Genomic DNA, 72,089 nt, shown 5'->3' with positions numbered 1-72,089 from the left:
CCATGCAGATTATGATATTATACAGCAGTACTGCCCTCTGCTGGCAGACCTATCACCATGCAGGTTATGACATTATAGAGCAGTACTGCCCTCTGCTGGCTGACTCTTCACCATGCAGATTATGACATTATTGAGCAGTACTTCCCTCTGCATTGTGTAATTAAAGCACGACCATCAGGGGCGCCTTACACTATTCCTTAAAAAACTTGCATTCATAGGGCACAGTATCCTATTCTTAGGACATGTCAAACTGCTTCACCTCCAATGAATTGCTTTTGAAGTGTATTATTTAGGGAAACGCAGCAGCCAATTTATCTTCGCACAAACCACATTGAAATGAGTGACCAGTTAAGCTGTTTTTAGTGCATTGGTGGAGGGAAGAATGTTGACCAGGACACCAGGAGAACTCCCCTGCTCTTTTTTGTAAAGTGTGTTGGGATATTTTACAACCACCTGAGGGGGAAGACCGGGCTCTTTAAAGTCAAGAGGGCTTTGGGTTTATAACTCATCCAACTGAACCTAACATGTTCTGACTCAGAGTGGAAGTTGTTCTATAAACATACCAGCTGCATGGCATAGCTTCTACCATGAGCTGACAACACTTCTCTATAAATGACATTATTTCTATGATGCAGAGTCCAACAGCAGAAGCCAGTACTGCTTTATCCTGTAATAATCTGCATGGTGCAGAACCCGCCAGCAGTGGGTAGCACTGCTGTACAATATAATAATTTGCATGAAGCACTGCAACAACTCGCCAAGGCTTCTTCAGCAGCACCTCCCAAACCCACGACCTCTACCACCTAGAAGGACAAGAGCAGATAAGGAGATACGGAGACCAAAACTGTGCACAGTACTCCAGGTGTGGTCTCACCAAAACCATTTACAGTTGTAGCAAGACTTCTTTACTCTTATACTCCAACCCCCTTTCAATAAAGGCCAACATGCCATTTGCCTTCCTAATTGCTTGCTGTACCTGCATACAAACTCTCTTTTCCTGTAAGAGGACACCTAAATCTCTCTGAACACCAAAATTTAATAGCTTCTCACCATTTAAAAATATTCTGTTTTTCTATTCTTCCTACCAAAGTGAATAACCTCACATTTCCCCACATTATACTCCATCTGCCACCTTATTGCCCACTCACTTAACCTGTCTATATCCCTTTGCAGGGTCTTAGTGTCCTCCTTATCTAAGGAAGGATATATTTGCCTTGGAGGTGGTGCAACGAAGGTTCACTAGATTGATTCCTGGGATGAGAGGGCTGTCCTATGATGAGAGATTGTGTAGAATGGGCCTATACTCTCTGAAGTTTAGAAGAATGAGAGGTGATCTCATTGAAATGTACAAGATTCTGAAGGGGATTGACAGGGTAGATGCTGAGAGGTTGTTTCCCCTGGCTGGGGTGTCTAGAACTAGGGCACATAGTCTCAGGATAAGGGGTTGGCCATTTAAGACCAAGATGAGGAGGAATTTCTTCAATCAGAGGGTTGTGAATCTTTGGAATTCTCTGCCCCAGATGGCTGTGAATGATGATTCTTTGAGTATAGTCAAGGCTGAGATAGCTAGATTTTTGGACTCTAGGGGAATCAAGGGATATGGAGATCGAGTGGGAAAGTGGAGTTGAGGTCGATGATCAGCCATGATCTTATTGAATGGTGGAGCAGGCTCGAGGGACCGTATGGCCTACTCCTGCTCTTAATTCTTATGTTCTTATGTTCATATGTTCCTCACAGCTTACTTCCCCACCTAGCTTTGTATTATCAGCAAACTTGGATATATTACACTCGGTCATCTGTCATTAATATAAACCGTAAATAGCTGAGGCCCCAACACTGATCGTTGCGGCACCCCACTAGTTACTACCTGCCAACCTGAAAATGACCAGTTTATCCCTACTCTCTTTTCTGTCCGTTAACCAATCCTCTATCTATGCTAATATATTACCCCCAACCTCATGAGCCCTTATCTTGCATAACAAACTTTTATGTGGAACCTTATCGAATGCCTTTTGGAAATCCAAGTATACTACATCCACTGGCTCCCAGAGTTGCACTGTACTTAGGAGCAGGTGAAAAGGAGGCACTCAGTGAACTCTGCAAAACTGCTAGACTGCGATGTGCTGTGCATTTTTAGCCTTTATGGTTTTTATTTTTACACACATTGACCACATATACTTTTTGGTCTTTAAATGTACCCACTGCAAGTTTTAGCTAAACATCAACAAAGGACGGCATTGCTCTCTAAATGTAACATGGCAGTATTAGACAGCAGAATATATATATTTATATATTCATTCTGGAGTTGCGGTGTTGCTGGCCTTCCCTAGTAGTCCTGAGAAGGTGGTGGGCCTTCCTCTTGAACTTGCTGGGCCACATCAGTGGGCAGTTAAGAGTCACTCTCACTCGCACTCTCACTCTCACTGTCTCTTTTATTCTGTCTGTCCGTATCTTTGTCTCTATTTGTCCCATTGTATCTCTCTTTGTCTGTCTCTGTATCTCTGCCTCTGTCTGTCAGCCTCTCTGTCTCTCTCTGCCAATCTTTGTTTTGTCTGTCTCTCTCTCTCTATGTGTGTCTCTCTCTCTGTGTTCTTGCTCCAACCAGGCTCTTCCAACAGAGTAACTGTGAATTGATCCAGTGCATGAAGGAGTTGAAAGTGGTGCACAGCCAATTCCATCTGTGCATTCATCGCACAAGTGAACTGCCCCTTCCCTCAGCCCACAGTGGATTTCTCAAGGTGATGATCACCAAGGGAAGCAGTGTTCAACGGTTTCTTCAAATTAATTCAGAGCTTTTTTCTGAGACCTTCCCTCACATCTGTGTCATTATCGAGTACAATAGTGTTGTGGTTATGTTCCTCGACTAGTAATCCAGAGGCCTGGACTAATGATCCCTAAGACATGAGTTCAAATCCCACCACGGCAGTTTAAAAAAACACAATTAAATAAATCTGGAATAAAAAGCTGGTATCAGTAATGGTGACCATGAAATTATTGGATTGTCATAAAAACCCAACTGGTTCACTAATATCCTCTAGGGAAGGAAACCTGCCGTCCTCACCCATCTGGCCTATATGTGACTCCAAACCCACAGCAATATGATTGACTTTTAACTGCCCTCCAAAATGGCCTAGCAAGCCACTCAGTTGTATCAAAACTGTTACAAAGAAGTATAATAAGAATAAATCCAGAAGGACCACTCGACTTCGGACAGGATTCGGTCACGACAAAGGCACACCCAGCCCAGTCGACCCTGGAAAGTCCTCCTCACTAACATCTGGGGACTTGTGCCAAAGTTAGAAGAGCTGTCCCACAGACTAGGCAAGCAACAGCCTGACAGTCATACTCACAGTATCATACCTTTCAGCCAACGTCCCAGACTCCTCCATCACCATCCCTGTTGATTTCCAAAAGGCATTCGATAAGGTGCCACATAAAAGGTTGCGACGCAAGATAAGGGCTCATGGGGTTGGGGGTAATATATTAGCATAGATAGAGGATTGGTTAAAGGACAGAAAACAGACAGTAGGGATAAACAGGTCATTTTCCAGTTGTCAGGCTGTAACTAGTGAGGTGCCACAAGGGCCTCAGCTATTTATATTAATGACTTAGATGAAGGGACCGAGTGCAATGCATCCACATTTGCTGATGTTACGAAGTTAGGTGGGAAAGTAAGCTGTGAGGAGTACACAAAGAGCCTGCAAAAGGATATAGACAGGTTATGTGAGTGGGCAATAGGTGGTAGATGGAGTATAATGTGAGTAAATGTGAGGTTATTCACTTTGGTAGGAAGAATAGAAAAACAGAATATTTTTAAAATATTGGGAAACTATTGATGTACAGACAGATATAGGTGTCCTCGTACAGGAAACGCAGAGAGTTAGCATATAGGTAGAGCAAGCAATTAGGAAGGCAAATGGCTTGTTGGCCTTTATTGCAAGGGGGTTGGAGTACAAGAGTAAGGAAGTCTTAGTTCAATCATACACGGCTTTGGTGAGACCACACCTGAAGTACTGAGTACAGTTTTGGTCTCCTTATCTGATAAAGGACATACATGCCTTAGAGGTGGTGCAACGAAGGTTCACTGGATTAATCGTTGGGATGAGAGGGTTGTCCTATGATGAGAGATTGTGTAGAATGGGCCTATGCTCTCTGGAGTTTAGAAGAATGAGAGGTGATCTCATTGAAACATATAAGATTCTGAGGGGGATTGACAGGGTCGATGCTGAGAGGTTGTTTCCGCTGGTTGGAGAGTCTAGAACTAGAGGGCATAGTCTCAGGGTAAGGGGTCGACAATGTAGAAGAGCATGTCAGGAGCAGCACTAGGCATACCAGAAAATGAGGTGCCAACCTGGTGTAGCTACAACACAGGACTAAATGCATGCTAAACAGCAGAAGCAGCATGCTATAGACAGAGCTAAGCGATCCCACAACCAATGGATCAGATCAAAGCTCTTCCGTTCTATCACATCCAGTCGAGACTGGTGAGGTGAGGACGCATTGGAAATCCTGCTATGGGAGGACGACTGTCTTGGGAACTGAAGACCACCCTCATATGAAGCCTGATGTCCAGGCTGTTTTGATGGAGGTGTAAGTTGGCCATGTCTGCAGGAAGCAATTTTCGGGTAGTATAATTGGCACCAGCCAAAATTCAGGTTGCACCACCCCCCTGTTTTGTGCTGCAAAACAGGGAGACCTCTTCCCCTTTTCAACACACTCCTTCATTGCAGAATTGGTGCCGGTCACACTTTTTGTGGGGCACATAATTAGCTTGAAAATGTATTCACCTGAGGAGTAATATGGGCTGGCCAAGAAATGACAGGCTGGGCTCTGGACCAATGGACCTCTTGTATGCGCTTCTTGGGGAAGGCTGCTCCCAGCCTTTATACATCAGCAGGGGAGCAGGCAATTTGAAGGACCTTCGAAATTCAAGCAGTTGGAGCTTTTCATTTTTCACTCTGCATCTGTCGAAGGGGGAGGGGAAGAGCTGTGGGGTGCTTGTTCTGTAAGATCTTTAGCCAAGCTGCACAGGGTAGACCTGGCCTCCCAGCAACCATCCGCCCAATCTGCATGAGTCTTCAAATAACACAAGCCATAAAATGAGACATATTGAGGGAATTATTGTTGCTTCCTGGATAACACTGGTACTGACTTTATGATGTTTATGTGGCTGAGCACCACCCGAATATTAATTGAATGGCCATGGGGTTTGTTGTGTATGTACCTTTAAGAGAAGAACTGACTTTATACTGCAGTACCGGCAGTGACCACCCCTGTATAAAAGGCCCTAGCAGGCTTCTGTACTTCAGTCTGACGTTACCCTCTGTTCAGTAAAATACCTGTTTAATTGTTCTCCCGAAGTCCGTGTATTATTGAGGCGCGGACTTTACAGTGGTGGCGAGCAAGTTCGAACTCACCTGCAGTGCTGCATCACCTCACGGGGATCTCACCCTGAGAAGAAGTTACTTGGAGGTCGGAGTCTGAGCAACGGGCGTCGACCGCGGGCAACCGCCCAAGGATCCATCGGTGTTCGGAGAATTGTGGGAGAGGCTGTGGAGAGCTGAGCTTGGCTCCCCAGTTAAGGTGTTCCAGCAAACCGTGCTGGTAGCAGGTAGTGCGCTGACCCTTCTGGACTGCGGCGGGCTCGAGCTCGATCGAGCGGCTCTGCAAAAGGGGCCGCGCAGCATCGCCGGGAGGAAAGAGAGAGAGAGAGAGGGTGGAGCGCACAGGGCGCGGTCGGTGCTCAATAACCGGGCAGCGGAGAGAAAATAAATGAGGGGAAGGAAAAGTGAGACGCGCCGAAGCCGCGGGTCGCTGCCATTAACCTGTAGAACGCTAGGAGCAGCGTGGCAGCAAGGGGAAGAAGGAAAAGCTCGGGAGGCGCCATTTTAAATCACCCAAGATGCCGAAAAATGGCAGTATCACTGCTTTCGACAATGAGGTAGAAGACTGGACCACGTATGTGGAAAGAATTGAAGTGTACTGCAAGGCAAATGAGGTAGCCGATGGAAAGAAGGCGTCGGTATTATTAAATTTGATGGGCGCGAGAACGTACGGCCTATTGCGGAATTTAATTACCCCAGCTAAACCAATGGAGAAAAGTTTTGAGGAGATTGTTAATATCTTACAGGAACACCTAAACCCTACACCGCTGCTGATAGCAGAAAGATTCAAGTTCCATAAAAGAAACCAGCACAAAGATGAGAGCAATGCTGACTATCTTACGGAACTACGCAAGTTACCGAAGCACTGCCCGTTCGGAGCAGGACTGGCAGACACCTTACGGGATAAGTTTGTCTGCGGGCTCCAGAGTGAAGGAACCCAGAAACGACTACTTTCGAAAAAGGACCTGACGCTAGAACAGGCTTTCAGCGTGGCAGTATCCTACGAAGCAGCAGCACGGGGAGCTGCGGAAATACAACAGAAACCACAAGAATACAGCGCTAACGAAATGGCGTATGGAGCAGAAAAGTGCTATCGCTGCGGCAGAACAACCCATGAGCAGAAGGACTGCTGGTTTAAGGACAAAGTATGCAGGCAATGCGGAAAAATAGGACAAATAGCAAGAGTCTGCAGGTCGGGAAAGAAAACCAACACTACAAGAACTACTAAGGAAAAGTACAAGAAAGTAAACAAAATGACAGACAGTAGTTCGGAAGATCAGGAGAGTGATAAGGACTCCGGGAGCAGGAGACTAAGTTGTCTAAAGTTACACAACGTGATCGTAAAGGAGGATCACCGAACCATTTGGGTCACCCTCATGATAGCAGGGTCCCAAGTAAAGATGGAATTGGATACAGGATCAGCCCTAACTGTCATGAATTGACGAGACTATGAGTGGCTATTCTCACACATACCCTTAAAGGACACGTCCATTGTATTGAAGACATACACGGGGCAAAAAGTCTACCCCAGAGGAAAAATAAGGGTGCCAGTTAAATATAACGGCAAGGAAACACAGAAACTGTATCTATATATACTACAAGATGGAGGACCACCATTATTGGGACGTGAATGGATCCGAAAAATACAATTGGATTGGCATTCCATTCAGGCGCTAACTGTGACTGACAAAAAGGATGATGACGTCGCACCTGGACGCCTGTCACAAATTCTAACTGACACGGAAGAGGTGTTCCAACAAGGACTTGGGACTCTAAAAGGAGTAAAGGCAACGATAAAAATCAAAGATAACGCAAACCCAAAATTTTTTAAGGCCAGACCAGTGCCGTACGCGATCCGCCCAGCCGTTGAAGCAGAACTGGAGAGTCTGGAGCGTTCGGGTGTGCTGTCCAAGGTGGACTGGAGCGAGTGGGCCACACCCATCATTCCTGTAATGAATAAATCATTGAGCAGCACGCCTGGGGAGCCGAAGAAGGTTCGCATCTGTGGGGACTTCAAGGTAACTGTGAACCCAGTCCTGCACACAGTACAATATCCACTTCCACGGATAGAAGATATTTTTGCCTCACTATCTGGAGGGAAACTTTTTACGAAGATTGATCTGGCCCAAGCGTATCTACAAATGGAGGTGGAAGAAGCATCTAGGAAATACCTCGCGATAAACACTCACAAAGGCCTTTACCAGTACAATTGACTGGTATTCGGGGTAGCATCAGCCCCGGCTATTTGGCAGAGGGCAATGGAACAAGTCCTGCAAGGGATCCCAGGGACCCAGTGTTATTTGGATGACATCCTGGTGACGGGCGAAAATGACAGTGAACACCTTGCCAACCTGGAGCAGGTGCTCACTAGATTGCAGGAATATGGGTTACGAGCCAACCGCCCCAAATGCGAGTTCTTCAGGAGACAAATCTCGTATTGTAGCCACATGATTGATGAGGAAGGGTTGCATAAGTCGCCAGACAAGATTGAGGCTGTAGTCAAGGCTCCAGCACCGGAAAATGTGTCGCAACTGAGGTCGTTTCTCAGGCTGGTGAACTACTACCATAAGTTCTTGCCGAATTTATCTACAATTCTGCACCCACTGAACGCCCTGCTGCACACTGGAGTAACATGGAAATGGAGTGATGAGTGTAAGCGTGCCTTTCAGAAATGTAAATGCCTAATCACTTCAAGTATTGGCCCACTACAACCCAACACTACCGATTCGGTTGGCATGTGATGCGTCTCCCTACGGCATTGGAGCGGTGCTGTCACACAAATTCCTTGACGGTTCAGAGAGGCCAATAGCCTTTGCGTCGCGCTCGTTAACATCAGCCGAGCTTAATTACACCCAGATTGACAGGGAGGCCCTCAGCCTGGTGTGGGGGGTGAAGAAGTTCAATCACTATCTGCACGGGCAGAAATTCACCCTACTGACTGATCATCAGCCCCTGGTCTCCATTTTTAACCCAAAGAAGGGCGTTCCGGTGATGACGGCGCAACAACTGCAAAGATGGTCACTTTTTCTAGAGGCACATCAGTACGACATAGAATACAAGGGTACGAAGCAGCATGGAAACGCTGATGGGCTGTCGCGCCTACCATTGCCTATGGTAGAGGAAGCACCTGCAGTGGACCCTGTTGAGATATTCCATGCGACCATAGTCGAATGTCTGCCTGTTACAAACTCAAGTATAGAGAAGGAAACCCGAAATGACCTGACACTCTCTTGGGTCTATGATTTGACGGTGAAGGGATGGCCAGCACATGGCGACTCACTGTTGCCAGCATTCTCGCCAAGGAGAGAACAGCTGTCAGTGTGCCGGGGGACCTTGATGTGTGGATCCCGAGTGGTAAGTCCACCCAAGTTGAGAGACAGAGTGCTCAATGCGCTTCATGAAGGTCATCTGGGAGGGGTAATAATGAAAAGCCTAGCCAGGCTTATGTGTGGTGGCCGGGAATCGATAAACAAATCAAGGACCTGACCAAGAGCTGCTCAGGATGCCAGAAAGACCAAAATACACCACCACAAGCCCCTCTACACCCATGGGAGTGGCCTTCATCTCCATGGCAACGGGTACACATTGATTTTGCTGGTCCATTTATGGACTCAATGTTTCTAATCGTCGTGGACGCCCATTCGAAATGGCCAGAGGTCATCAAAATGTCCTCCACCACCACGGAGAAAACTATTGCAGTCCTATGGACCATCTTCACCAGGAATGGCTTGCCAGAACAGATTTGTTCCGACAATGGGCCACAGTTTGTGTCCGAGGATTTCCGGAGGTTTCTGAGGAATAATGGGGTGAAACATTACACATCTGCCCCATATCATTCAGCCACAAATGGATTGGCTGAAAGGTTTGTTCAGACCTTTAAAAAGGCAATAAATGCGATGTATAACGACGACATACCACTACAACACAAGGTAGATAATTTCTTGTTTGCTTACCGGAATGCGACACCTGCAGTCACCAACCAAGCTCCAGCCATAAAGTTCTTCAACCGAAGGCTAAGATGTCACCTGGATTTGCTCAAACCAAACATAAGATGAGATGTTGAGGATAAGCAATTCCAGCACATCAACGAGAAGCCAACCAGGAGCTTCAAGATAGGACAGCCAGTCTTGGCCCGCGACTACCGAACAGAAAAATGGCAGCCAGGAATGATATGCACACAGCAGGGACCACTAATGTACACAGTGGACGTTGGAGAGAGCATCGTGAGACGCCATGCTGACCAGATTCTAGAGTCACAGGAACAAGCCAAACCTATTGTAGTGTATGTACCATGAAGAAGGAACTATATTCTGCAGCCCCTGTATACTGCAGTACCAGTAGTGACCACCCCTGTATATAAGCCTGTGTAGTAACTTTGTATAGTAGATCCAGATTTGTCTCCATTCAGTAAACACCTGTTATAACCAACTTCTGCAGTCCGTGTCTCAATTACACACGGACATTACACCTATACCACGAGCATGTGCACCTGGTAATGAGCCCGAAGTACAGATTGCGTCTACCTCAGAAGCAGTGGTATTGGAAGCTGACGAACCAGCCAATGACAATGAGCCAGAATCGACTCCACCGCAAGAACAGGATACTCGAGAAAGGCGCTATCCAGTCAGGATTAGGAAGCCTCCTCAAAGACTGAACTTATAAATGATTATTTCAGTTGATGTATATAGTACCGAAAAAATTGTAATTGTAATTAGTTATTATTTAGTTGTTAAACGAATGTTATGTACTGTTTATCTAAAAGGGGAGGAATTGTTGTGTATGTACCTTTAAGAGAAGAACTGACTTTATACTGCAGTACCGGCAGTGACCACCCCTGTATAAAAGGCCCTAGCAGGCTTCTGTACTTCAGTCTGACGTTACCCTCTGTTCAGTACCTCATTCACAGCATTGCTGGCTGTGCAGCTGCAAGCAGAAGGAGAAGGAGCAGCCAGACTAGGAGAGTGGACTAAAGTGGTGGTCCCCTGACCAGGAAGAGGAGGAGAATGCTGGACCACCACCACCACCAACTCCACCATCATAACATCAACTGAGGTGCCTGGAGAGAGAGGACAGAGGAGGAGAAGGAGATGGGAGGCCAGCAACAACACCAACCAGGGGAGAGGCCTTTCCTATCACTGCCTCCCCAAATTGGCCTCCATTCCAGGAGGGAGGGGAGAGAAACAACCAACAACCACCAACTGTTTGGAAGGAGGGAAGAACAACATCATCTTTCACGTGGGTGTTATTTGGGGCACTCTCCCAAAGACTTTGTATTTTAGGTGGGGGGAGAAAAGAAGAAACAAGGCAGGATCATCAAGGGGTGTCTGTGTGTGTGGCTCTTGTTAAAAGCTAGGCCACGCACACCACTAGTAAGCATCCCTTCTATTGCCTGGCCTGGGACAGCTGGCGCTGCCTAGGTGAAGTCTCTAATTCCATTAATTGCATCGTTAAGACCTGGTGCAGGACTGAGCCTGGGAATCTCCAGCTTTCCCAGGTGAAGACATCTTCTCCCCCTGCCAGAAGGCCACCTTCAAAGACTTTAATTTTTCATCGGAGAGTGCACCCCTGTCGACACCCACCCACCATCCTGAGTGGCAACTCTGCCTTTGCGGCCTCCCTCCTTCCCACCCCCCCTCTCTCTCTCTCTCTTTGTATTTCTCTGCCTTTCTCTCTGAGGCACCTCATTTCATCATTATTTATTAATTGCCCATTGAGCAGAGGGGAGAAGGCCCCTCTCCCAATTTCAATCAGTAAGGGGGAGAGGTGTGCCTTCAATTTAAACAGCTCCCTCTGCTCAATAGAGGACCAAAAAAAAATACCTGAGGCCATTAACACTTTCAGGCCTGTGACTTGGGGTGAGTGTAGCCCTTATAAAAACACAACATAATGGCGACTGCATCTTCGCCGGTGGCGGGGCCAGCCGGGACTTATGTGGGACTGGCAGCCACAGCCACAGCTGCTCCCGCTACTTCTGCTGCCCCGTCACCCTTTAAACTTATAACAAAAAAGCTTGGGGTGAAGAGCTACACTCACCCCACTATGACCATTGAGGCCTGCGTTAAAGCCATGGCTGGGGTTGTCGGCCCCTCAGCCATCGTCGCGGCCTCAAAAATGTATGGGAAGGCTGTGTTCTTCCTGGGGTCGGAGCGGGCGGTGTCCCTGGCCGTCGCCAAGGGGCTCACCATGGGTGGGCCCTTCCTGCCGGTGGATCCTCTCGAGGCCACCGCGCAAAGGATCGTCGTTTCTAACGACCCGCCCTATGTTCCTGGTGAGCTCCTCCTTCCCCATTTACGCCAACTTGGGGAGGTGAGGTCGAGGATCACACCCATCCCGCTTGGATTCCGGGAGGCCAGCCTTCGCCATGTCTTCTCCTTCCGGCGCCAGCTGTTTATCCAGCTGGCGCGGGAGGAGGACACCGACGGGGCGTTCATCGTCCACCACGAGGGGACCGCCTATCGCGTCTTCTGGACGTCGGACGGTGTGTGGTGCCACGCCTGCAAGGAGGTGGGGCACATCCGGAAAAACTGCCCCGCCTCCAAGGCCGCCAGATCATCTCGTGCAGCCGAGGCTGGCGCCGACGCCGCTCCTCCCCCCGGATCTGCCCGCGCGTCGGGAACGTCTAATGCGCGGTCGACGTCGGGGGCCGATGCCACCAAGGCCTCCGGCGGGGGGGAGGGAGCGTGTCCGGCTGGAAAGAAGGCGCGGCGAAAAAATGAACACCTTAGGGCGGGTCCCCCCATGGATGGCCAGCCCTTGCCCCTTGCGCCCTTTACACCCGCGCTCCTCGCGGAGATAATCGGGGCAGACGCGAGCGGGAGGGGCCTCGTGCCCGAGCCTGTGGCCGCAACCGCCGCAGCGGTAACGCCAATACCTGCGGCCGGGCTCGGGCCCGAGGAACCCGACAAACCTGCTCCGCCGGAGGGAGCAGAGTACGAGGCCTCTGCCGACATGGAGGTCTCCCTCGCTCCCTTCGTGCTAAAAAGAAGGCGCGACCCCCTGGAAGAGGAGGAGGACCGGGAGGAGGAAGGTCCCTCCGAGCAGGGGGAGTCGTCGCCCACCGCGGGTACTGCGCCCCCCCCCGCTGTCGCCATCACCAGTGATCGGCAGGGGTCGCCTGTCCCTCGGGAGGCTGAGGCAGATGTGTCTGTCCGGCGTGTGCCTCCCGGGGATGGGGACGAGACCCTGCCCGTGGGGGTGGTCGCGGAACAACCCGCGGCAGAAATTGACATTCTATCGATGCCGTTACCCCTCGCCGGGTCGTGCGGCCTGCGGTCTGGGACGGGCGAGCTCGAGGATAATAAGCTCACCCAATGCGACCCGGACATCTCCCAGGGGCTGCTCGACCTGGTAGAGGTTTTAATTCAAAACACCCCATCCGCTGGGTCAGAGGTTGGTGGCGGGGAGGAGGATGGCCCCCTGGCTGCGTCTCTGGTGCCGGACGTACTGGAGGAGCTGGGAATTGTTCTCTCCCCGGTTTCTCCGGTCGTTCCGGCGTCTGGGGCGGAGGGGGGCTCTGAACCGCCGCCGTCTTCTGGCCCAGCACCCCTAGAGGAGCCCAGGGAGGAATCCTCTGCCGCCGATCCTGGGGGTGGGATCCGGGCGGAGGCGGGGCTGGCTGGTGCGGCCGAGCCGTTCGCTGCGCACTGCGCGGCGGACGGGTCGGCCGCTGGTGACGACCCCCTGGAGGAGGGTGGGGACTCGGTGATGGGCACGGAGGACGATTCGGACTCCAGCGCCGACGAGGCGATGGATGACCTCGTGCCCCTTGCCGAGTCTCCCCTCATTCCCGTAAGGGAACTCCGGGATTCTATGGCCACGTGCCTGGGTCGGCGCAATAAGATCCGGCTGGCCCTCGACAGGTGGTCGCAGCTGGCGCTGCTCATCGTGTCCGTCCGCGCCGCCGTTAAGATCATGGGCGCGGACGAGGGTGTGAACCCGCTCGAGCTGCGTCGGCTCAGAACGTTTCTCACTGGGCTGCTGAGGAAGTGGCGGCTGACCAGCAGCTGCGCTTCCTCCCCCCGTTAGGTGTAGGTAGAGGTTGCACTATGCTTCTGACATGAAGATAACCACAGCCAGCCTCAACATCAACGGCAGCAGGGAGGCGCGCCACAGATTCAATAACTTCTCTGTCCTTCGGGACGGGAAGTATGCGGTGTGCTTCCTGCAAGAAACCCACACCGTTCTGGGAGACGAAGCCACGTGGCTCCTGGAGTGGCAAGGAGGGGTCAACATGAGTCACCTCTCCAACAATTCCAGCGGGGTGGCTATCTTGCTGGCCCCGCATTTTCAGCCGGAGATCTTGGGGGTCAAGGAGCACATGCCGGGCCGCTTGCTCCAGGTCACTGTTCGCCTGGGGGGCGTGCCGCTCCATCTAGTGAACGTGTACGCCCCTCAGACCGGTGCGCAGCAAGTGCGCTTCTTCGAAGAAGTGTCCGCTCTTTTGGGCTCCGTCGACGTGGGCGAGTGCGTCATCCTCGGGGGGGATTTTAACTGCACCCTCGAGGCGAGGGACCGTTCGGGTCCCCCGCGAAGCCCGGCGGCGATGGAGAAGTTGAGGGACCTGGTCGGGTCCTTCGACTTGGTGGACGTCTGGCAAAATCTCCACCCCGACTCCAGCGCCTTCACTAGCGTGAGGTCTGGGGGAGGTAGGTCCAGAATCGACCGCCTCTACATTTCCCGGGCGTACATCTCCTGCGTTCCGGCGGCTTCCATGCGGCCGGTGCTGTGCACGGACCACCACCTGGTGTGGGCGGAGCTCACTCCACTGCGCGCGCGGGGGGTGGTCCGCGTACTGGCATTTTAACAACCTGCTGCTGGAGGACGTGCAGTTCCGGGATTCGTTTCGTCGGTTCTGGGCCAACTGGAGAAGGAAGCGGGGGGGCTTCCCCTCCTTGAGGCTATGGTGGGACGTGGGCAAGGCTCACATCCATCTCTTCTGTCAGGAGTACGCGAAGGGGTCGACCAAGAGGCGGGAGGCCCGGATCGGGCGGTTGGAGAAGGAGGTGCTCGACCTGGAGTCCCATCTCGGTCAGGTCGTCGAGGACCCGGCCCTGAGGAAGGTGTACGAAGAGAAGAAGGGCGCGCTGAAGGACCTGCAGCTTGTCGGGTCCCGAGGCGCGTATGTGAGGTCTCGGATCCAGCTCCTGCGGGACCTGGACCGCGGCTCCCCCTTCTTCTACTCACTGGAAAAAAGATGGGGGGTCCGTAAGCAGCTCTTGGGGCTGCTGGCCGATGACGGATCACTGGTCTCGGATCCGGAGGGAATCAGCGTGGAGACCCGCGCCTATTACGGGGCTCTGTTCTCTCCGGATCTGTCCAGCGAGGATGCGTGCAGAGTTTTGTGGGAGGACCTGCCAAAGGTCAGCCCGGAGGGCGCCAAAAAATTGGACGCTCAGCTAAGCCTGGCGGAGCCCTCCGCCAGCTCTCTAGGGGAAAGTCCCCAGGGCTGGACGGGCTGACCGTGGAGTTCCACAGGGCGTTCTGGGGCATCTTGGGGGGCGACTACGTGCGGGTCCTGGGGGAAAGTTTGGCGACCGGGGAGATGCCCCTCCCTTGGCGCAGGGCGGTCATTGTCCTGATGCCTAAGAAGGGCGATCTCCGCCTCCTTAAGAACTGGCGCCTGGTCTCCCTCCTCAGCACGGACTATAAAATCTTTGCCAGGGCCATGTCTGCTCGCCTTGGCACCGTGCTGGCCCACATGATCCACCCCGACCAGTCCTACACGGTCCCGGGCCGGACCATCCACGATAACATCCATCTGGTCCGGGACCTGGTCCACCACTCCCAGAGGGCTGGTCTGTCGGTCGCCTTCCTTTCCCTGGATCAGGAGAAGGCGTTCGACAGGGTGGATCACGAGTATCTCTTCGGGACTCTGCGCGCATTTGGGATTGGGACGCATTTCGTCGCCCGGATCCGACTTCTGTACGCCGCCGCGGAGTGTCTGATTAAAGTTAACGGGTCCTTGACGGCGCCCCTTCGCTTCGGGAGGGGGGTGCATCAGGGATGCCCCATGTCCGGTCAGTTATACGCCATTTGCGTGGAGCCTTTCCTGCGCCTCTTGCGGAAGAGGTTGACGGGACTGGCTCTGCAAGGGCCGGGCGTGGAGGTGGTCCTCTTGGCTTACGCTGATGACGTGCTCCTCACGGTCATGGATCCCGCTGACTTGCGGAGGATGCGGGAATGCCAGCAGATTTACTCGGACGCATCCTCCGCCAAGATCAACTGGGAGAAATGTTCCGGACTCCTGGTGGGTCAGTGGCTGGTGGACTCCCTGCCAGAGGAGTTCAGGCCTTTCGCCTGGAGCACCACGCAGCTCCTCTATTTGGGAGTCTACCTTAGCCCTGCTGAAGACGCCTGGCCGGCGAACTGGCAAGAGCTGGAGGCCAAAGTCACCGCTCGCCTAGGACGCTGGACAGGACTGCTCCGAGTGTTGTCCTACAGGGGTCGAGCGCTGGTCATAAACCAGCTGGTGATCGCCATGTTGTGGTACCGGTTCGTCATTTTGATCCCTCCCCCTGCGTTTGTCGCCAAGATGCAGAAGAAGCTCATCGACTTCTTCCGGGACAAAAGGAAGCACTGGGTCTCTGCCGTGGTTCTGTGTCTCCCACATAGGGAGGGCGGTCAGGCGCTGGTGTGCCTTCGCACCCAGGCTGCGACTTTCCGTCCTCAGGCGCTGCAGAGATACCTGTACGTCGAGAATCCTCCGAGATGGTGTGCGCTGGCGACGTTTTTCTTCCGCCAGCTGCACGGCCTCAATTACGACACGCAGCTCCTGTTCGCGAAAGTGGGCGGCAGGCATGCCGGCCTGCGGGAGCTGCCTGTCTTCTACCAGGAACTGCTATGGGTTTGGAAATACGTCGCTTCCAGGCGGAGCTCTCCCCCGTCAGGAGCGGCAGCTCTCATTCGGGAGCCGCTGCTCAGGAATCCGCACCTCCACGAACGCGGGTTCGGGCGGCTGGCAAAGGGCAGGGCTGTGCCTGGCAAGGTGACCAGAGTCGGGGACTTGCTCGATGGTGGAGGAGCGGGCTGGATGGCGCCGGAGGAGCTGGCGTGGCACCTGTCCTGGGCCAATGTCTGGCTCGCGGTCGAAGCCATCGAATCGGTGAAAGCGGCACTGGGCCCCGACTCCACTAGGTGTATCGAGGCGGCTCAAGCACGTGGGGCGATCCCGTCCGAGCTTACCCCCGTTCGGACGGAATTCCTCATCGGCGCCCAGCCCCGAAACTCCCCTCGGGAACCGGCGCCTCACAACTTGAGCCGTCTCGAGGAAATACCCTCCGTGCCTTTTCATTCCGCGTGGAGGGGTTTCCTGTACGGGCTGCTCCTGCACACTCTCCACTTTGCCATCTTCGTCTACCGTCTGGACACGCCTTGGCGTGGCGTCTTGCCGACTGGCGGTGGCGGAGGTCCCCAATGGAGGGCTCTCTACGCGGGAGTCCTCCCTAGTTCCATCGGGGACTTGGCCTGGAGGGTGTTGCACGGAGCGGTCCCGTGCAATAAGGTTTTAAGTAGGCTCACGGACTCCCAGGCCGCCTGCATTTTTTGCGGCCTGGAGGAGTCCGTGTTTCACGTTTATATGGAGTGTGAGAGGTTGTAGCCCCTCTTTCACTACTTGAAGGGGCTGCGCCTCGATTTTTGGTTGCACTTCAGTCCCACGCTTTTGATCTACGGTCACCTGGTGCGGAGGGGAGCGGACAGGTTGGAGGACCTCCTTGTGGGCCTGCTCCTGGACCTGGCTAAAAGAGCCATCAATTGGTCCAGGCAGCGGGCGGTCGAGGGGGTCGTCCAGCCGGATTGCCTGCCTCTCTTCCGCGGCCATGTTTGTGCCTGGGTGGCCCTGGAGATGGAGCACGCGGTGTCCGCCGGCGCGCTTGAGTATTTCCGTGACCGGTGGGCGCCGCGGGGACTGGAGTGCATTATCAACCCGGAAAACTAAATTTTAATTTGATTTGTTAAGTTTTAGTTGAACTTTTGTTTATTTACAGTCCAATTGGGTTTTTTTTGGGTCCAAATATAAGAGTACCCTCTGTTCAGTAAAATACCTGTTTAATTGTTCTCCCAAAGTCCATGTATTATTGAGGCGTAGACTTTACAGGGTTGATGTGAGGAGTCCTGATACCCACATGGGGAACATCGATTCTCCCGATGTCCTGCTTAACACTCCTCCCTCCTCATCTCCCCTCTGCTTTGTAATGATATCAGCAAATAGTGATGGTATTTGCCTGTTTGATTATTATGCCTTACCAGCATATTTGCCTGTTTGATTATTTATGCCTTACCAGCAGAGGGCATGTGAGAGAGACAGTTTTAGTTTCGTTTTTAGATGGATCTCTAAGATGGTGTCCTGTAATGCTGTTAACTTAGTTAAACAAACTTTAGATTGAAAGACATTCTCTTTCACCAATGTGTCGTCATTGAACCCACAAAGAAATCAATACATGGTGTCAGAAGTGATTGAAAGAGATGAAGAGGAAAAATCTGAAGTGAAATCAGCTCTCCACATATTAGCAAGCCAAAAGAGAACATCGTTACTTACCTTTGGAGAATAGCTAACGAAGTAAAAAATGGAAGGTTTACACCCACCGGCGAAGCTTCAGTTGACAGGTAATGTGGCTGAAAATTGGAGGAGGTTCAAACAACGTTTGGAGTTGTATACAGCGGCAATCGGAGCTGACGAGAAAAGTGATAAAATGAAAGCGTCAGTGTTCTTACATGTCGTGGGTGATGAAGCGCTGGAGGTGTATAATAACTTCACATTCGCTGCTGATGGAGTCAAAATGAAGCTGGATAAAATAATGGAACAGTTTGAGGCCTACTGCATACCTAAACGTAATGTGACATTTGAGAGGCACAGATTTTTCACATGTGTACAGAAAACGGGAGAGACTATTGATCAGTATGTGACTGAACTGAGAAACAGAAGCAAAACGTGTGAATTTGGGGGACTGACAGACTCGCTGATAAAAGGCAGACTGGTGTGTGGTATTCCAGATAATGGTCTACGGGAAAGACTGCTAAGAGAGCAAAATCTAGACCTGGGAAAAGCCATAGCACTGTGTAGGGCTACAGAGACTGTGAAGTCACAGGCAAAGGAGCTGTTCAGTGACAGTAGCTGCAACGTGGATGCAGTGAGAAAGAACGGACACAAACCGTTTAACAAAAAGAGCGCCAATGTGAAAAAGAGGCATGGCCAGCGAACAAAAATGAAAGGGGCAATTGAAAGTCATGTAGTCGATGCGGCACACAGCATCCACCAAAAAAGTGTCCAGCATATGGTAAAACATGCAATAGTTGCAACAAAAACAACCATTATGCCCGTTGCTGTAAGAACCAAGCGCAACAAAGCAAGGTCCATACAGTAGATGAAAGCGAGATAGAGGAGTTCTATGTGGATGTTGTGTCTGAAAACAAAAAAGAAAAAAGAGACTGGATGTTGACACTAAAAGTGAATGACATACACATTCCATTTAAATTGGATACTGGAGCACAAGTTAATGTGATATCAGAGACTGATTTTAAGAAAATTAGACCCAGACCAAAGATACATGGAATAAAAGTGAAAGTGACAGGATACTCAGGTACTGATATACCAGTGAAAGGAAGATGCATTGTCAAAGTGACACACAAGGACAGAGAGCACACGCTAGCATTAATCGTGGTGCCAAAGGATGTGCAAGCCATACTAGGTTTAATAGCCTGTGAGAGACAGAACCTGGTAAAGAGAGTCCTCGTTGTGGAAAGCGAAGGAGAGACAGTCTATGATGAACTCGTGAAAGAGTACAATGACCTATTTCAGGGTCTAGGCTGCCTTCCAGGAGAACACATGATCAGAGTAGATAAAAGTATGCCAACGGTCATACATCCATGCAGAAAAGTTCCGTTTGCTCTTCAAAAGCAACTGAAGGCAGAGTTGGACAGGATGGAAAGCCTGAACGTGATTCAGAAGATAGATGAGCCAACTGAATGGGTGAGTTCCCTCGTCGTTGTGGACAAAAAGAATGGAAAGCTCAGAATTTGCCTGGATCCAAGAGATCTAAACAGAGCAATAAAGAGAGAGCACTTCAAGCTTCCTACACGTGAGGAAATCATGTCACAGTTTGCAAATGCAAAGTATTTCAGCAAGTTAGATGCATCATCAGGATTTTGGCAGATAAAACTGGATGAGGCAAGTTCAAGACTGTGCACATTCATCAGTCCATTTGGCAGATACAGATTCCTAAGGTTACCATTTGGCATTGCCTCAGCTCCTGAAGTGTATCACAAAACTATCCATATGATCTATGAGCATCTGGAGGGAGTTGCTACCTCAATGGATGACATCATAGTATGGGGAACCACGAGAACTGAGCATGACGAGAGACTGAAAAAAGTGCTGGAAGCATCAAGGAAAACAAACCTGAAGCTGAATAGAGAGAAATGCCAGCTCGGGGTGACAGAACTGACATTTGTGGGAGATATCCTTAGCAGTGAGGGCATCAGACCAGATCCCAGAAAGGTGTCCGCCATTGTGAATATGCCAAAGCCACAATGCAAAAAGGACGTGCAGAGGTTTAATGGAATGATCAACTACATGGGTAAATTCATATCCAACCTCTCAGAAAAGATGGCGCCACTGAGACGACTAACTGAAAAGAACATAGAATGGGAATGGAATCATGAGCATGAGAAGTCATGGAGCGATCTAAAGAAACTGCTCACAGAGGAACCAGTTCTGAGGTTTTATGACACAGCGAGACCCATCAAGATATCATCAGATGCATCACAGAGTGGGCTCGGTGCCGTTCTTCTGCAAAAATATGACTACTGGCAAACTATTGCATATGCATCACGCTCAATGACAGACGTGGAGATGCGATATGCTCAAATAGAAAAGGAGCTGCTCAGCATCACATACGCCTGTGAAAGATTTCACCAGTTTGTGTCAGGACAAGCAATCAGTGTAGAGACTGACCATAAGCCCTTGATTGCATTGTTCCAAAAGCCACTAAATAGCTGTCCGCTTAGAATACAAAGAATGATGATCAGGCTGCAACGCTATACACTGAATGTTGCGTACACACCGGGTAAGCTGATGTATACAGCAGACATGTTGTCCAGAGCTGTTGACCCAGGAGAGCCTGCAAACACCAAAATGGATGAAAAAGTGAACGCCTACGTGGACATGATCACAAGTGCACTGCCCATAGCAGATGCAAAAATGGAGCTCATAAAGACTGAGACAAACAAAGATGAAACACTGAGACGACTGAGGAAAAGCATCTTGGATGGATGGCCCAACATGAAGCAAGACTGCTCACCTGACATGGTGAGGTCACACAGGAACTGCAGGGCGGAACTATCAGTGGTCGAAGACATCATCTACAAAGGAAGTAAAATAGTTATCCCAAAGAGTCTGAGAAAAGAGATGCTGAAAAGGATCCATGGAGGACATCTGGGAATCGAAAAGCGTAAGAAATGAGCACGAGAGGTGATGTACTGGCCACGAATCAACCAAGATGTGACAAATGAGGTGTCAAACTGCACAATATGCCTGAAATATCGAGCAAGCAATCCGGTAGATCCACTAAAGCCACACCCAGCGCCAGACAGACCTTACCAGAAGGTAGGCGCTGACCTATTCGTATGTCAAGGGAAGGACTATCTTGTAGTCACAGACTATTACTCCCTGTATCCAGAGGTTTGTAGACTGTACACCACCACTGCAGATGCTGTGATAACATGTATGAAAGCCATATTCTCCAGACATGGCGTGGCAAGCGAGGTCTTCACAGACAACGGACCCCAGTTTTACAATGCAAGTTTCCGACACTTTGCCAAAGAGTGGGACTTTGTCCACACAACGTCAAGTCCTCACTTTCCACAGTCCAATGGACTAGTGGAAAAATCGGTCCAGACAGTGAAAAGACTGATGTACAAGGCAAAAGACAGTGGAACTGACTTCTACCAGAGCATGCTTGTATACCACACAACGCCGCTCGAGTGTGGTATGTCACCAGCCCAACTCCTTATGGGATGTCAGCTAAGGTCAAACCTACCCATTCCAGAGAACCTCCTGAAAACAAAAGAGGGGGAGAAAGTGAGGAAGTTCAAAGAGCAACAGAAAGAAAAGCAAAAGTACTACTATGACAGAGGAACACAAAACCTACCTAAACTCCACACTGGTGACCAAGTAAGGTTCAAAGATAAATCAAACATGTGGACTCAGAAGGGAACCGTCCTGAGTGAAGTCCAACCAAGATCATACACCATTCAGACAGATGAGGGTGCTGTTCTGCGAAGAAATCGTAGGGATCTTCTCATGGGACCAGCCACAGCAGGTCAAAAGACTGATACTGTTGAACAACCTGATCACACAGCAGGTCAAAAGACTAATACTGTTGAACAACCTGATCACACAGCTGAGAACTCATCATCTGAGGCAACAACTCAGATTCAAGGACAATCAATCAGAAAATCCTCAAGGCACGTGAAGCCTCCTGAGAGACTCATTGAGCAAGTTTAAGGACTCTTGTTATAGAAGGAAGTAATGTTATCTTATTCTCTCTTCAAGTTCTAGTGTATTTACATATTTCATGTGAACACACAAAACAAGGTTAAAAAACCTTGATAATGATAATGATAATGTAAGTTCATTAAGTGTTACAGTTAAAATGCAGAGAATACAAATAATACATGTTGTTAGATAAAAGTAAAATACTTCTGTTTTAAGAAAGGGAGATGTAATGATATCAGCAAATAGTGATGGTATTTGCCTGTTTGATTATTATGCCTTACCAGCATATTTGCCTGTTTGATTATTTATGCCTTACCAGCAGAGGGCATGTGAGAGAGACAGTTTTAGTTTCGTTTTTAGATGGATCTCTAAGATGGTGTCTCCTGTAATGCTGTTAACTTAGTTAAACAAACTTTAGATTGAAAGACATTCTCTTTCATCAATGTGTCGTCATTGAACCCACAAAGAAATCAATACATGCTTCTGTTGCCAATTATCTTAAATCTGTGTCCCCTGGTTATCAATCCTCCTGCCAGTGGAAACAGTTTCTCCCCATCTACTCTGTCAAAACCCTTCATAATTTTGAACACCTCTATTAAATCTCCCCTTAACCTTCTCTGCTGTAAGGAGAACAATCCCAGCTTGTCTGTTCTCTCATTCAATTTGGTGACGTGTTGATATAATGTGATATTTTTGAAACTATCTTCCCTTCCATGTTGAGAGACACATGAGACAATTCACTTCTTCCGCTGCTTTTACATCCAGCAGTTGTTTCGTGATGAAGACGCTTTTTCTGTTAATGTGGATTGGTCATTAGCCTGACTAAAGGGAACTGGCTAGATGCGATGGTCGGGGGGAGGGGTCACTTCTCCTTTCCCATCCTGCTCGAATACCGCGCTGGCTGTCAACCCAGTATTCAGAGACTGGAGCTCTTGGGCTCAATTTTAATAGCCCTGAGGAGGTGGGTTTGGAGGCTGGTCTGTTGGGAAAATCGGGAAAAATGGCTTCAGACACACAACCTGCCTCCATCCCGCCCCCACCCGATTTTCCTGAGTGTCTGTTTAGCCGCTCCCAAACTGACCCATCTCCAACTGGTGGGACAGGTAGTTAAGGCAGTTAACAACTTGTTAACCACCTTGTAATCCTATTTTCATAGTGGTTTCCCATTTTCCTACTTCTGGCTCCTGTTTCCTGACTAGTCAGAAACAGGCCAGGTTCAAGGAGACGAGTTGCTGGAGGACATGATTTGTATGCATTGGTGGAGCACTTTAAAAAACATGGCTGACATTCAAATGCAACAAAACAAAAGCAAAATACTGTGGAAGCTGGAAATCTGAAATAAAAACAGAAAATACTGGAAATACTCAGCAGGTCAGGCAGCATCTGTAGAGAGAGAAACAGAGTTAAAGTTTCTGGTCGATGACCCTTCATCAGAACTGAAAAAGTTGGAGATGTAACAGGTTTTTAAGCAAGTGTCAGGGCAGGAAGAGCGGGGAGGGGATGAAAGAACAAAAGGGAAGGTCTGTGACAGGATGGAAGGCAGGAGAGATTAAGGGATAAAAGGGATGATGGTGCAAGGCAAATGGAGATGGTAATGGGACAAGTTAACATCCCTCTCATGGGTCAGCTGCACCTCAGTGCTGGCAAGTGGCAGGACAGCATCTTGCTGCACTTCAGGCGGGCCATGAGGACCCATATCTGCACTGGCAGTCCTCCTCAAAAGGACGTCCATGAAGCTCTGGTCTCTCTGCTCAATAGCTGCCCATCGCTCCTCCGGAGATGTCATTCTATTCTGAATAGTCACCATGTTTTCCTGACTCTGACGACTTATTTCCTCCATGGCTGTAGCCATCCTTTCCACTGAGGTAGCCATCCTTTCCACAGAGGTTGCCACTATATCCATGGTGGTGCGTTCATGCGCCATTGCCTCCACTATGGCAGTGGTGATGTTAGAGATAGACTCCTCCATTCTCTCCACATTCGCACTAACCCTGGAGGCAAACCCTTACAGAGACACCTGCACTTGTTCCTGTATTTCACGAACTGCTCTTTTTCTGGATGTCCCCAGAGGCACAGCATCTGTATGCAGCTCAGCAGAGCTAGGAGAGGACTCTCCACTGCTGTCGCTGTCTCCACCATCTGCTGATGCTCACTTGTGCGCTGTGATAAACCAGGTGGCAACACTATTCTAACTCGCGAAGGCCCCACCGAGGTGTGCGTTGCTGCGCTGGTGCTGGGTGCACTGAGTCCTGGTGACACTGCTCCCTCAGAGGCTTTGGGTTCCTCTGAGGAGATGTCCAGTTCTTTGTCCTGGATCATGGGGAGGGGGGCACTCGATGGTCCTGTGGGAGAGTAAAGGCTTGAATTAGACATCTGATATTGCTGTAGCAGACACATCCTTTTGAGCAGATGATACAAAGTGATTCTCTATGAACATCATATTGCATTGCTTTCTGAGAGGGATGAAACTCTATTATGTCACCAGCTTCCTCTAGTGTGCCCATCTCTCCATCGCCCACTTCCAGGTCCTCACCACCTCCAACAATCATGTTTGCTGCCTCCTCAACACTGGTCAATGTTGCAAGGGTAGGTGTTCCTCCTCCAGTCATTGCTCTCTCCCTCTTATTGTGGGCTATCTTTTCCTACAAGGAGGGACACAAGTGGTGTTTCAGCCACAGTGATGGAGTGAGTGTGATTATAGAAGCTTTGAGTGAGACGAAGATGGGGTAAGGTGCCAAGAGGAAGGTAGCTCCATGTGCGATGTTAGTTGTTGTCACTGCATGACAGTGAGAGCGAGTCTAAGGGGTGCATAGGCAGGATGCTGAAGTGATTCAGTGCAGAGACAGAGATGGATAGGAAAAGGTGCAAGGGAAGTTAGAGTAAGGTGGGATGTGAAGGAGGAGGCTTCCAAAGCAGAATGCTGGTGATGAGAAGAGAAGGGAAGCAGAGTGAAGGCAAGTGAGATGGGATATTCACTTTTGATTTTCTCACAAGATCATTAAACCTTTTACGGCACTGGATCCATGAGCGTGTATAAATACACCTTGAGCTCACCTCCTGAGCAATGCATAGCCAGGTCTGCTGAGGAGGCTTCCTCCGGCAATCAGGAGGGAAGCGAATCTCTCTGCGCCCTCTGACAGCATCCACAAGAACTTGGAGGGACTCATGTCATGAATCTTATCATGACTCATGAAGTAACACTAGGCGGCCAGCTGGTGGTGCCGTCCAAGGAGTATAAATACTCGGGCGTGGGCCCAGCTTGCTCAGGATGTTTCTGTAACCAGGAACTAGTGATTGTAACTAGAAATCTCATGGTTTTGAAACAGTTAATTAAAGCCTTGTTTTTATACTCAATTTTTTACATCAATTTAATCAACTGAACCTGATCCATGCTCTGAGTGGTCTTGGGAGCAGACGGCCACGACTCAAGCCATAGAAGGAACTCGGACGAAGTAATCGATCCATCATGGACAAACTACTCAGACCCGCCTGTCTCGACCTGGGCTGCTGCTATCACTTTTAGTGATTCCTTCGACAGGCCTCGGGCGGAAGCCCTCATTGATGATGACTCCCACCTGGCTGATGACAACCCTGCTCTAGAAACCTTCACTGATGACGACCCTGCCCTAGCGGCGTCTTGGCAATCTGGAAGGAAGTGTTTCTTCTGTGGAGGTGCATTCCACTATAGGAAATTTTGTCCTGCTCGTAACGCAGTCTGCAATCATTGCAGTAAGAAAGGTCACTTTTCTAAGGTATGCCAGTCAAGAGCCTCTGTTAGTAAGAAAGGCCACTTTTCTACAGTATACCGGTCGAGAGCCCCTGTTAGTTTTGCTGCTACTATCTATGAAACTGCTCCTCCCCAAGAGCCACTACTAAGGTTACAGCTGCTATCTATAAAACTGCTCCTCCCCCAAGAACCATTACTAAGGATACAGCTGTCAAGGGTAAAACTGCCCCTCCTCCTATCACAGCTGCTTTTCCCCAAAGTCTGTCCCATGCAGCCACGAAGGTTTCGGTAAACGGACACATTTTGAGTGCACTAATCAACTCATGCAGCTCTGACAACTTCATTAGTGAGCGGACTGTCAGTAAGGTAAAACTGCGTATTTACCCCTCGGACAGGGAAATTGCAATGGCTCTGACGACACTGACCACCAACTCTTCCGGCTTTTGTCTTGTCGACCTTATTCTCAATGGCCGCACTTATTTCTCGGGGTGCTCAAAAACCTATGCAGTGATGTGCTCCTGGGACAGGATTTCCAGAAACAACACAAAAGACTCTCTTTCGAGTTTTGAGGGTCAAAGCCGGAGCTTACTATTTCCAAAGTACCATTTTGTATGCTTTCGGCGGCTTCGCTCGACGAGCCCTCTTGTTTTCCAATCTTTCCCCCCGATGTAAGCCCATAGTCACTAAATCATGATGTTTCAGCCAAGATGATCTATCCTTTATCGAGGCAGAAATCTCTCGCCTTCTAGCTGATGGTATCATTGAGCCATGTTCCTCTTCCTGGCGGGCTCAAGTCGTCGTTGTTAAAAATCATCTGAAGCAACACAAGAAATGTCTTTGCATCGATTACTCGCAAACTATTAACCAGTATATCGACCTGGATGCCTACTCACTACCACGTGCCGATGCCATGGTCAATAACCTTGCCAACTACAAGGTATTTTCAACATTTGATTTAAAGAGCGCATACCATCAAGTACCGTTAAAGGACTCTGACAAAAAGTATATGGCCTTTGAGGCCAATGGTTGGCTTTATCAGTTTTGTCGCCTTCCATTTGGGGTCACCAATGGGGTGGCCGTCTTTCAACGGGCAATGGATAGCCTAGTCAAACAGGAGAACTTAACAGACACTTTTCCATATCTGGACAATATCACCATTGCTGGTCATGACCAGAAGGAGCATGATGCCAACCTCCAGAAATTTTCTGACGTTCTCCGTCGTCGCAACTTAACCTTAAATGAGTCCAAATCTGTGAAATCAGTACCATCAGTCAACATCCTTGGCTACTGGGTGGGCAACGGTGTCATCAAACTGGATCCGGAGTGACTTTGTCCACTTCAGGAGCTCCCTCCCCCTATGAATCTCGGCTCTCTTCGTCGGGCGCTCGGCATGTTCGCCTATTATGCGAAGTGGATACCCCACTCCTCCGACAAGATCCAGCCCCTGCTTCACACAAAGTCATTTCCATTGGAGGCAACGGCTATTTCAGCTTTCAACCTCCTCAAGCGACAACTGGAAAAAGCCACGCTTCGTTCCATCGATGAAAGTCTTCCTTTCGTGGTCGAGTGCGATGCATCGGATGTGGCGATCTCGGCTACCTTGAATCAAGGTGATCGACCCGTTGCATTTCTGTCCAGAACTTTGCAGGGTAGCGAGCTCCATTATCCTCCTGCCGAGAAGTAGGCTACGGCTATCATGAAAGCAGTACATAAATGGAGTCATTTTCTCGCTCGTTGCCATTTCACGCTTATAACCGATCAGCGCTCCGTGGCCTTTATGCTGGATAACCGGAAACGCACTAAGATCAAGAATAACAAAATACAACTCTGGAGGATGGAATTGGCCACCTTTGGCTACACCATACATTATCGACCCGGCAAAGAGAATGTGGCCCCGGATAACCTCACGTGTGCATTCTGCTCTTCTATATCAACTTCGACTCTAGCGGATCTTCATACTGACTTACCCGTATGTTGCACTTTGTGCGATCTAAAAATCTCCCATTTTCTATGGAAGATGTGAAAAGAACTTGCTCCACCTGTAGAATCTGTGCAGAATTAAAACCGCGATTCTTCCGTCCATCAGATGGCTCACTCATACACGCTATGCAGCCTATGCAGCGACTCAGCATTGACTTTAAAGGGCCATTGCCTTCCTCAACGCGAAACACCTACTTACTTTCTATGGTGGACGAATATTCAAGCTTTCCCTTTGCTCTCCCCTGTCCCAATATGCTTACTTCCACAGTGATCAAATGCCTCGATCAAGTCTTTTCCCTTTGCGGTACGGCCAATTTCATCCACTCTGATCGGGGTCCCTCCTTCATGTCAAGCAAATTCAAAAGTTATCTTTCCCAACAGGGAATCGCCACAAGTAAAACGACATTGTATCATCCCATCAGTAACGGACAGGTTGAGAGATACAACTCTATCATTTGGAACGCTGTTCGTCTTGCACTGAGGTCACGCAACCTACCAGACCAGCAGTGGGAAACTATGCTCCCTGACGCATTGCGTTCCATCGGGTCTCTTCTTTCTACGTCCACCAATGTCACTCCTCATGAGCGATTCTTCAGGTTCCAGCGTCGCTCCACTCATGGGACGTCCCTACCATCATGGTTGGCAGTTCCCGGCCCCGTGCTGCTCCGAAGATTCGTCCGATCTTCCAAAAACGATTCCCACGTCGATGAGGTGGAACTAATGGACGTTAATCCCACATATGCGCACGTGCAGTGCCCTGATGGCCGGGAGTCCACTGTTTCACGCCGAGATCTGGCTTCCTGTCCAATCAGTCCCACAAACCCAACTGGTAGAGGAACCCATGGTAATGATGCCGACACTCTGTGCTCCTTTGAGGATGACGCCTTACCTGTGACATCAAGGGACCTGCCGGCTACTCCACTGGATCAACTCGGGGAGCCGAGCGCTTCCCAGGGGATGGCCACCTGAAGCCAGGATGCCGGTCAATCCCCGGCTACCAAACAAGATGACGCCAGCTCTGCGCCTGTGGGGACCCGCACCTGGAGTCACGATCTCCCCAGTCTTCTGCAGGTCAACCAAGGCGGCACGGGTCCCGTCGATCTACCAATACAGACCAAGCGACCCAGGGATCAAGGCACAGTCCGAGGAGACATGCCTTCCAGCCACAAGTGAAGATCTAAAAGACTGCGGGTATTCGTGGTCCACCTAATCCACTAGAGGGAAGTCGTCGGACTTCCAAAAACTTTCAGGCGGGAAGAATGTCATGAATCTTATCATGACTCATGAAATAACACTGGGCGGCCAGCTGGTGGCGGTGTCCAAGGAATATAAATACTCGGGCGTGGGCCCAGTTTGCTCAGGATGTTTCTGTAACCAGGAACTAGTGATTGTAACTAGAAATCTCATGGTTTTGAAACAGTTGATTAAAGCCTTGTTTTATACTCAAATCAAGCACTCAGTAGTCTTTTTACATCAACTCATTAAAACAAGGCGCTGCCTTGCCTCTGGAAGAAGTCATAGCTTTGAAAAGAAGTGCAGGAAACCACAATAGAAAGGATCAGGCTGGATGGCAGCTTTAGAAGCAGCTCTATGATGACGTGTAAGCCCCCAACCTGCACTTACCTTGTGCGCCAGCCGTTGTGCTGTGGGCCCCCGTGGAATTCTGATCCTGGGCCTGCTCCAACTGCTGGCATGCAGTGCTTGCGTATCCCAGGGGCGCAGTTAGTTCGATGCGTCCCCTGGGATCAGTGGGCCATGGGGAGCCAATCGGAGCAGGGAATGCTTCATTCATAAGTTTGACAGGAAGAGCTGTCAAACTTATAAATGCTACAAGCCCCAAAACATCACTAAATCTTGAAATAAATTTTTAAAAAATTCACATTTTTAAAATAAACTATAAATTACATGAAATAACTATTTTAAACAATAATTAAAATTTTTGAAAAAAATAATTTTATTTTCTAATGGGACTAAAAATAAAATTACCTTTCTTTAAAGTATTTAAAAATAATAAACCTGCGGAAAAAATGTTTTAATTTTAATTAATTCACCACTTACCTTGTAAAAAGCAGGCCTTGTGACTGCTTTTTATATGTGTAACTTCTGGAGACTTACCCTCCCGGGAAAACCTGCAAAAAAAACATAAGTTCGATGCGCACGCGCAGCCTCTCCTGCGCACGCGTTCGAACTCTGAACCCCTTCTTTCAGGGGAACGGAAGTGCCAGTTTCCCGCGCATGCACAGTGCATGCAGGAAACCGATACTTCCATTGGGCTTATTTCAGAATAAATAGTTTTTGTAATATTAGCATCATGTCTATTGCAGAGGGATAATCTCCCATATTATTTTAACTGCTCACTTTAATTAAAATTTGCTGAGTCACTCCAGCACATCTAAAGATATATTGGTGCTTTGCCTTTCAACAATGTATAGCAGGATAGAACGATGCATGTCATTCTGTATTGTGGGACAGCTCTTGTGCGTTGTTACCAAGGCATTAGAACAAGCTATGGCCAAGCTCTACAAGGATGCCATCTGCAGCTTCTAGAACTGGTTTCCTCCCTCCCAAATGGAGGACTTGTCTTTGGCGGTCACAGTTGATGAACAACTCCAACAGAACACCTGATAGCTGACAAACATCCCGCTTGTTCAGCAATGCTGCAAAAGTGAACTCATCCTTCAAGGCTAAACAAGAGCATTGGCCTTGTGAAAGCAGCGGCACAGATGTGACTGAGACTTGGCTTGATTCTCGTAAAACAAACAATGTTCAAAAACATCCTTACATCATTATAAATGAATGCTTGGAGTTGTTATTAAGTTCTTGCAATGTGGGTGATGCTGGCAAACCTTCATTTATTGTCCATCCCGAAACTGAGTGGCATGATAGACTACTTTAGATGGCATTAATAGTTAACCACATATTCTGGGATTGAAGTCACGTACAGGCCAGACTGGGTAAGGACATTTGAACCAGTTGGGTTTTTACAACAACTTGGAAGCTTTCATGGCCATTTCCTTTGGTGCCAGGTCGTAAATGATCAAATTTATTGGGCTGGAAATTCGTGGCTATAACGTTATTAAATGGCGCTAAAATGGCAACCGCCGCTTTTTCGCCATTTGTGGTGGGTCTCGCAGTTTTCGTCCCTACCTTTGCGCTGCCGGTAACTGGCAGCGCCATCCCCAACAAAATAGCGGTGTTGTGACGTAAATCAGCATACAATGCTGACTTTATGTCACAAGTGTGAACTTCGACCCTAGCGCTGAATTCAGCGCTGAATCCTAAGCCGTGCAAGCAGGCTGACAGTGGCGATGGCTAGACCTCTTAAAGGGACACACACATCATTCAGTTAATTTTGAATTTAAGGTTTTAGACTGGGTTTTTTTGATTTTATTGAAGTGGTGGCTTGCTGCAATAGATGTGAAAAGTTTTTCAAGTGTGTAGGAAGTGCTGCTGGATGCTTGCAGGGGCTTGGATGGTAAATTAAGGCCTTTCTGAAGATAGAACATGCTGCGAATACTCAGCAGGTCATGGAACATCCGTGGAGAGAAAAATAGAGTTCACGTCTCCTGACCAGCTGAATATTTTCAGCATTTATGCTGTCATTTCACATTTACACCATCCACTTACAGAGGGAAGAGGAAGACACAGAAGAGGAGGAAGCAGAAGTGGAGGAATCAGAAGGAAGGATGCATCCCAGACAGCCCCTTTGTGGCCGGGACATCCGAATTGGAATCATCCGCCTCCGGACCCAGTGACAACAATCCCAATTCCCCTTTCAACATTAGTCCCACACCTTACCTTCCATCTGTTAGTGACCATCACAATGTACTCTTGGCCATGATGCTGAAATAAAAGCCAGCACAAAGGAAAATTTCCAATCCACCTACATATGTCTATCCATCCAATGTGACATCAAAAAATCAAATGATCATCCGTATGCATTCTCTTAGTGACTGTCTTGCATGTGCCTTTGCCTATCCTACTGATGTCACGCAGCATGGCTGGTGGAAGGCTGCTGACTTTCAGTGGGAGTCACTGCAAATGGCCTTGCTGGTTGACCTTGAGGAGCTGGTGGCTGGGAGTATGAAATCAATCTTTTTCTTCTTGTTCTTCTTCACTCTCCTCTCCTTGGTCACTCACTGGCTGGGCTGAAATAAGGAAGGCACAAGAGTGGAGTTGTGGTGATGGGAGGGCATGAAAGCATGAGGTGCATGCCAGAAGGAGGATAACGTATGAAGATACCAGCATCTTGTATCCTTTCAGTCCCGCCGCTGGCCAAGGGCTCAGCCATGCCTCTGCCAACAATGGCCCGCACCGTCTCCTCCAAGGAGCTGAGGTGAGGCGAGACATGGGGGCTGTGCCTCGTGATTGGTGCATATTGTTGGTAGGTGAGTGGTTGGGGGTGGGGATCGTGCATTGAGCAGTGTGTGAAGCTAGTGATGCAGTTGGTAGGAGATGGCTTTTGAAGATGCATTCACTGACCTTGATCAGTGGTCTGAGGTCATGAAGCTTCTTTGGACACTGGAGCCAGGTGGTGGGGGGCGACACTGCTGGCAGTGACGTCCTTGGTGACGTACTCCCACATCGTTCTTTTTGGAGGGCCTCCTGGCCCCTGTGGGTAGAGGGCCAGTCTTACAGTGTTGACCCCCTGCACAAAGCTGGAGTGCTGTGTGCGAGACCCTGGGTGCCCCTTCCCTGGCTTGCTGGGCCATTGATGTTAGCGCTGAGGCATTTTCCAATTTTTTGAGGTTAGGAAGGAAATTCAGCTTTAAGAGCTGTATATTCACATTTGGGACTTCTTTTTAATGTTAACTTTTTTTTAAGGCAGAAAAGGCTGAAAACTGCATTGTCTCACGTCATTTTAATTTGTATTGTTTCAGTGTGCGTGGCCACTTTAATTCTCAGACCTCTTCATGACCCACGATTCCTTGCAAGTGCCACAGCCTTGATTCCAGAGGATGTGGGAAGCTCCAATGCCTCTCCTGGACAGGAACTTCGTCTTAGATGCCTCCAGCAATGCCACCAGGGTGGTGTTGCACGGAAGGCAAACGCTGCACCAACAATCTCCATCTCCCCCAGATAAATTTTGCCCCATTAGTGTGGCCATTTTCAGCGGCCGGTGACATGGCAACTTTACTGGCGAACATGAATTTCTCCCCCAAAGAATTCACCTTGCTACAGTGGGATTTGAGCTTTTCAGCCTCTGAGCTTCTAGTTCAGTAGTATGACCATTGACCCTAGTGTGGAAAGTGTTAATATAGGTTTAGAAACATAGAAACATAGAAGATAGGAGCAGGAGTAGGCCATTCGGCCCTTCGAGCCTGCTCCGCCATTCAACGAGATCATGGCTGATCATCCAAACCCTAGCACCCGGTCCCTACACCGACAGCCATCCCACCCAAGCCCTATCCCCGTAACCCCATAACCCCACGTATTTAATCCCCCCTAACACTAAGGGCCAATTTTTTTTTTTTTAATCATGGCCAATCAACCTAACCCGCACATCTTTGGACTGTGGGAGGAAACCGGAGCACCCGGAGAAAACCCACGCAAACACGGGGAGAATGTGCAAACTCCACACAGACAGTCACCCGAGGCCGGATTTGAACCCGGGTCCCTGGCGCTGTGAGGCAACAGTGCTAACCACTATGCCACCGATCTCTTCCCATGGGTCAGTGGATAGATGCATCTTCCCAGTAATGTACAGATTCACACAGACCAGGAAGATCCCAGGTTTGATCCCTGATCTATGCTGAATTAGATGATCTCAGTGGGGGCACTGTGTTGACACGAAAATTGGTCCCGGTGTCTCCTCGACTTTGGAGGGGAGAGGGGAAGAAATCAGCCGGGTTCCTGCCCCTAATCACTATTCAGCGACCCTTGCTGGAAACTGACGGGGTAGATTGTGACTTTGTGCGCTAGTGTAAAACAGGTGATAGCGAATCTGCAGCCCGTTGTACATCTCTCCCCATTTTTATTTTCATTGATGTAAAACGGGCTGCCGATTCACGATCACCCATTTTACACAAAGTGAAAATCTACCCCAAAGTGTGGAGGTTGGGTAAGGATAGAATCAGGCTCTGCTGTGCTGCCAGCGCTCAGTGGGCAGGATCATACATAAAGAATGGCCACTTGAGCAAGGTTCCCGAGGACTTCTAGTACAGGAAACTTTCTTTTAACCGGTACCTAAATATCCGGAAATCTCTCTTAACCAGCAAAATTCAGGTTAAGTTTTACTATATATTAGTGGCCGTGTAACCGGGGTTCCTGGATCTGTGGACGTGTAACCGAGGTTCCTGCACCTGTGGCCATGCAACAGGGACTCCTGGATCTGTGGCCGTGTAACCGGGACTCCTGCACAAGTGCTGTGTAACTGGGGCTCCTGAACCTGTGGCCGTGTACGGGGCTCTCGTACCTTGGTAAATATACCCCTCTGTAATCTGGACTTTTTGATCAACCGGCACCACACCGGTCCCATTGGTGCCGGATAAAAAAAGAGTTTCCTGTACCTTGGAAATGTACCCCAGCGTGAATCAGCGCCTTCAGGAAAGGAGGATAGGAAATTGGGAAAAAAAACATTGAGGCAGAAATTCCAATCCCTACGGGTGAGTACGCGCTGTGTACTCACCCGTAGGGACATCGGAAATGCCGGTGTCAGGCATGCACTGCGCATGCGCTGGAAACCGGCATTTCTGATCTGTCAAGAAAGCTCTTGACAGCTCGGACACCTGCGCTGGAGCAGGGCCTCTGCGGGTGGAGAGTTCCGTTTTTTGGAGACCCTGCGCCCGCAGAAAACACTTACAATTCTTGCCCCTGTAAGGCCTGCTTTTACCAGGCTAAGAGCTGAAGTAAAAAAACAAATTTTTTCCACTGATTTATCATTTTAAAATACTTTGAAGAAAGGTAAGTTTATTTTTAGCCCCATTAAAAACTTTAATTACTTTTTCAAAAATTTAAATTTTTGTTTAAAATAGTTAATTTATGTAATTTATAGTAATTTTAAAAATGTGATTTAAAAAAAAAATTATTTGAAGTTTTACTTATGTTTTGGTGAGTGATCTCTATTCATATATTTGACAGGTCTTCCTGTCAAATCTATGAATGGAGATTCCCTGCTCTGATTGGCTCCCCATGGCCCACGTGATCCCAGGGACGCTGCGAACTACCTGCGCCCCTGGGATACGCGTGCCCTGTGCACCGGCAGTTTGAAGAGGCACAGCAATGGAACTCTGCGCCTCCCGGGAGCCCTCCAGTCCAGATGGAGATTTTTCCAAATCGCAGCCCTCCGCCCACGGGAGGGCTGCGAAAGGAATTTCTGGGCCAATATTAGCTTTGGACTTCAAGTTACTCAAATATAGTAAAGCAGCTGAGGCATTAATGGCCCTATTTCAGTGAAGGTTGTTATAAAGAAAGAGAGACTTGTATTTATGTAGCATCTCTTAGAAAGGCCTCAGAGTGCTTCACATGAATTACTTTTTGAAGTGCATGTGATTGTCCATTGTACTGGAAAGAAAAGAACAAGCAACGATTCAGCAACGCCTGCATAATATACTCTTACACAGCTTATGGCATCTGATATTACTTGCTAGTGACCCCTTAACCTTCCAATCAGTTGTGTCATAGCAGCATCTTGGCATGGGACGGACAAGGGAAGTTATATATATATATATTATATATATAAACAGTATATACTTTCTCGGGTAAGATCACTGCATGGTGAGCCCACAGATCGAGCCTGTGAGTGCTGGAAGGTAAGCTCGCTGATCTAAGTTTTCCTTTTAATTATGTGATGCTTAAGTGCATGTGTTTTTTATGCAGGAATGTTTCTAAAGTAAAGCACACAGAATAGCAACATTTCCAAATGAAAAAGGGCTGAGATCTTTTAATACTTGCAGAGAAAAGATGTTTTGTTTTGTATAGAAGGTAAGGCCCCATTCATTTTAACATGGTCAGACTGAGCATCACGTACAAGGTACACCAAGGGCCAGATCTGTGCCTCATCAGAAAAATATACTGAGTGGGAGATGGGTTGAGGGTTTAGAGAAATGACTGAGCCTACGCCCAAGAGGAAGAAGGCTTCTCTGAGTAGCTCATGATGTGAAAGCTGCTTCCAAGAAGCTTGGCTTTCTACTTTATGCCAATCACTTCTTTTCCTGTCAACAACTCTTAACTATGAAGCTCAAATCTCTTCTTCTTAGGCAGTCCCTCGGAACTGAGGATGACTTGCTTCCACATTAAAAATGAGTTCTCAGGTGACTGATGAGTCCAATGCGGGACCTGCAGTCTCTGTCACAGGTGGGGCAGGCGGTGGTTGAAGGGGTGGGTGGGTGGGGTGCTTGGGTTGATGTGCGCTCCTTGCGCTGCTTGCACTTGGCCTCTGCTTGCTCCCGGCGAAGAGACTCGAGGTGTTCGGCGCCTTCCCGGATGCTTCTCCTCCACTTTGTGCGGTCTTGGGCCAGAGGTTCCCAGGTGTCAGTGGGGATGTTGCACTTTTTCAAGGAGGCTTTGAGGGTGTCCTTGCAGCGTTTTCTCTGCCCACCTGGGGCTCTCTTGCAGTGTCGGAGCTCCGAGTAGAGCGCTTGTTTTGGGAGTCTCGTATCGGGCACACGGACGATGTGACCTGTCCATCGGAGCTGAATGAGCGTGGTCAAAGCTTCGATGCTGGGGATGTTGGCCTGAGCAAGAACACTGACGTTGGTGCACCTATCCTGCCAATGGATTTGCAGGATCTTGCGGAGGCAGCGTTGGTGGTACCTCTCCAGTGCTTTGAGGTGCCTGCTGTACATGGTCCATGTCTCTGAGGCATACAGCAAGGTGGGTATCACTGCTGCTCTGTAGACCATGAGCTTAGTGCCGGGTTTGAGGTCCTGGCCTTCAAACACTCTCTTCCTCAGGCAACTGAAGGCTGCACTGGCACATTGAAGGCAGTGTTGGACTTCGTCATCGACGTCTGCCCTTGTTGACAGTAGGCTCCCGAGGTACGGAAAGTAGTCCACGTTGTCCAAGGCCTTGTCATGGATTTTGATAATCGGGGGGCAGTAGTGTGTGGCGGGGGTAGGTTGGTGGAGGACCTTTGTCTTACGGATGTTTAGTATAAGGCCCATGCTCTCGTACGCTTTGGTGAAGGTGTTGACGATGGTTTGGAGTTCGGCCTCCGAGTGAGCGCAGATGCAAGTGCGTCTGCATACTGTAATTCGACGACAGAGATGACGACGATCTTAGTCTTCCATATCTGCCCTGATGTTGAATACTGGTCCCACATCTGGGCAGTCGGGGACACTCTCCTCGCACCTCTTTTCACGCTCTTGGGCTGTTAAGACCAAAACCAGTCATCTGATGGGCAACCTTGCTCTCACATTGAGCCTGCATTGTCTCTCCATCACATTTTTTTGCCTCTTTCTCTTTTTATTGCTATGATGACTGTGATTATTTATCTTCTGAACTTTCTTCTCTTCTTCCCCCTGAGCTCTAGTGTTCTGTTCTCCACACTCTTCATCCTCCCGCACATTCAAGCCTTGTTGCACTGTCTCCTAATCTAACTCATTCTTTTCAAGGACCTCAAAGCTGTGGGACTCCGTGTTACAGTTCACACCTTTTCCTCGTGTAGATGACAGTTTCTGGAAGCAGAATCACTTTCCTACAAACAGAAACACTGGCCTTTAGTTTACAGGAATAAAAAGAGGGTTAAGAGAATCATCATTCTTGAGCACACTGTCTATTAGTCTGCTGCCCAGTTGCTCTCTTTTCATAGAATCATAGAATGGTTACAGCACAGAAGGAGGCCATTAGGCCCGTTGAGCCCATGCCGGCTTTCTGTAAGAGCACTTCAGCTAGTCTACTCACCCGCCCGTTCCCCGTATACCTGCAATTTTTTTTCCTTCAGGTACTTATCCAATGCCCTTTTGAAAGCCATGATTGAATCTGCCTCCACCACCCGCTCAGGCAGTGCATTCCAGATCCTAACCACTCGCTGCGTAAAAAAAGTTTTTCCTCATGTCATCTTTGGTTCTTCTGCCAATCACCTTAAATCTGTGTCCTCTGGTTCTCGACCCTTCCGCCAATGGGAACAGTTTCTCTCTATCTACTCTGTCTAAACCCCTCAGGATTTTGAACACCTCATGATTTTGAGCACCTCTATCCTCTCAACCTTCTCTGCTCTAAGGAGAATAACCCCAGCTTCTCCAGTCTACCCATGTAACTGAAGTCCCTCATCCCTGGACCCATTCTTGTAAATCTTTTCTGCACCCTCTCTAAGGCCTTCACATCCTTCCTAAAGTGCAGTGCCCAGAATTGGACACAATACTCCAGTTGAGGTCGGACCAGTGTTTTATAAAGGTTCATCATAACCTCCTTGCTTTTGTACTCTATGCCTCTATTTATGAAGCCCAGGATCCCGTATGTTTCTCAACCTGCCCTGCCACCTTCAATAATTTGTGCACATATACCCACAGGTCTCTCTGTTCCTGCACCCTCTTTAGAATTGCACCTTTTAGTTTATATTGCCTCTCCTCGTTCTTCCTACCAAAATGTATCACTTTGCACTTTTCTGCGTTAAATTACACCTGCCACGTGTCTGCCCATTTTACCAGCCTGTCTATGTCCTCTTGAAGTCTATCACTATCCTCCTCACTGTTCACTATACTTCCAAGTTTTGTGTCATCTGCAAATTTTGAAATTGTGCCCTGTACTCCCAAGTCCAAGTCATTAATACATATCAAGAAAAGCAGTGGTCCTAGTACCGACCCCTGGAGAACACCACTGTGAACCTTCATCCAATCCGAAAAACAACCATTCACCACTACTCTCTGTTTCCTGTCACTTAGTCAATTTTGTATCCATGCTGCCACTGTCCCTTTTATTCCATGGGCTTCAACTTTGCTGGCAAGCCTATTATGTGGCACTTTATCAAACGCCTTTTGGAAGTCCATGTACACCACATCAACTGCATTGCCCTCATCAACCATCTCTGTTACCTCATCAAAAAACACAATCAAGTTAGTTAAACACAATTTGCCTTTAACAAATCCATGCTGGGTTTCCTTAATTAATCCACACTTGTCCAAGTGACTGTTAATTTTGTCCTAGATTATCATTTTTAAAAGCTTCCCCACTACTGAGTTTAAACTGGCTGGCCTGTAGTTGCTGGGTTTATCCTTACACCCTTTTTTAAACAAGGGTGTAACATTTGCAATTCTCCAGGCCTGTGGCACCTCCCCCAAATCTAAGGAGGATTGGAAGATTATGGCCAGTACCTCCGCAATTTCCAACTTTACTTCCCTCAGCATCCTAGGATGCATCCATCTGGTCCTGGTGACTTATCTACTTTAAGTACAGCCAGTCTTTCTACCTCCTCTTTATTAATTTTTATCCCATCCAGTATCTCAACTACCTCCTCTTTCACTATTGTAATAAGTGCTATATAACGAAGTAGTTACTGGTACATAAAAGTTATCAAAGGACATCACTCTTTCTAACAGCAGTGAACAGCAAATCCTTTGGTTGTGTTAGTAAAAGTTCAGAAAGCAATCAATGGAAGCGATGATGTTATGCTATATGACCTTGGTTAGATGCAATATGGAGTAATGTGTAGAGTGTTGGACAGGATATTATCGCACCTGTAAAGATGCAGTACAGGGCAACAGAGGCAGTTCCAATTCTTAGTAATCTAGGTCCTGGGAAAGATTTAAGGAATGTGGGTTTGTTCTCATTGGTGAAGGTGACCTCATTGAAGTTAGCAAAGCTACGATATGGATTGAAGAAGCTGATCCAGACAAATTGTTGGTTTTAAAAACAAGGGGATATCATCTAAAACATAAAATATTAGATGTAAACAGGGAATTCAGAAAGAAGAATTTCACCCAAATTGTAACAGATGTTTAAGTTACAGGGAAAGCCATTCAAGTAAATACCATAAACATATTCAAGAGACAACTGGAGACCTTTCTTGGCAAAGAGGTGACTAAGAGATGTAGTGAGAATGTAGGAAGCTGGTGCTAAGCTCAACTAAAATTGGGTGGATTCTTGGGCAAAATGGCCTTTTCCTGTTCGTATAATTTCCCATGTTGCTCAAAGGTTACTAAAAAGAAAAACATTACAGATATATCCAATGCAAAAGAATGATGAAAATATTGAAAAAGAAGAATGATAGAATAACAAAACATAGATAATAAATAATTATTTCAAAATGTGCGGGAGGGTTAGAGGAGAATTCCTCTGATCCCTATGTGTCAAGAACATCGGAGACATAGCAGGAAGATTCCCTTTGTTTCACACTCCTGTAAAACACATTAGTGACCAGAACAAATCACCTCTCATTGATGACTAAAATATTTTGGTGAATTAAAATGCTCCGCTCCATGCTTTGAAACAATTTTTTGCAGAGTAATCTGTGAACACCATTTCCTGTAGATATCACACCATTGGCTTTGTTTCATCAGACTGCCCGTCATGAAGTTCCCTCTGTTTATGGGCTGTGTGGTGGGCTACATTCTGGCTGGAGCCTCAAGCTCCATGTTTGACCCATCATTGGATGAAGGCTGGATGAGCTGGAAATCACTCCATAAGAAGCAGTACAATGAGGTAAGAAGCAGTAAATGCCAAACTTTTACTTACCAAGCAGTTGGCTAAGAAAGGATGACATGATTTCCTGTATTTTAGTTTGTTGTTAATCTGCTGCTTATTTCTACTGGTAGTCAATTTGATTTGATTGTTTTTTATTGAGGCACCTGGGGTGAAAGGGTAAGAGCCCAGAAGTGAAGGGGTGAACTTTCACTGTTACCCCAGCTAGAAATTGGGCAGGAGTGGATTGGCCTCTCGTTTTACACACCGCCCGATTTTCACTACCATTGTCAGTTATGGGAAGGGATATAAGATGCAGAAATAGGATAGAGTGAGGCTATGAAGGGATCTGAAAACAAGGACAAGAATTTTAAGTTTATTGTATTGGGGGATGGGGAACCAGTGTAGATCAGCAAAGGGTGGTGTGGTGGGGGGGGGGGGTGGTGTGACAAGGGAATGGAATTTACTGAGGCAGCCAATAACAATGGTTTCATTGTTCTCCATATTTAGTTGAAAGAAGTTGTGATTCATCCATTACTTGATGTCTGATATCACAGTACTGTTTTTATCAAGAAAATTGATGGAGAGGTAAAATTGAGAGTACTCAGCATACTTATCGAAGCTGATCCATTACCTGCTGATAGTCCCTTCAAGGGGCAGTAGGCAATGAGGAAGAGCATGGGGCCACAGATAGATTGTTTGGGGACTCTGGAGAAGACGGTGTGAGGGCATGAATGGAAGCCACTGCTGCAAATGCACTGGCTGGATTTGAATCGATAGTAATAGGTAGATGTTGAATCATACAAGAGTAGCCCCATGGAGCTTGATAATGGGGGAGAGGTGATGGAGGAGGATGGTGTGTCAACTGTAATAAATGCTATGAAAATGTTAAGGAGGACAAAGAGGTTTAATGCACCATGGTCATGGTCATAGAGGATGACATTCATGACTTTGTCCAGAGCCATTTGGTGCTGTGAGAAGAACTGAAGCTTGAGAGAAGAGGTTAAAGCAAGGAACATTGGGAGAGCTGGGAGGTGAAAGGAGGTTAGAGATGGAGTGGTAGTTGGAGAGCAGGGATGCCTTGAGAGTAACTTTATGGAAGAGTGTAGATAATTATGAGGTTTTGAAAGGTGCATGAGAAAAGGGAGTTGCTAACAATGTCATGTAGCATGGGGGCCAATGATGCTGTACCCAAGGAAAACATAGAATCATAGAATGATACAACACAGAAGGAGGCCATTCGGCCCATTGTGCCATCTTTGGTAGAGCTATACAATTAATCCTACTGCCCTGCTCTTTTCCCATAGCCCTGTAAATTTATTCCCTTCAAGTATTTATCCAATTCTCTTTTGAATGTTACTATCGAGTCTGCTTCCATCACACTTTCAGGCAGTGCATTCCAGATCACAACAACTCGCTGTTTAAAAATGTTTTCCTCATGTCGCCTCTTGTTCTTTTGCTAATCACCATAAATCTGTACCCCCTGGTTACTGACCCTTCTGCACATGGAAACAGTTTCTCCTTATTTACTCTGTCAAAACCATTCATGATTTTGAACGCCTATCATATCTTCTCTTCACCTTCTCTACTCTAAGGAGAACAACCTCAGCTTCTTCAGTCTCTCCACATAACTGAAGTACATTATCCCTGATAGAGTGGATGTGGTATACATGGATTTCAGTAAGGCCTTCGATAAAGTCCCGCACAGGAGACTGGTCAAGAAGGTAAGAGCCCATGGAATCCAGGGTGCCTTGGCACATTGGATACAAAACTGGCTTAGTGGCAGAAGGCAGAGGGTGATGGTCGAAGGTTGTTTTTGTGACTGGAAGCCTGTGGCCAGTGGGGTACCACAGGGATCGGTGCTGGGTCCCTTGCTGTTTGTGGTCTACATTAATGACTTGGATATGAATGTAAAGGGTATGATCAGTAAGTTCGCGGATGATACAAAAATTGGTAGGGTGGTAAATAGCGAGGAGGGTAGCCTCAGTCTGCAGGACGATATAGATGGGTTGGTCAGATGGGCGGAACAGTGGCAAATGGAATTTAACCCGGAAAAGTGCGAGGTGATGCACTTTGGGGGGACTAACAAGGCAAGGGAATACACAATGAATGGAAAGACCCTAGGCAAGACGGAGGGTCAGAGGGATCTGGGTGTGCAAGTACACAGACCCCTGAAGGCGGCGGAACAGGTGGATAAGGTGGTAAAAAAGGCATATGGGATACTTGCCTTCATTAGCCGAGGCATTGAATATAAGAGCAAGGAGGTTATGATGGAGCTGTATAAAACACTGGTTAGGCCACAGCTGGAATACTGTGTGCAGTTCTGGTCGCCACACTACAGGAAGGATGTGATCGCGTTAGAGAGGGTGCAGAGGAGGTTCACCAGGATGTTACCAGGGCTGGAGCGCTTCAGCTATGAAGAGAGACTGGGCAGATTGGGTTTGTTTTCCTTGGAGCAGAGGAGGCTGAGGGGGGACATGATTGAGGTGTACAAAATTATGAGGGGCATAGATAGGATGGATGCTGAGGAGCTTTTTCCCTTAGTAGAGGGGTCAACAACTAGGGGGCATAGATTCAAGGTAAAGGGTGGGAGGTTTAGAGGGGATTTGAGAAAGAACTTTTTCACCCAGAGGGTGGTTGGAGTCTGGAACTCACTGCCTGAAAGGGTTGTGGAGGCAGAAACCCTCACAACATTTAAGAAGCATTTGGATGAGCACTTGAAATGCCATAGCATACAAGGCTACGGGCCAAATGCTGGAATATGGGATTAGATTAGACAGGGCTTGATGGCCGGCGCGGACACGATGGGCCGAAGGGCCTCTATCCATGCTGTATTACTCTATGACTCTATGACTCTATTTTAATAAATCCCTCTGTACATCCAGCATAAAAACCCAAACACATAATAGTCACCCTACAGCTCATTCATATGACATGCGAAAAGGACTGAAGGTTTGAAGTGGACACATTATATTGACATCTACCAGCCATACTGAGAAATCCAAACTCATGTTTATGGTTTAGATGAGAAAATGAGACTGTGATAAACATGTCCAACCAATACAGAGCAACAACCAACAAATCCACTTCGGCAAAACAGTAGAATATGTCAGAGGAAGAAAAGATTAAATTGTATTGTGCTCTGGTCTGAATGCACCTTGAAATCTGGTCACCAAGAAACAAGAGAGACATTCAAGTGCTGGAGGCAGTGCAGAGAGGATCCATGATCCTGATCCTGTTGGTAGCAAGGAAGAAATAAACTGTCAGCTTGGTGGCAAATGGGAAAGTAAATTTGAGATGTGGCCTTTTTCATATGGATCATGCTACTGGTTGAATAATGTTCCCCATAGCACTGGGAATGGAGTGTTGGTTGCCAAGAAACAAGAGAGACATTCAAGAACTGGGGTTGTTACAGAGAAGAGTCACGAGCCTGATCCTATTGGTAGCAAGAAAGAAACAAACTGTCACCCTAACCCTAACTCCAAAACTAACTCTAACCTCAACACCAACCCTAACCCCAAGTCCAATCCTAAGCCTAACCTAAACACCAACCCTAACCCTAACCCCAACTCCAACCCTAACCCCAACCCCAATTTACAACCCTAATCCTAACCCCAACTCCAATTATAACCCTAAACCCAACCACAACCCTAGCCCCAACTCCAACTCCAACTCCAACCCTAACCCCAACCCCAATTTACAATCCTAATCCTAACTCCAACTCCAGTCATAACCCTAAACCCAACCCCAACCCCAACCCTAACCCCAACTCCAACCCTAACCCCTACTCCAACCCTAACCCCAACCCTAATCCTAAACCTATGGGGAACATTCCTGAATTGGTTGAGGATTATTCAAGCACCTTCACATCTTGGGATTTTGCCCCTCTCTCACTTTCTCCAGAGAAGCATGGATTTGATGTTACATCCTGAAATTGCCCACCTAACATCACTTTCCTTCTCGTATGTGAAAGTCACTGAATGCCATGTACGATATTGACACCCACAAGGAATTAAAATATATTCTCCAAATACATGTTGTCACTTAACCTAATTTGCAACATGTTTGCCTGTAGCCAATGGGTTCAGTGTGATAGTGCTTGCCAATAATGCCAATTTTTATGGTTCTCAAAGTAAGAACAGGTAAGTCCTAATGGGTGACTGGTTGTCACTGAAGGGAGTATATCATTCATGATGCTCTTGTGGGGACAGATGTGCTGCCATTTTCCATTTCTGTGGTTCTCAGCCCATGATTTTCCACTCATTGTAAATAATAGCCAGAAACAAAAAATCCTGGCTATGATTTCTAGCAATATAGTAAAATAAGCATCTGTTCCCATTTTTACATCAAGTAGGCTAGTAGGGTACTCACTATTATGCATATGTCCATCTGACTAGTCCTTGTCATCCTTCTGGATCTATTGTTGAAGTTGCTTTATAAAATCTTATTATGGAGTAGCAAGAAATAATTTGCATTTATATAGCATCTTTCACAACCCCAGGACATCCCAAAATGCTTCACAGCCAATGAAGTACTTTCGAAGTGTAGTCACTGTTGTAATGTAAGAAATGTGGCAGCTAATTTGAGGACAACAAGGTCCTACAAACAGCAATGAGATAATGACCAGTCAATTTTTTTTTAGTGCTATTGTTTGAGAGATTAATGCTGGCCAGGACACATGGAGAACTGCCTTGCTCTTCTTTGAAAAGTGCCATGAGATCTTTTTATGTCCACCTGAGAGGGATGACGTCTCTTGGTTTAATATCTCATTCAAAGAATGACACCTCTGACAATGCAGCACTCCATCAGTACTGCACTGAAGTTTCAGTCTAGATTATATGAGCAAGTCTCTGGAGTGGAACTTGAACCCTCTGCTTCAGAGGGAAGCGTCCTATCACTGGCTGAGAGAAAACAAAAGCTTGCATTAATGCATCTATTATGGAGATGTTGCAATTGTCTAAACTGTGGTAAATTAGTCAGGAGTGAGCAAGTGTTCTCTTGATACCTCCAACTGATTCCTACTCAGCCTATTCTGAAGTTCAACTGAAAAATATTCTTACTCACCTTATAGAGAATCTCAGCTATACTACGGAACATGGATTAAAACTACTCCAGGTTGGTGTTTCATAACCTGAATGTGGTGTTCTTGGAGAATATTTTGGGGAAGGTTAAATTTCCACTCACTGAAGTAACTCTAGAAGTCAAACTGTGGATTTGGATTTCAAGGAATTTTACATTACATTGAATATACAGCACAGAAACAGACCATTCGGTCCAACTGGTCAATGCCGGCGTTTATGCTCCACACGAACCTCCTCCCACCCTTCTTCATCGAACCCCTTCAACACACCCTTCTATTCTTTTCTCCCTCATATGCCTATCTAGGTTCACCTTAAATGCATCTATACTATTTGCCTCAAATATTCGTTGTGATAGGCCATTCCACATTCTTACCACTCTTTGGGTAAGGACATTTTTCCTGAATTCCCTATTTGATTTATTAGTGACTATCTTATATTCATGGACCTTAGCTTTTGACTCTCCTACAAGTGGAAACATCTTCTCTATGTCTACCCTAACAGACCCCTTCATAATTTTATAGCCCTATATTAAGTCACCTCTCAGCCTTCTCTTTTCTAGAGAAAAGACCCCCAGCCTGTTTGGTCTTTCCTGACAGTTGTAACCTTTCAGTTCATGACAAGAATATTCTTTGACTTGTATGTCTTGGATTGTGATGGGGTAAACTGGTAAAGGGGATTTTTTTTCTTCAATGAGGAGATGGAGTGAACTGGACTTTTACCTCTGGGACATAGCTTTAAAATATTCCCAATGTTTACAATGATAAAATGAATTAGAATTTGACTTTGTTGTATTACTTTTCAGAATGATGGAAATGACAGAAGAATGGTGTGGGAGAAAAATATGAAATACGTTGCAAAGCATAACCTGGAACACTCAATGGGAAAGCACACATTTACTGTAGGAATGAATCAGTTTGGAGACCTGGTATGTATAGAATTACACTTCATAGAATTACATATAATTTACAGCACAGAAACAGGCCATTCGGCCCAACTGGTCTGTGGCGGTGTTTATGCGCCACACAATCCTCCTAGCCACCCTTCTTCATCTAACCATATCTGCATATCCTTCTATTCCTTTCTCCTCCACGTATCTATCTAGCTTCCTCTTAAATGTATCTATGCTATTTGCCACAACTACTCCATGTGGTAGCAGGTTCCACATTCTCACCGCTCTCGGGTAAAGAAGTTTCTCCTGAATTCTTTATTGGATTTATTAGTGACTATCTTATATTTATGGCCCCTAGTTTTAGACTCCCCAAAAGTGGAAACATCTTCTGTATGTCATAATTTTAAAGAACTCTATTAGGCCACCCCTCAGCCTTCTCTTTCCAAGAGAGAAGAGATCTAGCCTGTTCAGTCGTTCCTGATCGTTATAACCTTTCAGTTCTGGTATAAAATGTGTGACAGTGAGAATGGTAGCTCTTGAAATTTCTTTCAATGAATCAGGTGTGATGGTGCATCATGGAATTAGTGTGGAGCACTCCAACAAAGAAGAATAGCTTACCCCTATTAAATTCACCATGACACCTTGAACCATCAAAATCCAGGCATACAGTCACTATATGAACCATATAAGGAGAGCTGTTGTCACTGTTGCTTGTCCCTCCAGCCATGGTTCCAGGAGATGGCACAACCATCAGTCATAATTTCTCTGGGTAATCATAAGCGTTGCATGCACTGCCCTGCAGTCATATCCAGGTAGCTGGACCTGAGGTGGTAATCAAGCCCCTGTGGCGTCTGTTGCCAGGGTTGTCAGGATCCTATGGCCGGAATTTTCATGCTGCCGTGCATGTGGGATTGGAGGCGGGTCGGGAGTAAAATTTTCAAAAAATGGGAGCAGGTCGGGACCACGCTGTCATACCGCCTCCTTGCGCCTTTAACTCGGGCGTGTTTGCCAGCGCAGCATGGATCTGAACGGCAGAGGCAGGTGACCCATTTATCTCCTTAATACCTTGTTGTCAGACCCTTAGCAGTGCTTTTAACCAGACCTTTTGAATTTCACTGCATGACCACAGGAATCACGCAACTCGGGAAACTGAGGTGGAAGTTCAGTGGTCATTTATCGAAGTCATTACTGCAGAGCATGGAAAGCACATTAAATACTGCCACATGATATCTGCTTACTTATCTAAGGGAAAGGCTCTTGCTTAGCGCATTTTGAGCACAGATTTAGGTGTCTACAGTTTGCAAGTCTTTTCTGTAACTTCAGAAGCCACTCTCACCTCATTGCTACAACCTATCATACCATTGACAGATTGCGCCTCTTATCTCTACTTAACCTGCCACCTATTACATCAGCATGGTTGCAATTTTTACTGTCTCACCCAGTCCTCAGAATTGGACCAAGATGAGCCCCACCAGCAGCAGCAGCAGCGGCAGCAGCAAAAGTACCAACAACCATCTCCTCTATGACCTGATGCTCCACAGGACAGAGGGCATCAGCGCAGGGCTGCACCGTACCAGAGGCAATACCCCCAACACAAGGTATCCTCGCAGAGGATGAGCTTCCTCAACATGACTGAGCAGCAGTATCAACAGAGGCTCAGGCTATCGCGCCAGGTCGTTGCAGACATTTGCACCTTACTGGAACCACACCTGCAGCCCAGAGGACCTGGTGGACACACCTTAACAGTGGCTGTCAAGGTCACCAATGCCCTCAACTTCTTCACCTCAGGCTCCTTCCAGGGATCTGCAGCAGATATTTGCGGCTTCTCGCAGTTGACCGCCCACAGATGCATCACACAGGTCACTGATGCCATGTTTGACAAATCAGCCAAATATATCAACTTTGCCACTGATGAAGCCAGTGTTACTGAGTGGGCGCTGGCCTTTGCTGCTCTGGCTGGCTTCCCATGGGTGCAGGGCATCATTGACTGCACACATGTGGCCATGAAGGCACCCCATCATCACCCAGGAGTGTTTTTGAACTGCAAGAGCTACCACTGTCTCAATGTGCAGCTCGTCTGCAACCATTAAAAACATGATTATGTATGTGTGCGCCAAATTCCCTGGCAGCTGTCATGACTTATTTTATCCTGCGCCAGTCCACCTTCCCTCAGCTCTTTGCACTGCCAAACATCGGCTGGCTGCTTGGAGGTGAGGGCTATCCACTGAAGACGTGGCTCATGACACTCTTGAGGAGGCCACGTACTGAGGCCAAGGAGAGATATAATGAAAGCCACATGTCCACCAGATGTGTCATAGAGCAAACAATAGGCATGCTGAAAATGCGCTTCAGCTGCCTTGACAGATCTGGAGGAGCCGTTCAGTACGCAACAGCCAGAGTCTCCAGAATCGTGGTCATCTGCTGTGCGCTGCACAACATAGCGCAGCAACGATGATTAACATTGGATGAGGAGCAAGGTGCAGAGCCCACAGCCTCTTCAGAGGAGGAGGAGGTGGAGGAGCAGAAGGAACCTGAGGTCCATATGCCACCACCACTGAGCACATTGCTGCCCGGGAGGCCAGGGATAGCCTCATCATGGCCATATTTACTTAACTTCCTGCATTACACTCATATGGCAGCCACATGAATTGCCAGGTTCTGCCCCCATAAAGCCATAAAGCATCCCTACAATGACCAAACCAGTCCTTTCACACTGCCCCCCATTGCTGGAGATAACATTATGTCTCACCATTCACTCCAACTCACTAAGCCACTTCCAAAGTAGCAGACAAAATTGGGCATGACTGGAAAGTGGTGAAAATAAATCATTTTATATGTGACATAAGAGTAACAGAACCTTAACAGAAACAGTTCTTTGAACACTAATGTGCTTAGTCATGTGCATCTACTTCTGTGTCATTTTTCACTTACACATGCTTCTACAAGGTGCAACCCCTGTGACTTCAGCAGAGGTAGAGGCAGGCTGCTCACTTCCCTGCTACGACTGTGTAGACACTTTTGGCAGATGTCCTCTGGGCTTTGGAGTCTCTGATGGCGCCGCCAAAGTCTGCTCCTCCTGCAACTGTGCAGGGGCAGACTCGGCCATCGCGATGTGAGGGGGCATCTGGGGCTCTGACTGAGGGGAAGGCAATGGGGGAGAAGTGTGAGCACTTTGAGAGGAGCCCCCACTTCCATGTCTACTGTCACCATCATCCCTCTCATGGGCCACCTGCACTTCCCTGCTAGCAAGGAGCAGGAGAGCACTTTGCTGCACAGCAGTGGGGCCCATGAAGACCCAAGTCTACGTTGACATCCCTCCTAGAGAGGAGGTCTATGAGCCTCTGTCATCTGTTCTCCATAGATAGCATGTGCTTCTGTGAGGGGCGCATTAGCTGCTCCTCGCAGGTGGCCATCCTTTCCATGGAAGAGCCGACAGTTACCATCGCCTGTGACATGGTAGTGTTCCTGTTGGAGATGTACTCCTCCATTCTCTGCACATTTTCAGACATCACAGTTGCAAAACCTGTCAGAGCGTCCTGCACATCCAGGATCGCCCTCTTTATCGCTGGCCCCCGAGCCTCAGCGTCTGCATGCAGCTGAGCAGAGCTGAGAGCATCCTGCGCCCTCCGACGAGGAGTCTCCACTGCTGTCCCTGTCTCCACCATCTGCTCTTGCTCACTTGTGACCTATCTCATGTAGGACCCACTGAGGTGTGCGGATCTGCGCTGGTGCTGGATGCGCTTAGGTCTGGTGACAGTGTGCCCTCAGAGGCTTGAGGCTCCACTGAGGAGTCATCTTCCGCTTCCGCCTGGACAGTGGGGGGGGGGGTGGGTTTGATGGATCTGAGGGAGAGTAAAGAGATGATTTAGAAATGTAATATCAAGAATGGGTAACGATACCATTACGCACATGATGAACATGCACTGGCTGCTGACATCAGTCCCCATATAAGTGACTGCTATATGCCATGTTGCTGTATGAGATGTAATTCTGTCACCAGGTTGCTGAGATGTTCCCCTATCTCCATCTCCCACCGCCAGCTTTAAATATCCCAGCTGGAAATGAGTCATCAATGATATCATCAGACCCGTACCATTTAATAGGACTGGGTAACACGCAATGCTGCCTTAATAAGCACCATTAAGGGAAAGTCGCTCTGAGGAGCGGGATGAAAAGAAGAATGGGGTTCCGAGCCACCATGCTGACCGCCCGCACCCGACCCACTCAGGTAATGAAAATTCCGGCTTATGAGCCTGACTTCCTTTTCAGCCTACAGCCTTTTGCTCCCATGCACTGAATTCAAACAAAAATTAATATTGCCGCTGATTGGGTAAAAGTAATTCCCATTATTTTAACACAGTTGAAAGCAACAGCAGACAATAACTGGAATACTTACGTAACAATCAGTGGGGGGCAACACTGGTGGAAGTAAAATGCAATAAATGGGCTCTAATTGACCTTAATAAACTTGACACTGGGAAAACTAAAATCTCAATGCAAACTCTAGCTCCTGTCTGGAAACAATGAAGAAACCCAACTTCCGAATATTGCTGCCACCTTCATTTTCGATGCTCTTTGTTAGGTTTCGTGCCAATTGCAGTTGGTGATTTGCCAAAACCCCAGCTGAGAAATTTTCCCCAAGAAGTCTGTACCAAAAGAAACCTTCCTATGGGGTTCCCTCCATTGCTCAGGTAGCCCAATAGTTGGACCACATTTAGGCTGTGAAGGAATTCCAGCCATGGGATTCGCCACCTGCAGTGAAAGCAGCTCCCTGATTCACTCCACTGGTAAAACTCACTAGTTCATCTGGCTTCCAGCAAATCCTAAACTAAAATTTTCATCAGATAAGGATTTATTGAATGGCATGTAAATTAAGCAAATTCACAATGTAATGCAACACAAACAAATCTTTGCACTCCATTAATAATATGATTAATAAATTTCAGAGTTTCTTTATTTTCTAGACCATTAAGGAGTTCAGTCAGCTTTTGAATAAATTCAGCAAAAAGGAAGCTGGGAACTCGACTTACAAAGTGTTTACAGCACAGGAGAATGTTGAACTGCCTCCAGCCGTTGACTGGCGTCCCAAAGGCTATGTTACTCCAGTGAAGGACCAGGTAAAGATGGGGAGAAGTGCTTCTAGTAATTATTAAAGTGTGAAGTTTTGAAGAATTGAGGGTGACGGACAATATTGAAAACACAACCACTACCCATTTTTCAGTCTATGCTGCTTTAGTTCTTAAAGACATATTGGGCAGTACCACGCTCATTTTCAGTATACAACAATAACAACAACTTGCATTTACATAGTGCCTTTAACATAGAAAAAAATCCCAAGGCATTTCAACAGGAGCATTATCAAACAAAATTTGACACCGAGCCACATAAGGAGATATTAGGACAGGTGAACAAAAGCTTTGTCAAAGAGGTAGGTTTTAAGGAGCATCTTAAAGGCAGAGAGAGAGGTAGAGAGGCAGAGAGATTTAGAGAGGGAATTACAGACCTTAGGGCCTAGGCAGCTGAAGGCACGGCCACCAATTGAGCGATTAAAATTGGGGATGCATAAGAGGCCAGAATTGGAGCAGCACAGAGATCTCGAAGGGTTGTAGTGCTGGAGGAGGTTACAGAAAAAGGGTGTAAGGAATTAAGCAGGGCTGGGGTTATTTGTCTCAGGCCAGTCAGAAGCCTCTGAGCTGCTCCAGGGACCCCCTTGCGGTTTCGAAGCGCTCCCCTATTCCTGAGTTCTGACCCCCGGACTTATTCGGTGGCGATGTAGACAGAAAACAACGTGACTCGTGGTTTGGGTGCAAAACAGAGCAGTATTTATTGAAAACAAAAGAAAGAAACAACTTAAAATAATCGATATGGCTCTTATGCCTGGTACAACACTTTTGCTTAAACGCAGTACACTTAGTGTCCACTAGAGGGCTCCCTACTCAGTGCAACTCTCCTTTGATTAATACACGCAGTACACTCAGTGTCCACTAGAGGGCTCCCTGCTCAGTGCAACACTGCTTTTATTTTAAATCCAGTACCTTTTACTTAAAAGACCCTTTACTCACTACAGCACCTTAGCTTAGTGGCTTTTACTTAAAAACACAGCACTTTAATACAGTTACTTTAAAACAGCTAACAGCATTCACCACAGCACTCCTTTGCTTGGTGCAACACCCCTTTTAATACAGTTTTAAATACAGTACTTTAAAACAGCTACTCCCTTTTTAATACAGGTTTAAATACCGAAACCGGTGTTCACTATAGCACTTCTCTATTAGCTACAACACTGTCTTACTTAAATGGGGGAGGAAAAACGGACACAATGAGGGAAACCGACTAAAATCACAATTCTAACGAAATTCCCACTTTACTCCCACCCCTATGCCTATCCTAAGTTGCCTTGTGGAAGGCCAGAAAAATATATGCTCACCACTGGAAATGCCTGCTCCATGCCCTGCGAACTTAGATCTTCACTGCCTCAAAGAGAAAAACACCCCAGTGTTTTAAAAGTAAACTGCTGGTCTTTCGCTTCCACAGGCAGACTCCCACGCTGTAGAGGCACACGGAGGCAAGGCCAGAGAAAGAGAGAGCTTCTGGGAAGCTATCTTTTATACCCCCATTTGGGGCCCTCCCAGCTCCGGAGGTTTCTGGGCTAAATCAAAAGGGATCCAACTGCCCCATTGTCCAGTAATGGGTGATTCATCCAAACCCATTCATTTTAAACTGTTCCTTTTCTCAGTTCAAATGTCTCTTGTGTGCTGAGCTTTGAATGTAAAGCTGCATAAATGTGTCTTCATTGTGTGTGATGGGCTATTGAACCATTTCCATTCATCCTGATGGGTTTTGAATGGAGCTGTATTACTATGTAAACAGCTTGGGAGGAGTGTAAACAGAAGGCCATTGTTCTGTGGTCACCTGAAACCACAGTCTGAAGTGCATAATCCCTTGTGTACACAAAGTAGCAGTTCCTGTAAACAAACATCGATTGTCTCTGCAGGGAGGGAACTCCCCGAACTGCCTTAGATTGGCAGTTTAGTCAGCCATCTTTGATCCTCCTTTTTCATGTCAATTGGCTCTGTGTCCTGACACGAGGTCGGGCAGCCATCTTTGATCACCCCTTTTTCACAGACACGCACACCAGCTGCTTCCAAGTCCTTTTGTCTTCGACCATGCGGTCTGACGGCCATTTTATCCCTGGAAATTTAAAGGCACATCGCCCAGGGATTCTTTAATCAAAAATAATTAATCTTCAGAACTGTAAATTATTGTGAATTCTTACAGTCCCCCATCAGATACTAAAATTTGCTTGTAGTATCCTTGCCAAAAGTGAGCAATAATTTCTGACCCCTCCTTATATTTAACTAAATCTATCCTTGATCCCCCAACACCTCCATCTCCCCTGCCCAGAGAGAATCATAGTACGGCAGGCATCTATTGACAGAAAAACCAACAATTAATTAAAATAATCAATACACGGAGGGGGTCCAATTCCCCTGCACCACTTATATTCACAATAAGTCAAGCATGGAGGGGTCCTACACCCCTGCACCACTTGTAACACAATTTTTACATCTTTAAAGGGATTGTCATCCAGCCAACATGTCTGCTAAAAGATGGAAGATAAACGAGCTTCCTTTAACTACAAACAAGCAGTGAAATAATTAACCAGTTCTATAAATTCTTAAATTGTATTTCCAGCAGCAGGTTTTAAATGTTGTGGGCCTCTGTTTCCTGCTGTCCCCTTTCCTTCGCGGACTAGGGGGTGTTTCCTCTCTCAAATTCCATGACTCAGTCCCCTGCGCTTTCCGGAACTCTGAAAAAGACAAAGAAAACATCTCGCCTGGTCCCCTGACTCGGGGAAGTGTAATCAGGTCCCGTGACCTTGATCCATAATACAATCCTAGAACCATACCACACTCAGAACTTATGCACTAATATATCACTGAAATTAAAATTAACACGTTCTACCTTAACACACGTTCTACCTTAACAACATGTTCTACCTTAATAAAGCTATATACAAGCGCCGCCCATCTCCGGGCGGCCAGCTCAGTCCCTGATTGGGCTGCCACAGTCTGCTCCTTGCTGCATGACTGGACTGATTCCAGCTTCTGGTCCCTCGCAGCTTATGGCTGCTGACTGAGGACCTCTGTTCTTTGGCCTCTCCCTGGTTCGGGAGCCCACCCTACTCCACTGTAAAGTGGGTGACCATACTTTCTTGGGCTGGGGCACCCGAAGAGATCTCCTAGGGAGTGTTGCCGGGGGGGGGCTACCCTGGCAAGCAGACCCTTAGCTCGGGTCACACTCCCTGCTGGCCGGGGGCCTCCTCCTTCAGGTCCCTCCCTTCCCAAACCTGGGCTGGGGACGGGCAATCCCTTGCCACCAGCTGCCGGTGGCTGAGAGCCTTCCCCTTCAGGTCTAAAACCTGGTTCAGGCTCCTCCCCGGAGTCCCACAAGAGAGGGGGAATCGCACGGGCCAAGTGCTGGGGAGCTCCTGTAATCCCAGCTGCCTGTTCCCCTGCCCCCTGCTTAAATAAACCGCACTGTTTGATATAACTGGCTGCCTGCCAGTAAGCCTGTTCAAAATCATGAATGGCTCCTCCCCCCACACAAGCCACAGTGCCTTCATGTGAACTTGGACCTGATGTGGGCTGGGGATTACTATTCTCAGGTTCACTCCCAGCTGCCTGTTTCCCTGTGGGTCCCATTAAGCTAAATGGGACCTTGTTAGACCAGGATGAATTGGTCAGATCCTCCGAGTGGACCACCATGCTGGGGGCTCCAGTCTCCACTGAATATCTCCCCTGCACCATCTCCTCCCCCATCTCAACATATGGCCTGCTCCCCTCAGCTTTTTCACGGGGACACAGGTCAACAGGCTGCGCTGGCTCTAGTCATTGCTGGGAGTGAGGTGGGGCAGACGGGGTCAAAGCACCGGTGGTGGCTGCTACTCTCCCCTGGCCAGTCAGAAGAGACCATAGGGACTGCAAAACGACTCAATTGCTGCAGGAGGGAGGTCTGGCCCTGCCTTTTGGGCTGGGGCTGTGGGATCCTTTCCCTTGTCCTTCCAAGGATTTTTACAGTCTTTTCTCCAGTGACCGTCTTTCCCACACCCGTAGCAATTTAACCTAGCCTGAGAGGGCTGGTTCCCCTCCTGGTGCCACTCTTTCTTACTCTGGCTCCCAGGTTTAACCTCATGGACTCTTCCCTTGGGTTGGGGAACCTCGATACCCCTCATGTTCCTGAAGGCTACTGTGAGCTGGCGGATCACTGCTTCTTCAGTGGTCTGGGGGTCTCGGGGGTCAAACCAAGCCATGACCTGGGCTTGGATCTGGGGTAGGCTGTTTGTCATGAGACATCGGAGCCAATGAGTCAATTGGACTGGGTCCAGTGCTGCCCGCCCTGGCATTCCCGGGCATGCACTCCGGTAGACTGGCCAAAGCCTGTCTGTGAACGCCTGCGGCGACTCCCCTGGGAGCTGCACTGTTCTTTCCACCCGAGCGAACGGGCTACCATCATTAAGTCTCATGGCCTCCAATACCTCATTCTTGATACCCTCATAATCCCTCTGCCCCCTTTTGCACTCGCCAGATAGGGACTGGAGGAGATCACCTGCCAGGGAAAACAGTAGCATTTTTGCTTGATCTGCCTCATCGCAGTCGTTTACACAAGCTGCTTGCTCTATCTCCCTGAAGTGCAGAGAGGGGTCTCCCTTTTTAGTGAGCTTGGGGACGTGGCTAACCATATCCCTGAGCTGGTGGGTGCCATACAGCACCAGAAACTGATTCTGGATATCCCCTGGGTCATCTTCATCAATGGGCGGACCGTACCTCCGTTGTCGGAGGGGGTACACTGGTCCTGGTCCCGGCCTATCTAGCGGGGCCTGCTGTGCTTCCGCTACCTTCCCATCCTCCACCCCCCTTTGCTGCCAGAGCTCCTGAAAGCTCGGAGCCGTGGGTGGCAGTCGTGGGACCTCTGATTCCCTGGCCAACCTTTCCCTGGGTGTTGCCTGTGGGACTGTTTTACTTAGGTTGCCAGTAAAATCCGTCTGACCTGCCTTCGGGCTGATCAGGCAAATCATCCCCTTTGCTCTTTTTAAAACCTTCTTAAGGCTTTCTATCTCTGCCCTACAGGGGCCATGATCTGCTTCCTCAAACCCTTGCTCGCAGGCCAGCTTATATGCTGCCTTTACTTCCCTAACCTTCTCCTCCTGCTCTTTTAATTCTTGTATGAGGAGAGCGTTCTCCTCCCACACCCTCATCTCATTGTTCTTTGCCTCTGCAACTAGGCACTTCAGGTACTCTGACCCGTGCCTCGTGTGGCTTTTGCCCTCACTAAACTGAACTACCAGGTGCTCTACCTTGGCCTGGTATTCTTCAACCTCCCTTTCCCTATCCCAACTCTCTGTCCTGGCTTCCCTAAGCCTGGGGGTAACCGCTCCAAGCCTGCGGGAACCTAACCACAAACAAACCAGTGGGATAATAAGAAACCCAATAACTGCTGCTCTTTCCAGACCCAAACCACTGTCTGCCACATCGCACACTGTTGCCGAGGGTCCTGCCATGGTCACCATTTTGTAAGGAATTAAGCGGGGCTGGGGTTATTTGTCTCTGGCCAGTCAGAAGCCTCTGAGCTGCTCCAGGGACCCCCTTGCAGTTTCGAAGCACTCCCCTATTCCTGAGTTCTGACCCCCAGACTTATTTGGTGGCGATGTAGACAGAAAACAACATGACTTGTGGTTTGGGTGCAAAACAGAGCAGTATTTATTGAAAACAAAAGAAAGAAACAACTTAAAATAATCGATATGGCTCTTATGCCTGGTCCAGCACTTTTGCTTAAACGCAGTACACTTAGTGTCCACTAGAGAGCTCCCTACTCAGTGCAATACTCCTTTGATTAATACACGCAGTACACTCAGTATCCACTAGAGGGCTCCCTGCTCAGTGCAACACTGCTTTTATTTTAAATCCAGTACCTTTTACTTAAAAGACCCTTTACTCACTACAACACCTTAGCTTAGTGGCTTTTACTTAAAAACACAGCACGTTAATACAGTTACTTTAAAACAGCTAACAGCATTCACCACAGCACTCCTTTGCTTGGTGCAACACCCCTTTTAATACAGTTTTAAATACAGTACTTTAAAACAGCTACTCCCTTTTTAATACAGGTTTAAATACCGAAACCAGTGTTCACTATAGCACTTCTCTGCGAGGTGCAACACTGTCTTACTTAAATGGGGGAGGAAAAACAGACACAATGAGGGAAATCGACTAAAATCACAATTCTAATTAAATTCCCACTTTACTTCCACCCCTATGCCTATCCTAAGTTGCCTTGTGGAAGGCCAGAAAAATATATGCTCAACTCTGGAAATGCCTGCTCCGTGCCCTGTGAACTTAGATCTTCACTGCCCCAAAGTGAAAAACACCCCAGTGTTTTAAAAGTAAACTGCTGGTGTTTTGCTTCCACAGGCAGACTCCCACACTGTAGAGGCACACGGAGGCAAGGCCAGAGAGAGAGAGAGCTTCTGGGAAGCTATCTTTTATACCTCCATTTGAGGCCTGCCCAGCTCCGGAGGTTTCTGGCTAAAACAAAAGGGATCCAACTGCCCCATTGTCCAGTAATAGGTGATTCATCCAAACCCATTCATTTTAAACTGTTCCTTTTCTCAGTTCAAATGTCTCTTCTGTGCTGAGCTTTGAATGTAAAGCTGCAGTTTAAATGTGTCTTCATTGTGTGTGATGGGCTATTGAACCATTTCCATTCATCCTGATGGGTTTTGAATGGAGCTGTATTACTATGTAAACAGCTTGGGAGGAGTGTAAACAGAAGGCCATTGTTCTGTGGTCACCCGAAACTGCAGTCTGAAGTGGATAATCCCTTGAGTACACAAAGTAGCAGTTCCTGTAAACAAACATCGATTGTCTCTGCAGGGAGGGAACTCCCCAAACTGCCTTTGATTGGCAGTTTAGTCAGCCATCTTTGATCCTCCTTTTTCATGTTGATTGTCTCTGTGTCCTGACACGAGGTCGGGCAGCCATCTTTGATCACCCCTTTTTCACAGACACACACACCAGCTGCTTCCAAGTCCTTTTGTCTTCGGCCATGCGGTCCGACGGCCATTTTTATCCCTGGAAATTTAAAGGCACTTCTCCCAGGGATTCTTTAATCAAAAATAATTAATCTTCAGAACTGTAAATTATTGCGAATTCTTACAAGGGAGGGGAGGGGTCATGGAGGGATTTGAAAACAAGGATGAGAATTTTTAAAACGAGGTGTTGCCGGACTGACAGCCAATGAAAGTCATTGAGTATGGGGGTGTAAGGTGAACGGCTATCAAACATTGAAGTTTGTATGATTGAAAGATTAGCAACCTCAGGGTCATATCGCCAAAATGTATGTGAGAAAGAAAATCAATGGAAGTGAAAATGGTGAGCAATGTGCAATGGGCGGCTGGTCCGATATCACCTGTTTTACACTATCGGCCAAAGCCAAAATTACCCCCAGTTTTTAGCTTTGGTGGTGTCCTGCATTATGGCTGTTGGCCTTTTCACAAAGGTTTCTCAGTGAAATACAATATCAAAAATATCACAAATGTTTCTCTCTCACTGTGATTCTTTATATATTAGGGACAATGTGGCTCTTGCTGGGCTTTCAGTACAACTGGTGTACTTGAAGGACAGGTGTTTAAGAAAACAGGAAAGCTAATTTCCTTGAGTGAGCAGTACCTGATGGATTGTACCAGAACTGTAGGAAACAGAGGCTGTAATGGCGGATATAAAGTGCAATCCCTTCTATTTATCAAAGAAAATGGCATCAATTCAGAGCAATCTTACCCCTACACTGCAAAGGTAACTTTCCATTTTCTTTAATGTTCTTAGAATTTTTGTGCTCATTGAAATGAGGAATGCTACTCTTTCCATTTCAGAACCAGTTTTTGGCTGTTTACACTGTTTCTCTGAGGGTTTGGCCAGTCGCCTGGTACAGATACACAGGAGACTGGGAGATCCCCCGCAAAGTTTTAGGTCCCCATCACGGACTCCTAGATCAGGTACACGCAGAGCAACGTGATCTACTCTCCATCAGCAGGGTGTTCCAAACCCAGGCTTGGAGGATCACCTTCTAATGCTCCCATCGTCCCACACAAGCAATCATGTGGTCACTCTCAATCGGGACAATTTTGTGTTTTGGGCAGTACCCACTGTGAATTGAGTTGAAACTGTTCAAGCTCATTTCACATACAACCCTTACAGTCGGCAGACAGAGAAAACTTTTAACTCAACTTTCTGGGCTGGGATTGAAAGGATATTTACTTGTCCTAGCCCCTTTGGGGCTATCCTAGATCAGGCGTATTTCTCAGATGTTCACTTTCAACTAATGTTTGAGGTAGCCGAATCCTAAAGACGCTTAACTGAGTCTAAAGGTCTGCACTAACTCTCACTAAAGGAAAGGAACAAGCCAAGAATGTTACCGTCCTCCAGATAGCACTTTTAATAAGTTTAGCCAGACAGTAAAGTCCCGGATATTATGAGGGTCCGGAGATTTCCTTCAGAAAATGTAACTCTTCACCAAAGAGTGTACAAAGATTGGGTTTGCGAGATATTGATACAGAAAACTTATATGAGACAATTCTAAAAATATACAGAGATTTATTAAAAAAACCAACATGCAATTTACAGTTGGTGAATCAGTCAAATCGCAACATTAACATTTAAAAAAAGAGAACAAATACAATCTTATTCTTAACAGAGAATCCTACTTATAAGTCTTAACTTCACTACAATATTTCAGTTCTTAAACTATTCTTATTACAGGTTATCCATCAATTATCAAGGTAGCAATTACCTTCAATCCCCGAGGTACAAAAGAGTGAAGAACTACAGAGCTGCCCCTGTAGTCGAGAATTGCTTTGCCCGTTAAAGCGAGTCTGATTTTCTCATTCGAGACTCCAATATTTATACCCCTTTTTCAGTTGTTTTTCATAAAGTTTCTGTTGATCCAAGTTAATTATCACTAATCATCTTTTAGCTGACCTACTGAAATTCTTACTGCCACATCATCAATAGCTATTGGGAGTTTACCATATGTGGGCAAAGGGCGGATGTACCTTACCTCATGTCATTCTCAAGAGGTTTTAATCAAGATCATTCATCCAGGACTGACCATTGTCTTATTTTAATAAGGTTACCCATTCAGGGCCACCCATTCTTATTCAGGGGCAACAACTTATCCTATTTCAATAGCCAGAATTCTTTCATAGCTATTTCATAGTTAGGTGTCTAAATTTCCAAACCCAGTTTGTCATGTTCCAAAGAATTTATAAGGTAGAGTTCCTTATAAGGTATTCTTCAGGGTTAACTACTGTCTTATCTCAATGAGGCCAGAATTCTTTCAGAAGGTAGGATTTCCAAATCCAGCTTGCCATGCCTTCCTTTAAAAAGTTATATAGTAAATTTTTCTAAATAGGTTATAGTGTATTCCTTCACATGATAACTTAACCTTTAAATACCTTGAAGGTAGTTTTAAATTTGGTGATGGTTTAAAACGGGCGATATTGGATTGGCTGTACATTATAAACCCCGCTCGATGTTCTTTTGTATTGAAGTAAATGAAGAGGAAAATTGGGCAGGGTGTACAATGGGCGGCTGTTCCAAAATCGCCCATTTTACACCATCGCCGAGATATAAAATTAACCCCCTTTAATTTAGTTGACTGGAAATTTGAGACAGCAGATCAAGCTATACCTCTTTACTCAGTTTGCATTAAATGTAAAAGAAGATAGCTTTGATAGCTTATACAGAAAGCTAGTTCAGGTTTCTAAGCTACTAAAAGACAGCTTGTTATAGCCCTACTACTTTTGTTAATATTCAGTGTGGTGCCTTGAACAGTCTACACAATGGTCTTCAGTGCTGGTCTTTGTGCGTAAGTGGACAGGAATATTATCCCTGTGACACAGAAGTTAACAACGATTCAGCAAGTTATGGTTTACAGGTTGTATTCTGTAATGGGAGTCCCAGTTCACATTGTGTTAACTTTCTCTATCTCAGTACACAACCTGACTTCCTTGCTGATTTTACTCAGGTTCATATGGAGTGCTGGACATGGTAGGGTGATGGGCGAGGAATTTATTACAGCAAAGCAACAGGTTAAACAAAGTATACATAGGTTCTACTGTATAGGTGAGCAGGGCTTATTTGAATGTATCAACTAAAAGGAATTTAAGTTGTGAAGAAAGTTAAGGATGTAGGGCCTTTCTTCTTTGGAGGAAAGGAGACTCTGACGTATCATCATTGAAGCTTTCATGTTTGGAATGAAAATGTTGGCCCAAGAGAATTGTTCACTCTGGTGAACTTTTAAATGTGAGGAACACAAATTAAAAATGAGGTGTAGGAGGGAAATTAAATTGAATTATTTACACCCAAAGAATAAAAGGCTTGTGAAGTAAGATATAATTGGAAGCCATTAAAGGAGTGTGGTGATTATTCCTTGATTAGTAAAAGTATTGTGATTCGTTGTTTGTTAACTGCCTTGGGATATGTGTTGTAATCTCATTGGTAGTTGATGATCACATGATGTGTTGTGGCTACCTTAAATTCAGTCCTTTTCTAGCTTATTTGGGACTGGATGTGGAAAGATATGCTGCTGATTTTAAAGTTAATAAAGCCTAGCTTTGGAAGGCAAATCTATTCTTTATTTCAATTTATTAACTTTATGTTAGAATGGAGCGATATCTTCAACCAGAACGATTCAAGGCTGACCCCAATTCTGCTGGAGTGGATGATAAATGGAAACATTGGTATTGTACATTTAAAAACTTTTTGGGCGTGTTGGATCAAGAGGCTCTAAATAAGCTGAATATGCTGATCAACTACATTGACCCGGATGTATATAAATATATTTTGCACTGTAAAACTTATGAAGAGGCTATTTCTTCATTGGAAAAGATTTTTGTTAAACCAAAGAATGAGGTATTTGCACGTCATCTTCTATCTGCCCGTAGGCAGCAGGTGGGAGAATCTTTGGATACTTATTTACAAGCACTTCGGTGCCTTAGTGTTGACTGTAATTATAAGGCTGTGACGGCTGAAGAATATTAGGACGAATCGGTACGGGATGCTTTTATTAATGGATTACTGTCTAGATCAATTCGTCAGCGGTTGTTAGAAAATAAGACTCTGGATCTTAAAAGTGCTTTTGAGCAAGCTTCTACATTGGATGTGGCTCAGAGAAGTTCGGATTCTTATGCTCTTTTTAATCGGCCTGCGACTATGGTTTTGGCAGTTTCGGATGAAAAGGAATTATGTGGACTTAATGGGAGTGGTTTACTAGATTTTGAAACAGTTTCTACTTCGGCGGCCGTTGCCTCTAGGATTCAGAAGTGTTATTTTTGTGGGAATATCCGGCACCCTCGTCTGAAGTGTTCTGCTCGGGAGGCTGTATGTAGTAAATGCGGCAAGAGAGGTCATTATGCACGTGTGTGCAAATCATCAGGTTCAATTGCCCTCCCTTCTCCTGGTGTGGGAGGGTCTTCCTCCACTACCTCTTCTGTGACTATTCAGCCTTTAGATAGGGCGTTTATTGCATCAATTTCTGCTGCATTTGCTCATGGCCTAAACAAAGCTATAGTTACAGCTCAAGTTAATGGGTTGGAAGTGAAAGCCCTTATAGATACGGGCAGTACTGAGAGTTTTATAAGTCTTCAGTTTGCAAAGGAGAAGCATTTGAAAATTTCGCCTGTTACGTATCAGGTGTGTATGGCTCAGACGACCCTTACTTCACAAATAGCTGGTTGTTGCTTTGTGAAAATGGTTCTTCTAGGCAATACGTATACTGATATACACCTATCTGTTTTGCCTAATCTCTGTGCGGACATTTTGATTGGACATGATGTGCTTCAGTTACACGAGTCTCTTAGTCTTTCATTTGGAGGGACTAAGCCACCTTTATCTATTTGTGGATTAACCTCTTTATCTATTCCTCCATTATCACTTTTTTCCAATTTGATGTTGGATTGTAAGCCAATTGCTACCAAGTCAAGAAGATATAGTAGTCAGGATAGAGAATTTATTAATTCTGAAGTTCAACGTCTCTTATTGGAAGGAATCATTGAACCTAGTTGTTCGCCTTGGCGAGCACAGGTAGTTGTCACGACTAATGAGAGACACAAGAAACGAATGGTGATAGACTATTCCCAAACTATTAATAGGTATACTCAATTAGATGCGTACCCTTTGCCTAAGATTGATGAGCTTATCAATAAAGTATCTCAGTATAAAGTTTTTAGCACTATTGATTTAAAGAGTGCTTATCATCAGATTCCTATTGTTAAGAAGGATCAACCATATACGGCCTTTGAGGCTGGTGGAAAGCTGTATCAGTTTTGCCGAATACCATTTGGTGTTACTAATGGTGTTGCTTGTTTTCAACGGGCAATGGATGCTTTTATAAGTGATAACTCCCTCTCTGACACCTTTTCATACTTAGATGACATCACAGTGTGTGGCAAATCAAGGGTGGAGCATGATTCTAATTTAAAAAGATTCCTTCAAGCTGCGGAAAAAGTTGGTTTAACTTTTAACAAAGAGAATTGTATCTTATCGACTACTGAGGTAAATCTATTGGGGTATATTATTTCAGGAAATAAGATTAAACCAGATCCAGAACGCCTGCGACCATTGATCGATTTACCTTGTCCTACTAATTCTAAGGCTTTGCAACGAGTTGTTGGACTGTTTTCTTATTATTCTAATTGGATTGCAAATTTTTCACAGAAGATCCGGCCTCTTATTCGGGTTACGACATATCCTCTATCATGGGAGGCCAGGACATGTTTTGAGAATTTTAAAAAGGATATTTTAGGAGCAGTTGTGCATTCCATTGATGAGCAGGTTCCCTTTGTGATTGAGACGGATGCTTCGGATTTTGCAATTGGGGCTACTTTGAACCAAAATGGAAGACCTGTGGCCTTTTTCTCACGTACTTTGAATAATAGTGAAAAAAGACATTCCTCAATAGAAAAAGAGGCATATGCCATAGTAGAAGCATTGCGTAAATGGAGACATTATTTATCGGGGCGACATTTCACGTTGGTAACTGATCAAAAATCTGTGTCCTTTATGTTTGATGTTAAACATTTTGGAAAGATTAAAAATGATAAAATAATGAGATGGAGGATTGAGTTGGCATGTTACCATTTTGACATAGTTTATCATCCGGGGAAGGATAATGTTGCTGCTGATGCACTGTCGAGGGCTTATTGTTCTGTGATTCACGGAGATACGCTTATTAATCTTCACAATGCCTTATGTCATCCTGGGGTTACGAGGATGATACACTTTGTACGCAGTAAGAACTTGCCTTTTTCAGTTGAAGACGTCAAGCGGATGACTTCATCATGTTCTATCTGTGCTCGGTGTAAACCGAATTTCTTTAAGCCTCAACGAGCTCATCTTATAAAGGCTACTTCTCCTTTTGAACGTTTGAGTGTTGATTTTAAGGGACCTCTTCCTTCAACTACTCAAAACCGATATATATTTACTGTTGTGGACAAGTTTTCAAGGTTCCCTTTTGCTTTTCCTTGTGCAGATGTATCAGCTGCTACAGTTATTAAATGTTTGACTCAACTTTTTGTCATCTTTGGGATGCCTGCGTATATCCATTCGGATCAGGGAAGTTCTTTTATGTCTTCCCAGTTGAAGGAATACCTTCAGAGTCGGGGAATTTCTACTAGTAGAACTACCCCGTATAATCCCCAGGGTAATGGACAGTGTGAACGATACAATGGGGTGATCTGGAAGGCAGTTATGTTGGCGTTGACATCCCGGAACCTTAAGAATACGCAGTGGGAAATGGTGCTGCCTGATGCCCTGCATTCCATTAGATCATTGCTTTCAACGGCTACTAATGTGACCCCCCATGAAAGGCTCTTTAACTATCCACGGAGATCTACTACGGGATATTCGGTACCTTCATGGCTTACTATGCAGGGACCTGTGTTGCTTTGACGTCATGTTAGATTGTCAAAATATGACCCCTTGGTGGAGGAGGTGGAGCTGTTGGAGGCAAATTCCCAATATGCTCATATTCGATTCCAAGATGGGAAAGAAAGTACTGTTTCAATTAAAGACTTGGCTCCTTGTGGGGGCCAGCCCTCTTCTGAGAATATTAATAATGGTTATGATTCGGATAATGTGGATGCTGTTACAGATACTACGAATATTTCCAATCCGATTGCAGATAATCATACTTCTATTAGTCAGCCTTTGATAGATGTTTATGACTGTCCTAGTTCATCTTCTGATGGGATTTCTAATCCGGAAACCGTTGAGAATCGGGATATGGATAACCTTCCTGTTGAAGATACTTCTGTGCCTTCTGGCGTGGGAGGGCAAGGAATTTCACCAAGGTTAAGAAGGTCGACACGAACAAGATACCCGGTCGACCGATTGAAAATGGACTTTTAAATTGATAGTAATGTTTTAAAAATTGTTGAACTTTATAGTATATTGTTTTAGTTGAGAGATACTTAATACTTATGCGTAATGTTATTATTTGTTGTTGTTCATTTAGTATTGTGTTATGTAAATAGTTTTATTCTCGTGCATAGTTTAGTTGTAAATAATTAATTGTAAATTGTAAAAGTTATTAGGTTGGAGTATATTTTAAAAGGAAGGGTGAATGTGGTGATTATTCCTTGATTAGTAAAAGTATTGTGATTCGTTGTTTGTTAACTGCCTTGGGATATGTGTTGTAATCTCATTGGTAGTTGATGGTCACATGATGTGTTGTGGCTACCTTAAATTCAGTCCTTTTCTAGCTTAGTTGGGACTGGATGTGGAAAGATATGCTGCTGATCTTAAAGTTAATAAAGCCTAGCTTTGGAAGGCAAATCTATTCTTTATTTCAAGGAGACAGTATGAATGTGTTCAAGAGGCAATTAAAAGCAACTATGGAGAGTAACAGGAGTGAGATCTATCAATAAAGGACAAACTTGTTGGGTTTTATGGCCTTTCTTGGTTTCTAAAAATTCTGGCATTCTTACATTGGGTAAATCTTTGTATCAGCTTCCTATAATCTCTTTGTTTTAGGATGGGGATTGCAAGTCCAACAAAAATGATATTGTCGCCACTTGTAAGGGGGTCAAGAAGATTCCAAAAGATTCTGAAGCGGATTTAGCTGCAGCGGTGGCCACTGTTGGACCCATATCTGTTTCTATAGATGCAGAGCACAGATCTTTCATGTTGTACAAATCAGGTAAGAGACAGGATTTATAGATTGCACATTCTCCCCGTGTTTGCGTGGGTTTTCTCCGGGTGCTCCGGTTTCCTCCCACAGTCCAAAGATGTGCGGGTTAGGTTGATTGGCTATGATAAATTGACCCTTAGTGTTAGGGGGATTAAATACGTGGGGTTACGGGGATAGGGTGGGATATGTGTTGGTGTAGGGGTTACGGGGATCGGGTGGGATATGTGTCGGTGCAGGCTCGATGGGCCGAAATGGCCTCTATCTGCACTGTGGGGTTTCTGTGATTCTGTGATTCTGTGATTATGCACACAATGAACCTATCAATGGCTGAAACATTTATTTGAATTTTATAAAATTCACTGGTGATGACGTTGACAATTAATTATGGTGAACTTGTCACAAGTTGAGTATTTTGGTATTCAATAGCCATTGTCTTGTATTCCATTCATGAGCAAAACATTGAGCATTGCACTTTGGCCATTTATTAAATGGAGAATAATAGATTACTGGGGGAGTGTTAAAAATAGTGTTTGTCATCTGAGCTTGAGAGTGCATGACTTATTGAACAAGGTCAGGTGCAAACCAATTTCTCAGCCTTCGTGGCTGTTAAAAATGATTTTTAATTGCCTTGGAATTTAGCTATTTCTCCCACAGAATGCCGCTTTCTTTTCCTGTGGAAACCCAGATTGCCATTCCACGATAACAGGTACAATATTTCTTATTCTTTAGGAATTTTTTATGAGCCTCACTGCAGTTCTGTCAAACTTGATCATGAAGTATTGGCAGTCGGGTATGGAACTGAAAATCAGAAGCCATATTGGATTGTTAAAAACAGGTACGTCACACAGCGAGAGAGGGCTAACACATTCAATGCCTGACAATTCAATCTCAGAGTTTTAAATAAAGACACAGATCTACACAATTGTAATCTTTTCATTTATATACAGCAAAAGCTAAAAGAATGGGCCTAATGAACCAATTGACCTTCTCTCATTTCAAACTTTGAGTATTTGACATGAATTGTTTGGAGTCTTTACTCTCGTTTTGATTTCTTCCTTAAGGTGGAGGAGATGCAGAGATGTCAGGGGCTGTAATTCTGCTGCAGTTGTCCTGAGGTGGATCTTGGGTGGGAACAGAACTTTTGCTTATCCCTGCCCACACTCCCGAGCAGGCCCTGTTTCCTGGAGTCAGGGCCATTAAAATATTTTGGGTTACCGGCACCGTTGACAGTGTCAATCAGGTGCCAGTCTCGGGTGGGGTGGGGGGGAAACCTCTGTGGGGCTTTGCCACAGTGTAACCGAGCCCACAGTCCTGGCTCAAAATGTTTCCCTACTTCAATTGATTACTCTGCGAAATGGGATATTTAGACCTTAAATCCCCATCCTCATGCCTTTGATTAATGGTAGATGTTAGGGTTGGACAGGTGGCTCTTGCAACCAGCGTTGCTAGGTTGCTGCTAACAGGAAATACGTTGTACTAAGTCTTATTCCATTTTCCTCTGATTATAATAAGGCAGCCAGAATGAGTTGGAAATATTAGGCACTCAGTGTCACTTCTGACAGAAAATATAGGAAGCTCTGTTGGGAGAAGGGGAGGCCATGAAACGGTTGCTGGATTCCTGGTGTAACCTGACAGGAAATTCTGTCCCCAGCAGTCTGGCTCAGTAATATCTTAACAAGCTATTCCTGTGTCTACAGCAGCTAATCAGTCCATGGTCCATTTGTCTCCCACTCTCTGTGCCTGCAAAAATAACCTCTATTTTTAGAACAATTATGCTTAAAGATGTGCTTTACCAGGACTGTAATGCAAACTTTTTTTAAATTTTAGTTGGGGAAAAAGTTGGGGCAATGAAGGATATGTCCACATGGCTAAGGACATGGATAACAACTGTGGAATTGCTACAGATGCAGTTTATCCTGAGGTGTGAAGGTTCAAGTGTATCGGCTGGAACTGGATAAAACTCCAACTACAGGAATTACATTACGTCTGCCCGGAGCTGCCGATTTTATGGATCATAATGCTGTCTGTCTTCATTTACCTTTGACTTTGTGGTTTAAGGAGAGTTAGTTACAAAGTATTAAAGGAAAATATATAAATTTCTCTGTTATTGGTATGATCAAAAACTTGTTAGTTCGCATCAATGAAACGTATTACCACACGTGCTTCAATTGTTACATTTGTTCATTTTATACGCATAGTAACCATGTTCTACTTTAAAGGTCTTTTACTACATTAAAGACCACTATATAAATGCAAGTTGTTGTTCAACAATACAATTAACATCGTTATTCGTCAATCTGTGCGTCTTGTTCATTTAACTAAAGATAAAACCTGGGGTGGGTGAAGTGGGGTCGACAATTCTGATTGGACGTAATACTGGAGGTTTCATAACATGACCTCCTGCCGCCAACTGCCCCTCCCAGTCAAACAACCTTTTTCCCGTTTCCAATATTTTTATAACTAATAAACAAAAAAGAGTTCAAAGAAATTGAAAAGGCACACACAATTTAATCGCCCCTATGATTTTTCTCCTGGGTTGCTCGCAGCAGTGTCCAGGAGATTAATCCTTAATTCCTGGAGACTCCAAGACAATCCGGGAAGGTTGGCAACCCTAACGCTAAGGTGAAGGTGCCAGTTTTGACAGCTGATCCATATGTGATCCTGAAACTGTGTCAGCTGCAAGGTACAAGGTAAGTGCTCTACTTGAGGGCTGCATGGGGACAGAACCAAACTTAAAGGGAGGATTCAGATAAGGGTAAATTCATAAGTCTGAAGAGAAAAGTCAAGGCTGTTGAGCAGTGTAGCGATTTGGGTACAATCAAGCAGATTATGTCAAGAAGGGACAGAGAGTTTAATAACTGTAATAGGACATTGGCGACTAAGGCTACATCTGGGAAAAATAGTAAAATGTTAAAATTAAAGGCGCTATATCTGAATGCATGAAGCATTCATAACAAAATAGATGAATTAATGGCACAAATAGCGATAAATGGGTTTGATTTAGTAGCCATTACTGAGACATGGTTGCAGGGTGACCAAGGTTGGGAACTAAATATGACACGGTACTTGACTTTTAGAAAAGATAGGCAAAATGGAAAAGGAGGTGGGGTAGCCCTGATAATAAAGGATGAGATAAAGGCAGTCGGAAGAAAGGATCTTAGTCCAGAAAATCATGATGTAAAATCAATATGGGTGGAGCTAAGAAATAAAGGGCAGAAAACACTAATGGGAGTAGTTTATAGGCCCCCTAACAGTAATCAGAGTGTTGGACAGAGTATAAATCAGAAAATTAGAGGAGCATGTAACAAAGGCAATGCAATAATCATGGTGGACTTTAATCTTCATATAGACTGGGCAAACCAATTGACAAAAGTAGTTTGGAGGATGAGTTCATGGAATGCATTCAAGACAGTTTTCTAGAACAATACATTGCAGAACCAACTAGGGAACAGGCTATTTTAGATCTAGTATTGTGTAATGAGACAGGGTTAATTAGTAATCTACTTATAGTAAAAGATTCTCTGGGGAAGATTATGACAATAATAGAATTTCATATTATGTTTTAGAGTGATGTGGTTAAGTCTGAAACTAGGGTCTTAAATTTAAACAAAGCCAATTACAAAGGTATGAGGGGCAAGTTGGTTGAGGTAGATTGGGAAATAAGATTAAAAGACACGATGGTAGATAAGCAATGGCAAACGCTTAAAGAAATAATTTATAATTCTCTACGAATATACATTCCCTTGAGGAAAATAAACTCAACTGGAAAAGTGGTACAGCCATGGCTAACTGGAGAAGGTAAGGATAATATTAGATTGAAAGAGGCTTATAATGTTGCGAAAAATTGCAGTAAACCTGAGGATAGGGAGGGTGTTAAAATTAACAAAAGATGACCAAAAAATTGATAAAGAGGAAGAAAATAGAATGTGAGTAAACTAGCAAGAAATATAAAAACAGATTGTAAGACCTTTTACAATTATGTAAAAAGGAAGAGATTAGCGAAAGTAAACTTGGTTCCCTTAGAGGCAGAGACAGGAGAAATTATAATGAGGAATAAGGAAATGGCTGAGATGTTAAACAAGTACTGTAGAAGAAACAAAGAACATACCAGAAATTGTGGGGAACCAAGGATCTAATGAGGGTGAGGAACTTAAAGTAACTAATATTAGTAAAGAAAAAGTCCTGGAGAAATTAATGTAACTTAAAAGCCAACAAAAACAATAAGAATAAAACCGGACGGACTACCCGGCATCGACCTCGGCACCGGAAACGACAACGACAACGGCAAACCATGCCCTGTCGACCCTGCAAAGTCCTCCTTACCAACATCTGGGGGCTTGTGCCAAAATTGGGAGAGCTGTCCCACAGACTAGTCAAGCAACAGCCTGACATAGTCATAATTACCGAATCATACCTTACAACCAATGTCCCAGACACCACCATCACCATCCCTGGGTATGTCCTGTCCCACCGGCAGGACAGATCCACTAGAGGTGGTGGCACCGTGGTATACAGTCGGGAGGGAGTAGCCCTGGGAGTCCTCAACATTGACTCCGGACCCCATGAGGTCTCATGGCATCAAGTCAAACATGGGCAAGGAAACCTCCTGCTAATTACCACCTACCGCCCTCCCTCAGCTGATGAATCAGTAGTCCTTCATGTTGAACACCAATTGGAAGAAGCACTGAAAGTAGCAAGGGCACAAAATGTCCTCTGGGTGGGGGACTTCAATGTCCATCACCAAGAGTGGCTCGATAGCACCACAACTGACCGAGCTGGCCGAGTCCTAAAGGACATAGCTGCCAGACTGGGTCTGCAACAGGTGGTGAGGGAACCAACAACAGGGAAAAACCTACTTGATCTCGTCCTCACCAATCTACCTGTTGCAGATGCATCTGTCTATGGCAGCATTGGTGGAAGTGACCACTGCACAGTCCTTGTGGGGACGAAGTCCCGTCTTCATGTTGAGGATACCCTCCACCGTGTTGTGTGGCACTACAACTGTGCTAAATGGGACAGATTTTGAACAGATCTGGCAACTCAAAACTGGGCATCCATGAGGCGATGTGGGCCATCAGCAGCAGCAGAATTGTATTCAACCACAATCTGTAACCTCATGGCCCGGCATATCCCTCACTCTACCATTACCATCAAGTCGGGAGATCAACCCTGGTTTAACAAAGAGTGCAGGAGAGCATGCCGGGAACAGCACCAGGCATACCAAAAAATGAGGTGTCAACCTAGTGAGGCTACAACACAGGACTACTTGCATGCCAAACAACGGAAGCAACATGCGATAGACAGAGCTAAGCGATCTCACAACCATCAGATCAAATCAAAGCTCTGCAGTCCTGCCACATCCAGTCGTGAGTGGTGGTGGACAATTAAACAGTTAACAGGAGGAGGAGGCTCCAAAAATATCCCCATCCTCAATGATGGTGGAGCCCAGCACATGAGTGCAAAAGACAAGGCTGAAGCATTTGCAACTATCTTCAGCCAGAAGTGCCGAGTGGATGATCCATCTCGGCCTCCTCCTGAGGTCCCCAGCATCACAGATGCCAGTCTTCAGCCCATTCAATTCACTCCACGTGATGTCAAGAAACGGCTGAAGACACTGGATACTGCAAAGGCTATGGGCCCCGACAACATTCCGGCAATAGTACTGAAGACTTGTGCTCCAGAACTAGCTGCACCCCTAGCCAAGCTGTTCCAGTACAGCTACAACACTGGCATC

At 46.4% G+C, this 72,089-nt stretch overlaps 1 protein-coding gene across 2 annotated transcripts; it reads left to right on the top strand.

Annotated features, from left to right (window-relative positions):
- Positions 1–40,026: 40,026 nt before the first annotated feature.
- On the top strand, positions 40,027–68,641 carry LOC147108349 (cathepsin L2-like). 2 transcript variants are annotated; one of them, XM_086004944.1, is made up of 7 exons: positions 40,027–40,162; positions 46,025–46,147; positions 51,076–51,228; positions 58,741–58,962; positions 66,199–66,364; positions 67,085–67,190; positions 68,183–68,641. In XM_086004944.1, the coding sequence occupies exons 1-7, from the start codon at positions 40,031–40,033 to the stop codon at positions 68,280–68,282; spliced, it is 1,002 nt and encodes a 333-aa protein (XP_085861070.1). In that variant the 5' UTR covers positions 40,027–40,030; the 3' UTR covers positions 68,283–68,641. The 2 variants fall into 2 exon arrangements, with proteins under 2 accessions (XP_085861070.1, XP_085861069.1); XM_086004943.1 differs by lacking the exon at positions 58,741–58,962.
- The last annotated feature ends 3,448 nt before the right edge of the window (positions 68,642–72,089 follow it).

This window comes from Somniosus microcephalus, chromosome 13 (genome assembly GCF_052327205.1).
Source record: "Somniosus microcephalus isolate GS21.2 chromosome 13, FLI_Smic_1.0, whole genome shotgun sequence".
NCBI classification, from domain to species: Eukaryota; Metazoa; Chordata; class Chondrichthyes; order Squaliformes; family Somniosidae; genus Somniosus; species Somniosus microcephalus.
The sequence above is the reverse complement of the archived record's forward strand: the minus strand, read 5'-3'. Positions and strand labels throughout refer to the sequence as shown.

Coding starts and splice junctions, on each gene's coding strand:
- LOC147108349 (XM_086004944.1), top strand. CDS start 40,031: ATGAAGTTCCCTCTGTTTATGGGCTGTGTGGTGGGCTACATTCTGGCT. Junction 66,365..67,084: donor TTTCATGTTGTACAAATCAG/GTAAGAGACAGG, acceptor CTTATTCTTTAG/GAATTTTTTATGAGCCTCAC. Junction 67,191..68,182: donor TATTGGATTGTTAAAAACAG/GTACGTCACACA, acceptor TTTAAATTTTAG/TTGGGGAAAAAGTTGGGGCA.